General features: G+C 36.5%; 2 protein-coding genes and 1 long non-coding RNA gene across 3 annotated transcripts; all 3 read right to left on the reverse strand.

Moving 5' to 3' along the window:
* Window positions 1–5,726: 5,726 nt before the first annotated feature.
* Window positions 5,727–9,199, reverse strand: LOC306875577 (uncharacterized protein). Its single transcript, XM_079426250.1, has 5 exons — window positions 9,118–9,199; window positions 8,666–8,989; window positions 7,525–7,653; window positions 7,238–7,350; window positions 5,727–7,084 (listed from the first exon to the last, which is right to left on the reverse strand). Exons 1-5 carry the CDS (start codon window positions 9,140–9,142, stop codon window positions 6,992–6,994), a joined length of 684 nt encoding a protein of 227 aa, XP_079282376.1. The 5' UTR covers window positions 9,143–9,199; the 3' UTR covers window positions 5,727–6,991.
* Window positions 9,200–27,419: 18,220 nt separating this feature from the next.
* LOC306875579 lies at window positions 27,420–37,057 on the reverse strand. Its single transcript, XR_013784758.1, has 3 exons — window positions 36,758–37,057; window positions 35,160–35,645; window positions 27,420–28,388 (listed from the first exon to the last, which is right to left on the reverse strand). It is a non-coding gene; the product is annotated as an uncharacterized lncRNA (long non-coding RNA).
* Window positions 27,426–31,462, reverse strand: LOC306875578 (ICOS ligand-like). The gene is made up of 4 exons (XM_079426251.1): window positions 31,341–31,462; window positions 30,309–30,349; window positions 29,890–30,216; window positions 27,426–28,872 (listed from the first exon to the last, which is right to left on the reverse strand). The coding sequence occupies exons 1-4, from the start codon at window positions 31,349–31,351 to the stop codon at window positions 28,697–28,699; spliced, it is 555 nt and encodes a 184-aa protein (XP_079282377.1). The 5' UTR covers window positions 31,352–31,462; the 3' UTR covers window positions 27,426–28,696.
* Window positions 37,058–72,089: the final 35,032 nt, after the last annotated feature.

The following is a 72,089-nucleotide window of genomic DNA, read 5'->3' on the forward strand; positions in this document are numbered from 1 at the left end:
CCAAAAACCCCGGTCATGAAGGTGACAGTAGGGGTAAAGATATGTAAAGATGAGTAATTTTGATCTAGTCTATGAGGAAGAGGATGATGTAATTACTAAATTTTAATTCTGAACTATGACAAACGACCTGCAGAGGGAAGCAGAGAAGCTCTAAAACATACACAAAAGACTTAGGATAATCAGAGAGTCTTTCTTTACAGAGGCCACACGATCCACCAGTGCAATAAAAATAAGGGTTAACAGAGGAGATTTATTGGTCCATACTGGAATTACCAGATCCACCAGTGTTAATGTTATACTCTCTTACAGCAAATAACTTTCACAGAAATCACTTTGAGACAGTGGAGTACAGGACACCCCTGCATATTATTTTCACACTTGTCTAGTAGACACATGAATAACTTTTTTAGATTATCATTACGCTTAACATGGCTTAATGCATTAACACATTAAAAGACCAGATTGAGTATAGCTATAGCTTGATGATGCTATGTAGGCAGGCAGATGAGCCCAGAATAAACATACTATATTTGCATGTTAAGCACTGTGCATTCATATTCTGTGCTCGTCATCTTATTCTTCGTGCCTATCATCTGTATTAACAAACTGTAGCCAATACAGGTTTTAGTCCTTATTTATTTATTTATTTAAATACTGTCTTTCCACTTCTATTAAGGTGCCATTGTCTTATTACAAGAGAAATGCAAGGGAAATTGCTTTTCCCCGCTTGTTGTTTTAAAACATTAAGGCCTGGTTTCACAGACAGTGATTAGACTAAACCAGAATTAGGCCATAGTTAAATTAGGACTTTTTTTTTTATTTACCTCAGAAAAAAAAAAAAAAAAAACTTTGGTGAGCATATTGAGACGAAAGAAAGGCACTGATATATTTTAAGATGAGTCAGTGCAAGTTTCTTTCAGTTGAAAAAAAAAAAAGTCTGGGACTAGGTTTAAGCCTTGTCTGTGAAACCGGGGCTAAAGGTCATTGCACACTGAGTCCGAAAGTTTCGCGTGCGTTTTTCAATTTTTTCGTATTCCTCATCCTTTCCTATCAAAATGCATGCTACGGATGCGAAAACGCAAGAAATCGAACCTGATCCGAATTTTTATGACTGACGAAAGTTTCGGAGGCAGTGTGCAAACGTGAGGTCATATTTATTTTTTAAAGTGCAAAAATTTGGGACGGAAATTTTTCACGTTACGCGTTTTAGAATGAAAATTACTATACGCATATTTTAGCATATATGTTATGTGAATAATGACACTGACATATAGCTAAATATTTTTTTACAGCATTATTTCCTGTAATCCATAGCCTCATGCATACAGTCCAGAGTGATGTCTGGTATGCAAACTAATCATTCTTTTAAACTGTTTTTTTTTTTTTTATGAACTAGATGAGCCAGTTCACCAAATCGGACTGAAATGTCTGAAAGAGTTGGTGTTTCAAGCAGCATAGATCTGTAAATTATTTAATCAAAATGTCTTGGGTTATAGTTAACCATGTTCCCTGTGAAGGGAAACTCGCACTATATCCCCATGTGGACACAAACCATGCTGAGGGAATGACTGGCTTATTGATTATAGCTCTATAGATGGAGAGAAGGGGAACGATAAGAGAGGAAGGAGAATGTTAATTCCCTTCAGCTCCTGGCTGTAGACCAGTGCATTTGCTCTGAATCATTGCCCACAGAGTGTGCAATGCTCCACCAGCTTGGCCACGATGTGGTATACAGTAGCAGAGTGGAGTCTTCAGTGTCAATGTTTCTCCCACCAAAAGATACAGTAGATCTTTAATGGGAGGCATCAACACATACCCATGCTCCATGTTCGCATAATGGAAGAGATGAACGTAAGATTAACCTCCAGCAGTTCATGATACACGGGGAAGGAGGGCTGGGAGGATTGCATCACTTCCTCATTCTCCACAGTTCCCTCCCGCTCTTCCTGGCTGCATGGATCAGTGCATCCAGTACATAACTTTATCAAATTCCTTTGCCACGAGAAATGGGACAGACGTGAGCAAAGTTTTTTCAAAAAAAGAACATACATGATCTTCATGAATCACTTGAATGACAGGGTGAAATTAAAGTTTTAATGGTTTCTCATTGTTTATATAAAAAGGTGAGCTGATGAAGACACGTTTTATTCACTTTATATGCTTTAGACAAGTAAATCATCCACGTTTCACATCATATTGGGTGCTTTAATATTATAATTGTGAATACGCTGCCTCATTGTGTGATTTTGTTAACAAATTTGTTGTGGCAATTTTCTACCGTACACTGTAAAAAATAATCGTGATTTTAACGGTAAAAAACTGTGAAAATGCTACGGTAAAAACCTGTTACATGGTTAACGGAAAGTTCCTGTAAAATTTACAGGGAAAAAACGTAAACTGACATTCCCAGAATTCCCTGCGTTCCATTTCAAATTCTGTTTGAATTTGACGTTTTTTCTTTGAAATAACTATGTTTCTTCTTAGTTTTTTCTTATCAGTTATGTTTATTAGGGTTGTATGTTACATCTAATGTTGTTAAATTAATGTTTATAGCATATTTCAGTTTAATGAGTCTCACCATGATGGTGTTTAGTGCTTGTGTGAATGAAACTGTGCACCTTCTGTATATTCTATTATTTAAAAGTTGCTTGAGATGGGCTTTGGCTCATCATGTGACTTTCTCATCACCTCCTGCATTTAGTGGTTATCAGTGTATTTCAAAGGAACAAAGCAGATTTCAGTACTTTAATAGGTTGGTATATTAAGATCATATCAGTTAAAGAAATTACGGTATTTAACTGTAAATTTAAGTTAAAACCGTAAAACCTAAAACGTTGCTACCATATTTTTTACAGTAGAATTCTGGCAACCACAGCTGCCAGTTTTTTACCGTAAATTTTACTAATTTTTTTTTACAGTGTATTTCGATGAACGTATAAGACAAAAGTCTTTTGAAGATTTTGTTTCTTGCAAGAAAAGGTGACAGTGATGGACCCTCTTAATGCGATTATAATGAGATTTTGACAATATTGTGATTAATCTTTACCTCATGTAAACGCAATACTTCCATTTAAATAATGCGATTAAGCTCATAATTGCAGCAAACATAATCGTATTAACATAGCTGGCGTACGCCGATTTTAATCGAAATATACAGGCAGGTAAACACAGTATTGCCACTCTGACCTCATGCGCTTGTGACATACATGAATAACGTAACACACACCTGTAATAATATGGAGATTATGCTGCATTCATGTGCTCTCGGAATTATCGTAAATACGACTCTCCTAGTCGGAAATTGGCCATATAAGGCCTCTCTAAGGCCGTTCATGTCCAATTTCCGACTAGGAAGTTCATATTTACGATAATTCCGAGAGCACATGAATGCAGCATAAGAAACGATGGCGCGGAAGAAAGCATCGTGTTCTGGGGAAAACACAACTAGCTGCCACCAGTCTCTGTTCCTTACCCTCATCCAGAAACGGCGAATAGAACGCGACGGCAGTGTATAGGCAAGTTAATTCCATCACATTTCTATGGCACCGAAAAAGCGTGGACAGCCATACAAAATCATTATACATTAGACGTAAATAAATTAAAACAGCGGCCAGTAACACACATGCTCTTTCTGAGTCCATCATTTGTGCTGTCCAGTGGGGTATAAATAATAAATAATGGCAGTAAAAAAATTAACCACGATTCTTAGCGAGTAATAAGAATAATGGAAATTGCATGTAAACGGGAGTAAGAGCTTTGCTCTTGACATGTAAATATCAAAATGCAATTAAGTCCTTACTCTGATTATTAGAAATTGGGTTAACGGTTAATATGACTTAACAACCGTCGGTTAGGAGAAATAAAATAACCGGAATGAACATTCCTATTTCCTATAAATGTTAATCAGAAAAATGATAATAATACAACTGCAACTGTTTATGATCATTGCTTGATTATCAACAGTGGCCTATCTATCTAGTCTATAACAAAGTACAAAAAAAAAACATGACACTTAAAAATAATTTTATGTAGGCCTATACAATTTAATATAGGCTTTTTTTGTTGTTTCAAATGGATGAAGAACAGCTAGCCTAGCCTATAATTTACGCAATAGGATAAATTATGTATGGAAACAGCTCAAGGGCAACATTTTTTAACGCATATCTCTTTGTCGATAACAAAACAGCACAAAATCTGGATAGCTGCAGAGTGTGACGACCAGGAAATTTGTTGACTCAACATTTATACCCTAATCAAGTCAGGGTGCTTCATAATGCATATTCAACAAATGTGTCCATTTACAGTATCTAACTGTGTATCTAATTATGTCCCCTGGATGTGTTTCTATTTATTATATAGTATTTAATGCAAATCATTGTCTTAGGAGCTAGGTCTAAAATAATATTCACACTTGCACACTAAAATTAGATTTCCTGTTATCTCTCAGCTCATCGAAAACTCATGCATATTGAAGCGAACTGAAGCACTCAGAGACAGTCTAAAGAACACTCTTTAGTCAAGTGAAACAAATAATACATATAATAATAAAAATTCCCTCACACTGGTGTTTCAGTTATTTGAACCAGGAGTTAATTGGCCGAAAGAACCAGTTCTCTGAAAAGAATCAGATTTCCCCATTGTCTGCGGTTATGGATTACAAGCAATAATGTTGTACATAATGTACATTTTCTTTCACAAGACCGATCGTTTCACTTCATAAAACCTCAATATATAATTAGGAGCCATGAGTGTTCATTTTGTTTTCCTTGATATGCATTTTTTTTTTTAATTCTGAAAAACTAGTAGCCACTTGCATTTTATGAATCACCAAGCATGATGGTTTTAGTTAAAAATCTTCTTTATTGTTTTACTCAAGAAACTAAGAAATTAACAGCAAATTTTTAATTTAAAAACTTTTTTGCTTATATAAAAACTAGCACTTTATTGACGCTATAACCCCTACCCCAACACTGAGTTGAGACTGCTGCCTGGTGCTGCTGTCCTTAGACTGCTGTGACATATAGCTCTGTGGTTCTGCACTTGGTTATTATTGGATTCCACTAGATATTCTATAGTAACAAATTCAGGAATTTTTCTTTTCTGGTTGCTAGTGTAAAGAGAGAGGCGACAATGTTTCACTGTTCATATCGCCTTACTTGTTTTCAATAGGCCTTCAATAGTTAATATTAGGTTCATTGGCTTTTACCCAAAAGGATTTGCTTCAGCACTTCTAGTATGACATTTGTGTGAAATAATTTATTTTACTTCAAGATTAAGCCTAGACTCGTGTGAAATGACTTTGCCAGTTTCAGTTTAAAAACTTTAGTGTAAGTGATGTGAACATGGTTTACATGCATTAACACTTGGCAAGTGCTAATTGGGCATTGTGTGGGTCTAGTAAACAAACAAAGCAGACATACTTTCCATTTGAGGTTAAGACAACTGTGAGAACTTCATAAACACAAAGGTGTTGGAAACACACTGCACACGTTTCTCAGTTAAACCTCCACTCTAGACAAAGGTGAGAGTGGTTGGTTGTCAAGTGTCAAACCCAGTGGAACATGTTTCTGGTTTTGGTTTAGCACTTCAGTTTAGTTGAAAATAACACTATATAGTGTTATTTTTATTTATTTTTTACTTAACAAATTGCAAAGTATGTATAACCAGCTAAACAACTTCCTCATAGAATATTAAGAATGACAAACTCAATCACACACAAAAACATACACAAATAAATACATTTATTCATAATTCATAACTATTTAAACCATTAATTTCATAATAAAGCAACTTCATAATAAAGGTAGATTTTAACTATAAGGCTGAACCGTGTTTTCAAGGGTGTTTTTATAAATGTCAAGTCGGGTCAAGTTATTACTTGTTTTTTTAAATATTGTTATTTTTATAATTATATACTATTTATGTATTGTGAAACTAACTGTCATTTTTATGTAGATATAATATAAGGTTTTAAAAGCAGTCATATCAATGGCTATACAAGATATGTACATTTAAAGTAAAAGAATAACATTCTTCAATCTAGAAAATATTTATTACATTCATTTACAAACATTTTTTTTATTTCTGATTCCGATTTGAACACCAAAATATACACACAGATGTTTTTTTTTTCAAAATACAACACTTAAAAACCCAGCAGACAAACTCTTTACACTTGTTAAAACACAAAGGTAACAAAACAAAAAAGTCCTGAGGGCCGAGTTTGAGAAAAGTAGGTTGACAAGCCACAACATTTCACACTAGCAGACTTTAACACCTTATGAGCATTTAACTGATTATGTTTACTTAAAAATACAGATTCATTTGTACAGGTATTATTTCAACCATTGTTACAAAATAAACAATCTTCTAAAAATGTACCTCTTTTCAGTCCAACAGCATTGAAAACAACCAATCTGGCTTCACAAAAATAATGAATATTGTGCATGCTCTACATTCGTATATATTTGCATCTACAAACACTCACACAAGTTTCCACCAAATACAGCTCAAGACAGCTACTTCAAAGAGAAGCAGACAACGAGCAAATATAAAAGATCTTAAACACTCATTTCATCCAAAGCAGGGCTTTTCAAGGTTTTAGATGCCACCGACCGACCCCCAAATAATGATTTGTTTATGAGACCCACTAAAATACAAAAGCAGTACACTTTTACATGTAACATACAATGAAAAAATAAGTGTCTATTTAATAGAAAGTAAATATTTACCAGGTGATATTTTCTACACACTATTAGAGAACTACACTATTCGATACAGACATATAAAATCATAGCTGTCAATTCAATAAAATAATTGCGATTAATCTTATGACTTCCAACCAGTATTTAGAAAGCAGAATGAAATATTAATAGTCAAGTTTAACTTCTTTAGCATTTTTACAGCTTTTTTCTGAACTTTCCTCAGACTCAGGGTTGAACATCAAGAAAAAGTGAATAAAATACGTGTAAAATCAGTCATACTCATGTGTTCATGACTTCGGCAGGTTTAGAGCAGCATAGGTGCTGTTGATTTGACTGAACCGAATATTTCTACGCAGTTTGGAAAAGTCCACCTCAGCGTACTGAAAGAGCAAAATGAGCAATTTCATCAACAAAAATGAACCAAAATGAAGTGTTATATAACACTATTGTACAGGTCAGCTGCAAGAATAATGAATAATACTCAAGACAGAAATTAATTTGAGTAATATAATGACGGTTTTACATATTCTTACATGTAATTGGTCCAGATGCTGTTCTGTAACTTGCGTCTGCTGTAGATTGGCGTTTATTTGTTGTAATTGTTCTTCAGACCTTCTTTTTCCAACAACAAAAACCTTTACTAGTCCTAAAAATGGAAGAGTGTTTCAGATTCAATATTTATATTTACATCAAATAAATGTCACAATAATAATTAAATAGTCAAAAGCCTCAATTAAGAATATTTACACATTCAACTATCATCAGCTGGCTATGGAGAAAATAATATAAATATTTTTACAAATTGCTGAAAATCTCTCACCAACCACCACAACAACCAGAAGCCCATTCATCAGTCCCAATATGATGATAATAATCTGGCATTGTGTCTGATTCTGCTCGGTATAATCAGTCACTGTATGATTGTGACACTCAGTTAGTACAGTCGATTCTGCAATAAAAGTGTCCACAGTCTGTTACTGTGAAAAATGCTATTGCTAGTGCAATGGCTGAAAATGTTGTTAATTTACACTGCCTGAAAAAAGGCTAGTTTTACTGTGCATTCACCATTTCATAATAAGCAAATATTTAAGATTTTATGATTGGATCATTATTGCAGTGATTCATATGTTTGTTTTAACTCTAACTGTGCACTGTGTAGTGTGTAGCTTTTTATTTCTTAAACAGCCATGTTGGAAGATGTACCCATGTCCATATTCCAGAATGATAATGCAAAAATTCATCAGGCTCAAAATGTGAAATAGTGGTTCAGTGAGCATGGGGAACCATTGTAATGTTTGAACTGACCACCACAAATTCCTGAGCTTAAGCCTCATTAAAAATCTAATTAACCTAATTAAAACCTAATTAAAAATTAGGATGAGCTGGAGTCGACTTTACAGAGAGGTTCGACTCTCCCATTGTTAATACAAGATTTCGGCCGAAAATGTATGATGGAAATAAATGCAGTGATGTTGTGCATAACTTTATCAAAACAATGCCACAATGAATACACAATGCAATAAAAGCTAAAGGCGTTCCTATGAAATATTATAGCAACTTATTTTGAACAGGCAGTGTGAAGTCGAGTCCAGCACATCCTGGGGTTAAGCTCAGGAATCTACAGTGGCCAATCTCTCACAGTTTGAGCCTGATGAATAATGAAAGATTGACATGTGTGCTTCTTCAGACATGGCTGTTTGAAAAATTTAAAAGATATGTACTGCATCAATTAGGGTTAAAATAATTGTTGCCACACATATTACATGCCAGAAACGTATTAATCACTGCAATCATAATCCAAACCTACAATTTTATGTATTTGCATATTTAAATATTTTGTCAGTGTATGATGTTACTTATGAATATAAACGTTTTTAATAATTTAAGTAGTTAATAACTAGCATTAATGTAAGTAATGATCATCAATATATTTTGATCACTGAAGGAATAAACAAACTCACCATTGAAGTATATTCTGGTGCTGTTGCTGAGTTTTGGAGGTGCGTGTGTGTTCATACAGTAATAAACTCCTAATTCATCAGCAGTCACATTATTAATAACCAGACGATGTTTAAACTGCACTGAATATTTCTTTCTGAATATATCATTTGTGTAAAATGGTGGTATTGGTGTTTGAAATGAGCGTAGAATCACTGTTGGAGGAGCTGCTGTTTTCAGTAAAATCCAATAAACCTCATTTTCATCAAGATCACAGTTTATGATCACATTTGATCCCAAATCAGTCAGAAGATCTGACACTGTATACTGACAACAGATTAATACATCTGAAAGATTAAAAAATATATATATATATTATAAAAATAATAACATCAACACTGTAACGCACAACATAAAGCTACTTATAATTTTTTACAAAGCATGTAAATATATTCATATCATGTAATAAACTCACATAGCTGAAGCTGAATGATCTTCATGTTGCTGTCGTGTTTAAAACAGTTTACTATAAAACCTGGTTCCCTGCACACAACATTTGAGATGATCTACAGCAACTCTGAAGCAAAGAAAAAAAAAATCTTCCCACATCAAGCAGAGGAAGTCTCACAGACCACAAAACCCAATTCCTCATCACCATCATCACTTCATTAAGGCATGTTTGATATTTTATCATCTTATAGTTTTCAATATTTGGTATATTTCTCAGATCACAACTGAAATTCACTAAAACGATCGTTCAACCTCCACATTATTCAGGCTGCTCATGTAGTGGGTTGTGTATGTTTGAAGGCTGGTATCTGGATCCTGACGCTCTTGTCTAGTTTGGTTTTGGTCCTTGGTTGGAATCCAGATGCTCATGTTTTGTCTTTTGTTGTAAGCACATGGTGAGGGTTCTTTGACCCTGTTTCGTGTGCTTGTGTTTTATTTATTTTTATTTTTATGGTTTTGTTCATTGGCCATGTGCTCTTGTCAAGTCTTGTATGTTTTTGTTGAGCACATGGCTTATGACTGTGTTTCCTTTGGGAAATTATGTGTCATTAATCTGGCAACTCTATCCAATACTTTGAATTTGCATTTCAGTGTCCTATTCAACAGCTAGCTTTCAATATCACATGCTGCACCTTTATTTATTTGTATTTTTTTCTGTATCGCAATGGCAGTGTACTGTAATTTGCTCGCAGATCAGCAAAGAGTAAATATGAATGAATTATGTCCAGTCTCTTGAAATCAGTATAACACATACAGGTGCTGGTCATAAAATTTGAATATCATGAAAAAGTTGATTTATTTCATTAATACCATTCAAAAAGTGAAACTTGTATATTAGATTCATTCATTACACACAGACTGATATATATCAAATGTTTATTTCCTTTAATTTTGATGATTATAACTGACAACTAATGAAAGTCCCAAATTCAGTATCTCAGAAAATTAGAATATCAATTAAGACCAATGCAAAAAAAAATTATTTTTAGAAATGTTGGCCAACTGAAAAGTATGAACATGAAAAGTATGAGCATGTACAGCACTCAATATTTAGTTGGGGCTCCTTTGGCCTGGATTACTGCAGCAATGCGGCGTGGCATGGAGTCGATCAGTCTGTGGCACTGCTCAGGTGTTATGAGAGCCCATGTTGCTCTGATAGTGGCCTTCAGCTCTTCTGAATTGTTCGGTCTGGCATATTGCATCTTCCTCTTCACAATACCCCATAGGTTTTCTATGGGGTTAAGGTCAGGCGAGTTTGCTGACCAATCAAGAACAGGGATACCATGGTCCTTAAACCAGGTACTGGTAGCTTTGGCAGTGTGTGCAGGTGCCAAGTCCTGTTGGAAAATGAAATCTGTATCTCCATAAAGTTGGTCAGCAGCAGGAAGCATGAAGTGCTCTAAAACTTCCTGGTAGACGGCTGCGTTGACCTTGGACCTCAGAAAACACAATGGACCAACACCAGCAGATGACATGGCACCCCAAACCATAAATGACTGTGGAAACTTTACACTGGACCTCAAGCAACGTGGATTATGTGCCTCTCCTCTCTTCCTCCAGACTCTGGGACCTTGATTTCCAAAGGAAATGTAAAATTTACTTTCATCAGAGAACATAACTTTGGACCACTCAGCAGCAGTCCAGTCAAGACGCTTCTGACGCTGTCTCTTGTTCAAGAGTGGCTTGACACAAGGAATGCGACAGCTGAAAGCCATGGATTGCATACGTCTGTGCGTGGTGGTTCTTGAAGCACTGACTCCAGCTGCAGTCCACTCTTTGTGAATCTCCCCCACATTTTTGAATGGGTTTTGTTTCACAATCCTCTCCAGGGTGCGGTTATCCCTATTGCTTGTACACTTTTTTCTACCACATCTTGTCCTTCCCTTCGCCCCTCTATTAATGTGCTTGCACATTGAGCTCTGTGAACAGCCAGCCTCTTTAGCAATGACCTTTTGTGTCTTGCCCTCCTTGTGCAAGGTGTCAATGGTCGTCTTTTGGACAACTGTCAAGTCAGCAGTCTTCCCCATGATTGTGTAGCCTACAGAACTAGACTGAGAGACCATTTAAAGGCTTTTGCAGGTGTTTTGAGTTAATTAGCTGATTAGAGTATGGCACCAGGGGTCTTCGATATTGAACATTTTCACAATATTCTAATTTTCTGAGATACTGAATTTGGGAATTTCTCAAAACTATCTCTCAAATTTTTCTCTCTCAAAATAGTGTGATCCGTCAGAGACAGGGTTAGGAGCTGCTTTACTCCTGAAGGGGGTGCCAGCTGCTTGTGGAAGCAGGGTGTTGACTCAAACAGAAAGAGCTTATGCCCAAATATAGAAGGAATGTTTGGCCATCGTCTTCGGTATGGAAAAAAATCCATGAGTATACGTATGGGCACAAAGTAACTACATTCTGACCATAAGCCACTGGAAAATATAATAAGAAACCTCTTCTGAATACCCCAAAATGCATGCAAAGAATGTTATTTAAGGCTTACTTATACTTCTGCGTCAAACCTACGCCGTAGCTACGCTGTAGGCTGTGTGTAGTATGCGCAGGCTACGGTGTAGTCTGGTGGCATAGCCGGCACCTCTCCAAAAATGTTACAGCACGTCAATTCTACGCGGACTGCAAACGCTGTGATTGATCTGGTAGTACAGCTCTCTCCCTCCATATGTATTTGAGTTTTCTGTGTGTTTTGCACTTTAATATATTTTAATGTTACACCTTCTTATTTAAAATAAAACACAGCAAAGAACAAGTGTCTTATCATTTATTATAAAACGTAGCATTATACATCACTTTGTTGTCCGCAACAAACAATGTTGTTCGGTCATGCTACAAGTCCTTGTGGAGATTGAAAGAATGCCATCTTCTCCTGTTCCGTTGTCGTCTGTTTTTTGTAGTTTTTAATAAATCATCTGTTCTTTTTTTGTGAACAACTTATTTAATTTAAAGGCAAACTCAAACAAAAAGAAAAAAAATAATAAAATAAATAAATAATATACATGAACATACAAAAACTGCAATTTGGGGAAGCCGATACATGCAAACAGAAGCGCCCCAAAGGGGACAGGCAATGTCCATGCAGCAATTTCAAATGGATCATCCGATGATCTGGGCTCTTTGAGGAGGATGTGATTGTCTCCCAAATCCGAAGTTACCACTGATATCCTTAGACCAGATAGTTGTTATGGACAATGGTCTGCATGATTGTACAAGGAGAAAAGAGCAAACAAATATTTGGAAATATTTAAATTTCTTCAAACAGTTATCAAAGCACCTTTAATTTTATTGTCAGTCGCAGCAAAAGAGACCACCTCGTAATATTTATTATTGCATCTATGAACATCATCCTTCCACAAATGAGCTTTCGGGATCAAAGCAATGTCAACCTTTTTTCGTCACAGTAGTTGTAAAAAAAAAAAACTTGTACGTTTATGGGAGCCATTTAAACCATTGACATTACAACTTATATTAATTTCAGTCATTACTATCAAACAAACAAGTAAACTGAACAAATGAAAGTTATACGACTGCAAATTAATTAACTCAAGTCTGCCTTTAAAAACCCATAAAAAAAATAAAAATAAAAAAATAGAAAAAACATAAAACTTTACATGGGGTAAAAACCCCAGGCTGCCGCCCTCCCCTGTCTTAATCAGTGACAGTAACATGACAGCCAGTACCATTCTTTAGAACACCGCCATTAGCCCTATTATAAGAGAACACAATAACTTCGAATTCACACGAGCCATAAAGTGGGGTTAAAAAAAAAAAGTATGTTTATTTTCCATAACGAGGAAACAAACATAAATAATTGCATCATGTACATTGAAAACTGTACATTAGTGATAACAAGTTTCTTAGCTTACATGAAGAACTGCCAGTAGCCGATTGACACAAAGTTCTATATCAGTAAATCAGAAGTCGAGTCACTCGGTATTATAAAACCCTTATGCCACGTCCATCCCAGGAGAATGAGGAACGGGAATGGAGCTCATGATTTGACGCGCTTTATCCGGTGAATGCATTAGTTTGGTCTCGCCATGTTTCATGGCGATCTTCAGAGTAGCTGGATACTGAAGAAAGGTCTGCAGACCTGCCTCTTTCAATTCCTTCCGTATTGTACTGAAGGAACTCCGCTTCTTTACCATCGTGGGAGAGAAGTCGGGGAAAAAGCACAACATTGCACCGTCACCCGCTTTCACAGGACCGTGGCATCTTGCTTCATTAAGAATTACTGTATATTCCTGTCATTGTAGCATAACAGATTGAAGAGAAACACTTACGGTTTGGAGAGATCAGCTGAAGCTCTGGAGCGCACGTTCGATCTCGATATCTCTGCCTGCAAGTGATGGGACCCAGATTGGCAGAGACAGTTTCAGAAAGCCGATCTGGTCATTCTTCTCGGCCCCTTCAGGTAGTCCCAACAGCCGGAGATTACTGCGTCTGCTGTGGTCTTGTAAATCAGTCACTTGTTGCTCGAGGGCATCCAGACGGCCAGTGTGTTCGCCGATCACTTTTTTCTGCTCTCTCCCCGATTAAAAAGTCAACTTTAGAGCATATATTCTGGACTGTAGTCATGTGAGAGGCGAATTCGGTGCGCATTGAGTACAAATGCATTGCTGCTAATTCAGCCTTCAAAATGTCTTCAACTCGCATTGTAGTGATCGCCATAAAGTCTTCAATGTTGGCTGGGCCCGCCGCGGCTGTTGGTTTTGTTTTCTTAATTGGCGAGGATGATGGTGAAAGACAAGCGAGTTTCCGACTGTGTGACATCTCCAGACCAATGACAAACGAAAAAACTACCCCAAATGTAAAAAAAGAAGATGAACAGTAAAAGACAGTAATATACACGGAGCTCAGCTAACGTGCGACTTGGCTCATGAAAGCGTCACGTGATCCCCAATCATCATTTATTTGCCGCCTTCACGGCTGATGCTTCTCCGACAAGTTGCTTCTTCTTCGGCTTTTGCCGTGGTACTGCGGGTTATACCAGCAACATGCCCCTGGACACTGCCGACTAGTGATTTGCAGGTGTACTGCAAGTCGACGTGGACAACTGCGCAGAAGTATAAATGAAAACTGATGATGCACAGCCCACGAAGTAGAGGCTATGGCATATGTCCGACGCAGATGTATAAATCAGCCTTTAGACTGCAGAGATATGACAACGAAGTCAAGTACATCCAGGGGAAGGACATTTTGCTAAAGCTCACTTGCTGAGCTGCTTGTACTTAGCTAAGAATGTATCAGAAAGCTCAGTAAAAGTGGAGATTGAGAAAATAAACATGGTCCAGTTCATATATACAGGTCCTTTTCAAAAAATTAGCATATGGTGATAAAGTTCATTATTTTCTGTAATGTACTGATAAACATTAGACTTTCATATATTTTAGATTCATTACAACACAACTGAAGTAGTTCAAGCCTTTTATTGTTTTAATATTGATGATTTTGGCATACAGCTCATGAAAACCCAAAATTCCTATCTCAAAAAATTAGCATATCATGAAAAGGTTCTCTAAACGAGCTATTAACCTAATCATCTGAATCAACTAATTAACTCTAAACACCTGCAAAAGATTCCTGAGGCTTTTAAAAACTCCCAGCCTGGTTCATTACTCAAAACCGCAATCATGGGTAAGACTGCCGACCTGACTGCTGTCCAGAAGGCCATCATTGACACCCTCAAGCAAGAGGGTAAGACACAGAAAGAAATTTCTGAACGAATAGGCTGTTCCCAGAGTGCTGTATCAAGGCACCTCAGTGGGAAGTCTGTGGGAAGGAAAAAGTGTGGCAGAAAACGCAGCACAACGAGAAGAGGTGACCGGACCCTGAGGAAGATTGTGGAGAAGGACCGATTCCAGACCTTGGGGGACCTGCGGAAGCAGTGGACTGAGTCTGGAGTAGAAACATCCAGAGCCACCGTGTACAGGCGTGTGCAGGAAATGGGCTACAGGTGCCGCATTCCCCAGGTCAAGCCACTTTTGAACAGAGAAGCAGCACTGGACTGTTGCTCAGTGGTCCAAAGTACTTTTTTCGGATGAAAGCAAATTTTGCATGTCATTCGGAAATCAAGGTGCCAGAGTCTGGAGGAAGACTGGGGAGAGGGAAATGCCAAAATGCCTGAAGTCCAGTGTCAAGTACCCACAGTCAGTGATGCTGGTGTTGGTCCACTGTGTTTTATCAAGGGCAGGGTCAATGCAGCTAGCTATCAGGAGATTTTGGAGCACTTCATGCTTCCATCTGCTGAAAAGCTTTATGGAGATGAAGATTTCATTTTTCAGCACGACCTGGCACCTGCTCACAGTGCCAAAACCACTGGTAAATGGTTTACTGACCATGGTATTACTGTGCTCAATTGGCCTGCCAACTCTCCTGACCTGAACCCCATAGAGAATCTGTGGGATATTGTGAAGAGAAAGTTGAGAGACGCAAGACCCAACACTCTGGATGAGCTTAAGGCCGCTATCGAAGCATCCTGGGCCTCCATAACACCTCAGCAGTGCCACAGGCTGATTGCCTCCATGCCACGCCGCATTGAAGCAGTCATTTCTGCAAAAGGATTCCCGACCAAGTATTGAGTGCATAACTGAACATAATTATTTGAAGGTTGACTTTTTTTGTATTAAAAACACTTTTCTTTTATTGGTCGGATGAAATATGCTAATTTTTTGAGATAGGAATTTTGGGTTTTCATGAGCTGTATGCCAAAATCATCAATATTAAAACAATAAAAGGCTTGAACTACTTCAGTTGTGTTGTAATGAATCTAAAATATATGAAAGTCTAATGTTTATCAGTACATTACAGAAAATAATGAACTTTATCACAATATGCTAATTTTTTGAAAAGGACCCTGTATAGCAGAAGAAAGACTCAAGGCCACTAGAGACGAAACAAGTAAAGACAGGAAATTGCAGTCACTGATCAAAGTAATCTAAGAAGTTTGGCCAATGAACAAGAAAGATTTGCTGAGTGCATTGTGCATTACCACTCCTTCCAAGTGGAATTGAGTACAAAGAGTGGTGTTTTCTTCAGGGGGCAGAGAGTAGTAATCCCTGGCACACTCAGAGGTGACAATGTTCAGCGCATTCACTCCTCACATTTGGGCATAGAGGAATGCCTAAGAAGGGCAAGATAATGTGTTTATTGGCTGGGGATGAATGATCAGATAAAGACATTTGTAGAAAAGTGTGATCTGCAGGTCTATGGACATGAAACAGCAGATGTCCAGCTCAACTCAGGGAGTATTCTGAAGAGAAACCGCCAAGACCTCAGGAAGGACAGGGACACAGTAGTAGAAACCACAATGACCAGACTGCCTGCAGAGGGAAACAGGGACAGAGTGACAGGCTCAAACCCAACTGAAACAATCCAGTTGTTGCTATTACAAAGGAAGAAAAGTAATTAGATATCACTACCTTAAAGACTAGTAATCCACTAATACTTATGTCCATTCCCCTTTGGGAAACCAAGGAAAAAGGTTTAGTTGGTATGTGTGTTCACCTGCAGTCACAGTAGCTGGGTTTCCATCCAAAGTTGTGAATTTAACTGGAATTTCACATAAAACATTCGTGGGAAAAAAACACAGTTTCCATCCAATTAGTCAAAAAGAACAAAATCATCAATTCCTGATAAACTGACAATAAATACCACTATAGGAGAAGCCACTGAATATAATCGTTTTCATATTTAATAAATTACTTGCACCTCAGAGCGAGCATATGAAATCACCTCAAGCGAGCACAAGAACTTTGTGCAAATTAAGTAATTTTCTTTCAAAACTTGGCATTACAGTTCCATTGTAACGATGTAATCAATGTCATTCATGTCACCTCTCAGTGGTTTTAGCATATGGAGCCCTCTGCTCTCGCGGTACTTTGATGTCACACACAGATCAGCGCAGCTTCGCTTTAGGTCCGCCACACCTCTTATTTTCACTAAAGACATGTTTACTGGTGTGAGGATGGGATAATCCCTTGCCGCCACCTACTGGCATAAAAATATAACACAGATGACAGCCTAGTAACAAGCTATAGGCCTATTTCTAATATCGAATTAATTAGTTTCCAGCATATATCTCTGTTTTTAATGGTACATTGGGTCAGATTATCATCAAATAAACATATTGCATATGTTGTAGTATTTTTCAGGAAAGTTTTTCCTGTTCTATTGTTTTTCTGCTCTATCTGCTGGTGTAGTTAGTAAACAAAATTTGAAAGGCAAATGCATGGAAAAACCAAACTATATCCCTGTTGTTTTCAGTTCTCTATATCTCTATCCTTTCGGTTTCTCTGTGGCTCTTGAATGAAGATGTAACTGGAATGGCTGCATTCCTTTCCTGCTCGTATACAGTGACGATAAACTGAAGTTATGACAGTGTATTGAGTGACAGCAAGAATACATAAAATATCGCTCAGAGAAAAGTTTCACTTGAGGATCAGGATTCAGAATACAATGTTTTCCAGAGGAGCTACGAAAGGAAGCTTCATTCTTGTACTCATGTAAGTTTGAGTACATTATTCATTATTTGATTTGCTTTTTCAACATAATGAGATTATGTAACTTCTTTTATAATATATAATGTGTAGAGAGATCAGGAATGAGTCATTATCAGAAATAAACCTTTGTAAGAACTTTTTTGTAGGGCAGCACTTAAGTATAAATTACAATTATACCATTACATAACACATTAACTATCCAAAACAATATTATACTTACCTTAATTGCCATTATAAACTGAATTTACACAGCATATCTGTCATATTGCGTCAAAATTAAGGCTGCCTTTTTCATAAGTACAGATTTTGTAATGTAACGTGTCTTATTTTTCAATAGAACATAACATAAAACACTGGTCAATAGATCTGAAAGTCTGATGAACATTAACATAAGGGTCATTCCACGAAATTGGTGCCTTTTGTATCCCTAAGAAATAATCAGATTAAACTTATTTTTTATTAAACATTTTATTTTTTAATTTTTCCAAGTGGAAAAGGCACCGGTTTTGTGGTATGAGAGAAGTAGCAGAGTAAACCAGAGTCTCTCAGCTTTAGAGAGCAAATTTGTAGTTAGGTTTCTATGTAAGCAGATATTTAGTTCCTGTTCTTTTCATAACAGGAGTAAAGTTGTCAAAACATCTACTCCTCATATTCTTAGAAATTATAGCATCCAGATAAGTGACTTTATCTTTCACTGGGATTTTTATTTATTTTTAATAAATAAACAAACAGACAAGCAGTTGAACGTCCACAAAATAATTAAATTCTTTATAAATTTCTAAAAACTAAACAAAGGTCTCACCTGAAATCAAATCTGACAAAGTAACAATGTCTAACAGTATTAATATTTGAGATGTGCCCAGCAAAAAACAGACTGGGATCTATTATATCATATTTATGTACATTCTAAAGACACTAAAAACAAAGGTGTAAAGGTTATAATTATTATTAAGGCATATTGGGGCTGGAAGCAGCATAAGGCTTTGAGTAACTATAGGGGAGCGAGGCATGCATAATACTTCCTATTAAAACTCCAGTCCTGGAAATGTGTTGAGTTTAAGAAGATTCAGTAACCTTGTCCAAATAAAGAGGCTTCCTCTTTGCATCTGTAGTACAGCAGATAGACTAAATAATTATACTCTTCTGACAACAGTCAGCAGAGCCGTATATCAATCTCAACCATGATCTCCATGCTTTACCTTTGAGCACACTGTATGTAAAAAATAATAATAATTGATTTGGCTGATGTATAACTTGGAATTAATTAATCAGATTTATGCACAGGAATAAAATTAACAATCAAGAAACACATAAAGAATGCAAAATACATTTACTCTGAGAACACACTTGTGATACAGAATTGTTAAGGCAGAAACATATTGACAGGATTGACACTGTTCAAGTGTTTTACGATCTCAGTGCGCAGTGATTTCTGTCAGCAAGAGTATAACAAGAGAGAGAATCTGCAACAGAATATGTGATTGTGCATGACATGTCACTCACACTTCTGATGTGAACATGGGTGCCGGAAAATGCAGGCTGCTCAGATGCTGCTGACACGCGCTGTGTGCAACAGGACCTTCAGTTCGACACTTTTCCTTCTATATTGGAGCTTGACTGCTTTGTTTCCTGTAACATTTGATATAGAATGTAGGGACAATTATTGAAGTTAAAAGAATGCAACCACCACAGATTAATAATGGCTTTATCCAGTTTGACTGTGTTTCTGGTACATGGTCGTCTTCTTCAGTAGATTGGTTTCCAGTTTCTACAAGTTCATAAAAAAAAAAAAAAAATTAAAAAACAGCATTACTACAGTGATAAAGACAACTGATTCATCATTTATAATCTATACAGCAGCATTTAGACTACATAAAAAAAAAAAAAAAAAAACATTATTTTACACACCGTTAATGAAGAGCCATACAGTCTTATGATCAGAATAAGATGAGTGTGTGATGAAGCAGTTGAATTCTCCTGCATCAGCGTGAGTGAGATTGTTGAGTTTGACGGAGAAGTTTCCTCTCTTGTACTCCTCTGGGAAAGTTTGTGCTCTGTTCTTGTAACGTGGGTCCTGTGTCTCTAGCGAATCTTTACCTTTAATTAAATCATAAATAGCCTCACTGTCTTTGTCTCTCCAAAACACATTTATGTCTTGAAGTTTAAGATCACGTTTAGCTGAAGAACACGGCAGAACAACAGAATCGCCAGTAAAACCCACTACTTTGACATCCAGAGACACTGAAATGATAGAAAATGTCATTGTAAACACACAATCTGACATTTATGCATGTGGTATGAATTTATCCTTCAAATATAGTTTAGGTGCTCACCTTTGTTTATCAGCACTGCAAACACACAGATGAAGCACAATCTGCAGAAAGAGAGAAAAAAAAAAGTTCCTTCCTACCTTAATCTCAACCAGTAGAACAATCAGCTTAGAACAATAACACACTGTAACAAAAATCTGTTTCACTTAAGTTTTTAAATCTTTCTTCTGTAATTCTGTGTTGCTAATTATTATTGGACTATTTAATTATTTAGTAGCATCAATATGTTGGTAAATATTTAGGTCAGGTAGGCCTACATTTAAGAACATCTTTCATTAATTGTGAAACATTGGTCTAGTACAGATAAGTTTTTGTACAAATTCTGCATGGTTGTTAAAATATATTTTGTTTTTGCAAGGATGTGAAGATTCTATTAGTTTCTGTAACATTCTAGATATGATGTAATAATCTAGTGCTTTGTGTAACATTCCAGAACATTGTGGGACTATAGTCATAACAAAGACAAATCATCAACATACACTTCTGATGTTTTGGACGACCCACGTTTGGTAACTGTTTATGTTAAACTGTTGTTAGCGCAGTATGTTGCATGTGCCATGTAATTTTTATGCACGAGTAATAACAAATTAGCTTGTATAAATTGTCAACATATATATTTTTAAGTTTTTATGAGTACTGTTATTGAAACAAAAAAAACATGTTGACCAAATGTGATTTTCATATTCAGCATGTCAAATTTCACAAAGAAACAATTAAAAATAAAGGTAAAACAAAACGTGTAAATATGCAAATATATTTATACAAAAATGTATAATTTTAACGATTTCATTTGCCAGTTGTAAATTGTCCAAATGCACCAATTCGCAAACAATTTACAATTTCGCTTAATAACATACAAGATGTTGCATAATTATCCTGTAGATGTTGTAGAAATTGTAAATATGATTTAGCAGTAAATGTTGTTGTTCATAAAGAAGCATTTCACATCTTCCCATACTGGTACAATAAATTTAATCTTAAATGCACTATAAGACTCAGTCAATCAAACTACTATCAAATAAAAATAACTGCACATGCACCGCGACACAAAAAGACAATATGACATGCTAATGCTAATGGCTAAATCAGAATAATAGTTTCAGCTGTTTCTCTTGGTATTAACCTGTAACTCGGTAATTAATCAACTAATAATCTATGCATTATAATATGATGTTGACAGGGGTTATCTATTATTGCTAGTTTAAGTAAGGAACAAAACAAATCAGGCCAAATACAAAAGCGAGCGCAAAATTCATCACTTTTTTTCCATGTATCGCGGCAGGTCAGAACTGAAAGTACGACCGTGTTTGGAAGTAATGTTACGGCTCATTTTGTGAAAAGAGAATCTCGTTAATAAATCACGAACATACCCGATGATCATGGTGCCCCGATATAATTAATATATATTGTACATAATAATACAAAATAAAACTATGCCAGAAAGCAGCATAAACTCTAAACCTGTTCCGGGTTCTCTGTATGACGACTTCCGTGGTCGTCATAGCCATGCTGCGTAAAAATAAATAAATAAATAAAATCGATAGCATGAACGGGATGTACAGCAAATATTATTTATTGTATCCATTTGCTTCAACAACAATAAATAAATAAATAGCTAAAAATAACAATTGTATTTTTATGAGTTTACAAAATAGGAAACAACAACAGGATAGGCAGTCAGAAAAAAAAGTTGGTCTCTGCTGGTAGATGCTGGAACTACATCACCGATCGCAAAAGCCTGTTGACAAGTAAACGTGTTTTCTGATTTAAGTCTTGCAATTTCATGACAAGCTAATGAATTTGAATTTCTTTTAATTACAACCCGAATTCCGGAAATGTTGGGACGTATTTTAAATTTTAACAAAATGAAAAATTTAAAATCACATAAGCCAATATTTTATTCACAATATAACATAGATAACACAACAAATGTTTAAACTGAGAAATTGTATAATTTTCTGCACAAAATGAGCTCATTTCAAATTTGATGCCTGCTACAGATCTCAAAATAGTTGGGGCAGGGGCATGTTTACCATGGTGTAGCATCTCCTCTTCTTTTCAAAACAGTTGGGCATCAAGTTTACGAGTTTCTGGAGTTTTGGTGTTGGAATTTGGTCCCATTCTTGCCTGAAATAGGTTTCCAGCTGCTGAAGAGTTTGTGGTCGTCTTTGAAGTATTTTTCGTATAATGATGCACCAAGTGTTCTCTATAGGTGAAAGATCTGGACTGCAGGCTGGCCAATTCAGCACCCAAACTCCTCTACTACGAAGCCATGCTGTTTTAATAGCTGCAGTATGTGGTTTTGCATTGTCCTGCTGAAATAAACAAGGCCTTCCCGGAAATAGATGTCATAGGGAGGGGAGCATATGTTGCTCTACAAACTTTAAATACCTTTCAGCATTCATAGTGCCCTCCAAAACATGCAAGCTGCCCATACCGTATGCACTTATGCACCCCCATACCATCAGAGATGCTGGCTTTTGAAATAAACGCTGATAACACACTGGAAGGTCTCCCTCCTCTTTAGCCCGGAGGACACGGCGTCCGCGATTTCCAACAACAATGTCAAATTTGGACAAAATTTGACCATAGAACACTTTTCCACTTTGAAACAGTCCATTTTAAATTAGCCTAGGCCAACAGAACATGACGGCGCTTCTGGACCATGTTCACATATGACTGCCTTTTTGCATGGTAGAGCTTTAGTTGGCATCTGCAGATGGCACGGCGGATTGTGTTTACCGACAGTAGTTTCTGGAAGTATTCCTGGGCCCATTTAGTAATGTCAATGACAGAATCATGCCGATGAGTGATGCAGTGTTGTCTGAGGGCCCAAAGACCACGGGCATCCAACAAAGGTCTTCTGCCTTGTCCCTTACGCCCAGAGATTTCTCCAATTTCTCTAAATTTTTTGATGATGTTATGCACTGTAGATGATGAGATTTGCAAAGCCTTTGAGGAACGTTGTTTTTAAAGTATTCCATAATCTTTCACAGATTTGTGAGCCTCTGCCCATCTTTACTTCTGAGAGAATCTGCCTCTCTAAGACATCCCTTTTATAGCTAAGCATGTTACAGACCTGATGTCAATTAACTTAATTAGTTGCTAGATGTTCTCCCAGCTGAATCTTTTCAAAATGTCTTCCTTTTTCAGCCCTTTGTTGCCCCGTGCCAACTTTTTTGAGACCTATAGCAGGCATCAAATTTTAATTGAACTCATTTAGTGGATAAAAGTTTAAAATTTATCCTTTTAAATAATTGTTATGTTCTCTATGTTCTATTGTGAATAAAATATTGGCTCATGAGATTTGAAAGTCTTTTAATTTTCATTTTATTCAAATTTAAAAAATGTCCCAACATTTCCGGAATTCGGGTTGTAGTTATTTTATTTTCTTGTTTTTATTATTTATAAAGACCCATATTTTCAAATACCCCCCCCCCCCCCACCCCACAAGATTTGCACTAAATAAAACCAAATAATCCACATAAGATGAAATAAACAGATGCAATAAATATTCAAAGAAGCCTGTGTGCATTAATGCTTACTCTAACTATATAGAGATTTTTATGGAGGAAATTAACAAATATAAATTTTTCAGACTTTGAAGCATAGCCTACTGCCACATAAAACTCCATGTGATCACCTAATAGTTTTATCCAGGATGGTTCCAGAATTAAATACTACAGGTGCTTCAGAAAGTGTGCTCTAGCCTCAATCAATATAGCTACATTTACACGTATATTTTTGTCCCATCGATTGCTGTTTTGAGTGTGAATCCCGCATAAATATGTGTATGTCATTCCCGAAACTTTGCAGTGTGTAGATGACCAAAAAATAAAAGTTCTATAGCCAACACATTCTGAATGGATTATAGCCTAGAAAGTACACAAAGAGCACTGCCTTTATAATCACTAAAAAGCTGTCCCTCGTCTTCATCACAATCTCATTAAGTTTTGTTATAATAAGAGGATTTTCAAGCTTGCACTTGACTCAGCACTGGACAAAATTAAACCTTGATTCTCTCCAGAGCGCAAACACAAGTATGCATTAGATAGTTTGCCAGATCAGTTTCGCCAATATGATAGGGAATAGATAATTTCTCAAGTTTTTACGTGGGTGCTCAGCCATTCCCGAGCACCCACGGGATCAGCACCTATGTTCACAGCATGCAAAAATCTAATTAGAACTGGCTGAAATGTTTTGAAATCACTTAATTGTACCCTACCTTATTTATTAAAAGCTTCTTTCTTTTTAGATTCTTATTTACAGCATTATCATAATATGTTGTATTTGAACTTATTGGGAGTAATCCTCATACTGTCTACCCTTTTAGAAAACTCAAATTATTCAGAGTATTGAACTCCCTGTCAGATGCTGCAAGAGCCTTCTGAATATGTTTTTCTTTTCAACTACCAGTGATACTTACCCACACGTTGCGTGAGTCTTGAACTCCCATCGGATGCTGCGAGTGCCTCCTAGTCAGGAAAACCTTGGCTTGTCCATTCGTTTACTAGCGAGGCTTACCTGTCCGATCACCGTGAGTATTGAGCTCCGTCGGATGCTGCAAAAACCTCCCGGTTGAACAACCTTGGCTTGTCCGTCCGTCTACTGGCGAGGCTTACTTGTCCGATGCCGTGAGTATTGATCTCCCGTTGGATGCTGTGAGAGCCTCCCAGTCAGGAAAACCTTGGCTTTTCCATCCATCTACTAGTGAGGCTTTCCCGTCCGACAACCGTAAAAGCCTCTCAGTCAAACAACCTTGGCTTTTCTGTCCGACTACTGGCGAGGCTTACCCGTCCGATGCCGTGAGTATTGAACTCCCGTCGGATGCTGCGAGAGCTTCCCAGTCAGGAAAACCTTGGCTTTTCCGTCCGTCTACTAGCGAAGCTTACCCGTCCGACACCGTGAATATCAAACTTCCATCGAATGCTGCGAGTGCTTCCCGGCCACACAACATTGGCTTGTCTGTCCAACTACCGGGCATTGAACTCCCGTCAAATGCTACAAAGCTCTAGCGGATGGCACTTCAAATTTAGTTCATCCCATTCATCGGCTAGTAAAAGTCCACCTGTTTGATGGCCACCATTCTGACAGCCCAAACACACTGCTCCTCCTTTTATTGGTCAGTCAGGATCACCGATCTGACGCCGTGAGCTGCTCCCATCAAGAAACGAGCGCCCCGATCGAGCGCCCCAAATCATGTCCATCGCCCAGTAGGGCCCGTTCACCCGGCACCGTGAGCTGCTCCCGTCAGAGTTTGTGTGGGCTCTCCCGGTCAAAAGACTAAGTTTCTTCCTGAAACGCCTGCCCACCAAATTTTTGGCGCTCATTTTGGGGGGTTATTCGCAGAGGTGTAAAAAGTACTCAAAAATTTTACTCAAGTGAAAGTACAGATACTAAGTGAAAATTTTACTCAGTTAAAAATACAAGTATCTGTCCAAAAACATACTTGAGTAAAAGTAAAAAAAAAGTGAAACTTTAAATTGTACTCAAGTATTAAAAAATTAGAAGTACTTTCTTCTCTGAGAAATGTTCAGAAGTTTGGTTAAAGGGAGAAAATTAAACAAATTGCAATGGCACAGTTCAAACACGTATATATAGTTCAACAACAACAATTAAAGTGCAGCACAGCAGAACACAGGAAAAGAAAATGCAGGGAAAGGGATTAAAAGGAAACTCCATCCTTTCCACCCTCATGCCATCCCATATGACTTTAACTTATCAGATGAACACAAATTAAGAGTTTTAGAAAAAAAATCAGGTGTATGGGACATCCAAAAATGACACTTCAAAAACTACACAAAGTGAATATGACAGTAACACATGCAACCCCTGTTAATGAATCAGTGTCTTCTTAAGTGAAATGATAAGCATATGTAAGAAGGATACAAATACTAATATTTTAAATTTGATCATCGTGTTCACTTTGTGTGGGTTCTGAAGTGGTTATGTCCCATTACATTATATAGACTAACAATCTTTGCTTGTGTTCATCTTAAGAAAGAAAGTCATAAAGTCTGGGATGACATGAGGGTCAGTAAATGATGAGAGAATTTTCCTTTTTGGGTGAACTATCCCTTTGAAGAGCAAGATGTGATGCAGAGGCTAGAAACATATTCCATACAGAATACAAGAAGGTGTTGAATTAATGAGGAAAGTCATATAATTAAAACATACAACATTAAAGTTTTTGAAAGGCCACTTTTTTGCGTGTTGTTTTTTTTACGTCACTGTCTGACATCTTTTTTTCTCAGCAAATACTGACAAATAATTATTTGTGACTAATTAGATTAATTAATGAGCAAAATGTAATGGTAATTATTAAGATAAATAAAAAAAATAAAATCATTGACAAGTCCTGATTCCTACTCAGTGTGTCACATAATGACATTATAAATACAACGTATCCACTACCTGGTGAGAACATCACTAAACATGAATTACAATTAATTTAACATATGTTTATTTAAACACTTTTGGAGATTTTTAATTAATTAAATATGAATTGTATTTAAATTCTCATCACTGATTTTAATTGCACTCAATCTTGTATATTCAGCTGATATATTACACAGCTAATGGCTCTATCAAAACAGAACAAATAATGAATACACTTTTTTTGGGAAAATGCAACTTTGCTACCTCAATATGCTTCCTCGGATTTGATGGTGAACTTTTGAAGCCAGACATTTACCTGATGAAAGTCATAACTTAAGTAGAATTATGTGTGTTTGATGCATGAAAACAATGATCATTGGTTCTCACATCAGGCACGCATGTTTGAGCTTCCGTTTACCATATTTAATGTGAAAAAATAAAAATCTAATGTACTTTTCAAGATGAAATAAAATTGTAAGGAGTAAAAAGTACTGTTTTTTCTTCAGAAATGTAATCAAGTAAAAGTACAAGTAGTCAGTTTAAATTGTACTTGAATGAATTACAAACCCCCAACATAATACTAAGTAAAGTAATCAAGTAAAATTACTCAAGTATTTTATTCGTCAGGCGGCTGTCCTTTGCTCTGTTGCTTTTTTGGGGTACTCTGGGTTCAGGCCAAAAATTCCAAGCTCAGAGCCCTCCCCTCAGGCAGCACGCCAAATACGCATAAACTTTATTCTATTTATTATATGTAAGTGTGAACTTGTGAAATTATGTTTTATTAACAAAGTTCGAGAGGAGCATGTTCAGATAATTAACCTAATTAACATGAGAGGAGCTCAATCAGTAAAATAAATCAACCCAGTTAACAAGATAAAAGGCATTTATGTATACACAGCAGGCTTACCTCTGTTCATTGACAGTTTTCCAGCATCCCTCCACCACCCCTTCTCAGCACTTACAACTATTCCTCTCCTAACCTGTAGGGTGGGGTACTCTGGGTTCGGGCCAAAAAATCTGAGCTTGGAGCCCTTCCCTCAGACAGCACACCAAATACGCATAAACTTTATTCTATTTATTATATGCAAGTGTGAACTTGTGAATACAGTGACGACAAACTTAAGTTATGACAGTGTATTGAGTGACAGCAACAATACATTAAAATATCGCTAAAAGAAAAGTTGCATTTGAGGATCAGGATCCAGAATACATTTTCCCAGAGGATCTATGAAAGGAAGCTTCGCTCTTGTACTCATAAGTTCGACTACATTATTAATTATTGATTCAATGCTGCTCTTTTCAACAAAATTAGATTATTCCATTTCTTTTATAAAATATCAGGAAGCATATTACAAATGTCCAAACAGTTTTTCCAGAGACTCTTAGTTCATTCACAAAACTAAACCAATTGAAACGAATGTTCAGTTTGGAGATCACAGGAGTCACCATCAGAAGTGAACCTATGTTAGAACTTTATTGTAGGGCAAATCTGACCAATGCAATGTCTAACAGTAATGATATTTCTGTTCCCAGCAAAGAACAGAATGGGAACTATTATAGCATATTGTAGATTCTTAAGACACTAAAAACAAAGGTGCAATGTTATTTTATTAAGAAGACATATTGGGGTTGGAGGCGGCATAATAAGGCTTTGAATAACTGTAGGGGAGAGAGGCATGCATAATATTTCCTATTAAAACCTTCAAAAGAAAAGATTAATTTATCCTTAAAATTCGGAGTATAAACGGTCCACTCCTACAAATGTGTTGGGTTTAAGATGATTCAGTAACCTTGTCCAAATAAAGAGGCTTCCTCTCTGCATCTGTAGTACAGCAGATCAAGAAGTTAATTAAGATACACTCTTCTTCTAACAGTCTGCAGAGCCGTGTAACAATCTCAACCCTGAGCACCATGTTTTATCTTTGAGCACTGTAACTAGGAATTAATGATTCAGATTTGAAAATGATATGCAGTAATAGTATTAACAATCAAGAAATACATAAATAATACAACATGCATTTACTCTGGCATACACGCTTGTGGTACAGAAATATTAAGGCAGAAACATATTGACAGGATTGATGTTGTTCAACTGTTTCAAGAACTCATTCTGTTATACAATAAGAACAATAAGCAGTGCACATTGTTTTATGTCAGCACGTGTATAACAACAGAGAGAATCAGCAGAAGATAATGTGATGTGCATGATGTCACTCACACGTCTAATTTGTTAACACTCATTTGTTAACTTAGGTGGCAGAAAATAAAGACTGTTCAGATACTGCTGAAGCTTGCAGTGCGTAACAGGAACTTCAGTTTGATACTTTTTCTTCTATAAGGCAGCTTGAGTTTTTTTTCTCCAGTAAAATATGAACATTATTATAGGCGTGAGAATTATTAAAGATAAAAGAGTGCAAACACAGATTAATAATGTTGGTCTGGTCTGACTGTGGTCTGGTACATGGTTTTCTTCTTCAGTAGATTGGCTTCCAGTTTCTACCGTTGATTCTGCAACAAAACAAGTTCATTAAAAACAAGCAAGCAAAAAAATGACAACAACATTACTACACCGTGAAAAAAGACAACAGATCCATCATTTATAGTCTATACCAGGGCCGTAACCACCATAGACAAGTCCCCCCCCAATAATTAGAAATTATCAAATGGCCCCCCCCAATATTTGAAATTCTTGCATTGATCTGCTGTCCTCATTACGCAGCGCTCTTGTTAGGATGACAAAGAAGCTTTAAAATAAAAAATTTCAGTCTGCTCTGCCTCAGCGGGCTAACAGCGTGCGTCAATGTCAAAATAATTGAACGGGCCAATTAAATCAAAGTAAGCGGGGTTTAGCGTTCACAGATGCTGAGCGCACCGCGAAGATTGAAAACATTGAAAGTTAGAAAGTTAGCGAGGTAAGATGGAAGCTGCAATTCATTTAATGTTAGTCAACAGTTTTACGAAAGAAATGTTAAATGAACGAGTTATATTCAGTAAAGCAAACTACTCAACTTTTTTTTCTCAAATATGCCCATTTTGAGAGAGAGAGAGAGAAAGAGAGAGAGAGAGAGAGAGATGAAATGTGCATGTGTTAATTATCTGCATCTATATATATATATTTGATCCCCCCCAATGTTCAAGACATGGTTACGGCCTTGCTCTATACAGCAGCATTCAGTCTATCCCAGGTGTAAAACAAGTACACTTAAAGTTTACTTAAAGTGCTCTATTTTCACACACTAATTTGTACTTAATATACTAAAAAATATTCTTTAATACTTCTAAAGATAATCTTAATAACATCTAAGTGTAATCAAAAATATATATTTTTTTAACATACTGTCTCTGTATTAAAAAATGTATATAGTTACCACTTGTAGTACACTCGAACCCATCTTTCATACATTAGTGGGTTCAAGTGTACTACAAGTGGTAACTAAATTAGTGGGTGAAAATAGAGCACTATAAGTATGTTATGAAAGTGCACTTTTTTTCACCTGGGACTTTTTTAAACCGTTTTTTACACACCGTTAATGAACAGCTGTACAGTCTCTTGTTTAGAATAAGATGAGTGTGTGATGAAGCAGATGAACGTTCCTGCATCAGCGTGAGTGAGATTGATGAGTTTGATGGAGAAGTTTCCTCTCTTGTACTCCTCTGGGAAAGTTTGCGCTCTGTTCTTATACCGTGGGTCCTGTGTCTCTAGTGAATCTTCATCTTCAATTAAATCATAAATAGTCCTACTGTCTTTGTCTCTCCAAAGCACATTAATGTCTTGAGCTTTAAGATCACGTTGAGTTGAAGAACACGGCAATACAACAGAGCCACCAGTAAAACCTGTGACCTGGAGACACACTGAAATGACAAAAAATGTCATTGTAAACACACAGTCTGATATTTATACATGTGGCATGAAATTATCATTCAAATGTACTTAATATGCTCACCTTTGTTTATCAGCACTGCAAATCCACCGATGAAGCACCATCTGCAGAAACAGAAAAAGTTCCTTTTAACTTCTGATCTCAACCAGTAGATCATGACATTGAGATGAGCAGAACTGATCACAAGTGATCGTGCCAGAGCTCTCTGAGATGCATAATATCAATACTCTTGCAACACTAAAACCATGATGGGAAGTGACAGACAATAATAATGCACATCACTGCTGAAAAAATAATAGAAAACATCACATAATTTTGTAATGGTTTTACTGGTTATAATGGGAATTATATTTGTTTTAATGGGCAGTGTTGGTCTCTACTGGTAATTGTTCACCTTCTATTCTATTCTAAAACCACTAAATCCTGTCCTTGTTGATGTCTAGTAATGTTTGCATGATTTCTATGTTGTTGTTTTTTTTTTTTAAGCAGGGATCAGCTTAGTACAATGAGTTTTAATATAACATCTTTGTTATTAATCATAACCAAAACCAACTGAGTGGAATCATTCAATCTAAATGAATAGGCATTTGCTATTATGACAATCTTCCTTTCAGTTGTAAATATTTATAACATTATACTGTATATTATACATTACATGGGATTCGGGTTAACTGGACTTTATTTGCCAGTTGTAAACTGTCACTAAATTGTCAAAAAGCAACAATTCACAACTAAATGATTCAGCAGTAAATTCACAACTAAATGATTCAGCAGTAAATTGACAGCATAAAAATAACAGCACATGCACCACAACACAAAGACAACATGCTAATGGCTAAATCAAAATAATAGAGCTAATTATCTGAATATTAACTCGGTAATTAAACAACCCATAATCGACGCATTAATGATGTTAACAGGGGTTGTCTATTAATGCTGGTTTAAGTAAGGAACAAAACAAATCAAGCCAAATACAAATGCCAGCGCAAACTTGATCATTTTTTACATATCGCGGCAGATCAGAAGTGAAAGTACGAGTTGGAAGTACTGCTCGTTTTGTGAAAACAGAAATTCGTTAAGAAATCACGAACGTACCCGATTATCATGATGCCCCGATAAAATTAATATTTACGTAATATTACGAATTAATTATTTGTCAAAAAAGAGCATACGTTACTCTAAACCTGAACACGTTTCCGGTAATCCGGGTTCTGTGTAGCGGAAATCGTCATATCCATCTATAGCATGAACAGAATCTACAGCAAATATATCTATATTTTTTTGTATCCATTTGCTTAAACAACAAAAATAATAAAAAAAAATAAAAAAAATAAATTACGATTGCATTTTTTCCGTGTTTACAAAAGAGGGGGAAAAAAACAAAAACAAAAGGATAAGTCAGAAGAAAGAAAGTTTTTCCCTGCTGGTAGATGCTGGAATTACACCACACATCCCCAAAAGCCTGTTTCTGGTTTCTTCGTAGAGAAACCTACACCCTTTCAAAAAAGTCTCACAATTTTATACCAAGGTAACGTAACACTAGCATTAATGTTAGGCTTTAACATAAAAAAAAAGTTTTAAGCTAAAAATGTAATTATTTCAAGACATTTTTAAATTAGATAATTTAATATTTTTTTTATTATTATTTATAAAGACACCCCACGCCCCCAGGGGTCCCGGCCTGGCCACCTCGGTCACTGTGCCCCCTAACCTCTGATGCCGTCTCCGTAGTGAGCGCCATGATGATTTTAGTCTGTGAGGCAGGCTACTGACCTGGGAAGATCTCCTACTCATTACGAGATGGGGTGGGTGGTGTAGGCTGTTAAATACATAGATTAAAAGTGAAACATTTTCATTTTAGTTCATTCCTAGCAATAATATGTTTTGTTCCCAGAGCGAAATAAGAATCGAAGAAAGAAATTCTAATAAACTTTGCAAATATTATTGAATCTTCAAACCACTAACACTTTGCAGTTTCAAATTATGCCGAAAAAATTACGCGACAGAGTATTTTAAAATTCAGCCAGTGTTAAAACAAAAATCAGGTTTGTGTATTTATGACATCAGTTAGGTTTTCTTTGTTCAAAAACGGAAGTAACATAAAATATTATTTGTGTGTTAGGCTACTTTTCATATTTTTAGTAGCTATAGGCTATACAGAAAAACTACAGCGCTTCCAGTAGGCTATTTTACGGCGATGTCAACACTGGAAACTCTGCATGCAATTAGCTGATGAACACCCTAATCATATATAAAACTTTTGTAACTATTAAATATTACATGTATATAATTATTTTATTTACAAGTTTCATGTTTGTGTTTTTCCCGTTTGATTCGCTGCATCCGCTGCATCTGAAAATTACTTTTTCTACACTAGTAGTCTACATAATTTAGATCAGACAATATTCAGAAACAGGTGCAGTTAATATTTTCAAAGTATTACCCCCATGAGAAATTGTTCATGCCCCCCTCTGGTGCCGACCCTGTTCCCACACCATAAAAGGTTGCTCCACCAAGCAAAGCTCTAGATCCACCTTTGACTCTTGCAGAAAAACTGAGCAGCTGTGAGACCCAAGACTTTGTGGTTAAAGCACAACCCTTTCTGAAGCAGCAAGGCCCTCGTCCAAGTGGCAAGCCGACACACTGCAGTTCATTCGCAGTCCGCCCCACTGACTACATTCATATACAGATCAGTTTCATCACAGGCACTTTCTGAGATTCACTTTCAAAGTCAAAGCATACCAGTTCATTGTCCTGCCTTGCGGCTTGTCATTGGCTTCACACACATGCATGTGTGGATGTGGCTCTCTCCTCTAAAATTGCGTGTACTGAATTATTTGGACTATCTGATCTTTGCCAGATTATCCTTATTCGGAGTTGTACGGCACAAAATTAAACATGATTGGTTGCTTTACCTGTCAGTCATATGGCCTCTTCAGCGGTCCTTGGCCATTCAAAGCGACCAAGTTTCCCAGACCTTCTGCTGTCAGTTTGAAGGTCTGACTATGCGAGACTAATCTGATCTTCGCCAAATTATCCTTATTCGGAGGAAATTCAAAAATTCAAACAGCCAAAAACTCAAACTGATTGACCACATTCTGGCATCCCAACCCAGAACTGGTGAACCTGCAAGTCTGGCTGCTCAGCCGAACTCCACCACCAGATATTGGGCCACAGTGAGAGTTAGACAAAAGTACTGAAGCACCCTCTACAAGGCACCTATATTCATAATTCAAAATTGTCTGTGCATTGGTGTAGAACACAAGCTGGTGAATTGGTGAACCTGGTGAACTGTCCCATGTCAATCATACTGTTGTTCTTACAGTTTGTTACGGCACTTGTGCGCCCTCTACACTTACAGTGTATGTGGCCGCTATTACGATTTTTCATTCCCAAATCAATGACCTGTTGATAAGCTTTCTAAGGGTAGCAAGGCTCTTGCCTCTCCACATTGCTCACTTGGGACTTTGCTTTGGACCTAAAGGCTCTGTCAGTGCCTCTGTTCGAGTCACTGCTGACAGCTGAATTACGAGCACTCTCGCTGAAGATAGTGTACTACTACTGTAAAGCGAGTGTTGGACTTTCAAGTGCTGTCTACTTTTGGCACTTGCATGGAACTCATGCTAAATGATTGTAAGGTTATTCTGAAACCCAAGAAGGGTTATGTACTAAAGGTGCTCTTAAGCTCAGGTCATAACCTGATGTGCCTCTGTGATGCAGAGGCTAGAAACATATTCCATACAGAATACAAGAAGGTGTTGAATTAATGAGGAAAGTCATATAATTAAAACATGCAACATTAACGTTTTTGAAAGGCAACTTTTTTGCGTGTTGTTTTTTTTACGTCACTGTCTGACATATTTTTTCTCAGCAAATATTGACAAATAATTATTTGTGACTAATTAGATTAAGTAATGAGCAAAATGTAATGGTAATTATTAAGATAAATATAAAAAAAAAAATCATTGACAAGTCCTGATTCCTACTCAGTGTGTCACATAATGACATTATAAATACAACGTATCCACTACCTGGTGAGAACATCACTAAACATGAATTACAATTAATTTAACATATGTTTATTTAAACACTTTTGGAGATTTTTAATTAATTAAATATGAATTGTATTTAAATTCTCATCACTGATTTTAATTGCACTCAATCTTGTATATTCAGCTGATATATTACACAGCTAATGGCTCTATCAAAACAGAACAAATAATGAATACACTTTTTTTGGGAAAATGCAACTTTGCTACCTCAATATGCTTCCTCAGATTTGATGGTGAACTTTTGAAGCCAGACATTTACCTGATGAAAGTCATAACTTAAGTAGAATTATGTGTGTTTGATGCATGAAAACAATGATCATTGGTTCTCACATCAGGCACGCATGTTTGAGCTTCCGTTTACCATATTTAATGTGAAAAAATAAAAATCTAATGTACTTTTCAAGATGAAATAAAATTGTAAGGAGTAAAAAGTACTGTTTTTTCTTCAGAAATGTAATCAAGTAAAAGTACAAGTAGTCAGTTTAAATTGTACTTGAATGAAGTACAAACCCCCAACATAATACTAAGTAAAGTAATCAAGTAAAATTACTCAAGTATTTTATTCGTCAGGCGGCTGTCCTTTGCTCTGTTGCTTTTTTGGGGTACTCTGGGTTCAGGCCAAAAATTCCAAGCTCAGAGCCCTCCCCTCAGGCAGCACGCCAAATACGCATAAACTTTATTCTATCTATTATATGTAAGTGTGAACTTGTGAAATTATGTTTTATTAACAAAGTTCGGGAGGAGCATGTTCAGATGATTAACCTAATTAACATGAGAGGAGCTCAATCAGTAAAATAAATCAACCCAGTTAACAAGATAAGAGGCTTGAAAGAAATACATAAATAATACAACATGCATTTACTCTGGCATACACACTTGTGGTACAGAAATGTTAAGGCAGAAACATATTGACAGGATTGATGTTGTTCAACTGTTTCAAGAACTAATTCTGTTATACAATAACAACAATAAGCAGTGCACACTGTTTTATGTCAGCACGTGTATAACAACAGAGAGAATCTGCAGAAGATAATGTGGTTGTGCATGATGTCACTCACACGTCTAATTTGTTAACACTCATTTGTTAACTTAGGTGGCAGAAAATAAAGACTGTTCAGATACTGCTGAAGCTTGCAGTGCGTAACAGGAACTTCAGTTTGATACTTTTTCTTCTATAAGGCAGCTTGAGTTTTTTTTCTCCAGTAAAATATGAACATTATTATAGGCGTGAGAATTATTAAAGATAAAAGAGTGCAAACACAGATTAATAATGTTGGTCTGGTCTGACTGTGGTCTGGTACATGGTTTTCTTCTTCAGTAGATTGGCTTCCAGTTTCTACCGTTGATTCTGCAACAAAACAAGTTCATTAAAAACAAGCAAGCAAAAAAACGACAACAACATTACTACACCGTGAAAAAAGACAACAGATCCATCATTTATAGTCTATACCAGGGCCGTAACCACCATAGACAAGTCCCCCCCCAATAATTAGAAATTATCAAATGGCCCCCCCAATATTTGAAATTCTTGCATTGATCTGCTGTCCTCATTACGCAGCGCTCTTGTTAGGATGACAAAGAAGCTTTAAAATAAAAAATTTCAGTCTGCTCTGCCTCAGCGGGCTAACAGCGTGCGTCAATGTCAAAATAATTGAACGGGCCAATTAAATCAAAGTAAGCGGGGTTTAGCGTTCACAGATGCTGAGCGCACCGCGAAGATTGAAAACATTGAAAGTTAGAAAGTTAGCGAGGTAAGATGGAAGCTGCAATTCATTTAATGTTAGTCAACAGTTTTACGAAAGAAATGTTAAATGAACAAGTTATATTCAGTAAAGCAAACTACTCAACTTTTTTTTCTCAAATATGCCCATTTTGAGAGAGAGAGAGAGAGAGAGAGAGAGAGAGAGATGAAATGTGCATGTGTTAATTATCTGCATCTATCTATCTATCTATCTATCTATCTATCTATCTATCTATCTATCTATCTATCTATCTATCTATCTATCTATCTATCTATCTATCTATCTATCTATCTATCTATCTATCTATCTATCTGGTCCCCCCAATGTTCAAGACATGGTTACGGCCTTGCTCTATACAGCAGCATTCAGTCTATCCCAGGTGTAAAACAAGTACACTTCCAAAGTTTACTTAAAGTGCTCTATTTTCACTCATTTGTACTTAATATACTAAAAAATATTATTTAATACTTCTAAAGATAATCTTAATAACATCTAAGTGTAATCAAAAATATATATTTTTTTAACATACTGTCTCTGTATTAAAAAAATGTATATAGTTACCACTTGTAGTACACTCGAACCCATCTTTCATACATTAGTGGGTTCAAGTGTACTACAAGTGGTAACTAAATTAGTGGGTGAAAATAGAGCACTATAAGTATGTTATGAAAGTGCACTTTTTTTCACCTGGGACTTTTTTAAACCGTTTTTTACACACCGTTAATGAACAGCTGTACAGTCTCTTGTTTAGAATAAGATGAGTGTGTGATGAAGCAGATGAACGTTCCTGCATCAGCGTGAGTGAGATTGATGAGTTTGATGGAGAAGTTTCCTCTCTTGTACTCCTCTGGGAAAGTTTGCGCTCTGTTCTTATACCGTGGGTCCTGTGTCTCTAGTGAATCTTTACCTTTAATTAAATCATAAATAGTCCTACTGTCTTTGTCTCTCCAATGCACATTAATGTCTTGATCACGTTGAGTTGAAGAACACGGCAATACAACAGAGCCACCAGTAAAACCTGTGACCTGCAGACACACTGAAATGACAAAAAATGTCATTGTAAACACACAGTCTGATATTTATACATGTGGCATGAAATTATCATTCAAATGTACTTAATATGCTCACCTTTGTTTATCAGCACTGCAAATCCACCGATGAAGCACCATCTGCAGAAACAGAAAAAGTTCCTTTTAACTTCTGATCTCAACCAGTAGATCATGACATTGAGATGAGCAGAACTGATCACAAGTGATCGTGCCAGAGCTCTCTGAGATGCATAATATCAATACTCTTGCAACACTAAAACCATGATGGGAAGTGACAGACAATAATAATGCACATCACTGCTGAAAAAATAATAGAAAACATCACATAATTTTGTAATGGCTTTACTGGTTATAATGGGAATTATATTTGTTTTAATGGGCAGTGTTGGTCTCTACTGGTAATTGTTCACCTTCTATTCTATTCTAAAACCACTAAATCCTGTCCTTGTTGATGTCTAGTAATGTTTGCATGATTTCTATGTTGTTGTTTTTTTTTTTTTTTAAGCAGGGATCAGCTTAGTACAATAATGAGTTTTAATATAACATCTTTGTTATTAATCATAACCAAAACCAACTGAGTGGAATCATTCAATCTAAATGAATAGTCCTTTGCTATTATGACAATCTTCCTTTCAGTTGTAAATATTTATAACATTATACTGTATATTATACATTACATGGGATTCGGGTTAACTGGACTTTATTTGCCAGTTGTAAACTGTCACTAAATTGTCAAAAAGCAACAATTCACAACTAAATGATTCAGCAGTAAATTCACAACTAAATGATTCAGCAGTAAATTGACAGCATAAAAATAACAGCACATGCACCACAACACAAAGACAACATGCTAATGGCTAAATCAAAATAATAGAGCTAATTATCTGAGTATTAACTCGGTAATTAAACAACCCATAATCGACGCATTAATGATGTTAACAGGGGTTGTCTATTAATGCTGGTTTAAGTAAGGAACAAAACAAATCAGGCCAAATACAAATGCCAGCGCAAACTTCATCATTGTTGTATATCACGGCAGATCAGAAGTGAAAGTACGGCTGAGTTGGATGTACTGCTCGTTTTGTGAAAACAGAAATTCTTTAAGAAATCACGAACGTACCCGATTATCATGATGCCCTGATAAAATTAATATTTACGTAATATTACGAATTAATTATTTGTCAAAAAAGAGCATACGTTACTCTAAACCTGAACACGTTTCCGGTAATCCGGGTTCTGTGTAGCGGAAATCGTCATATCCATCTATAGCATGAACAGAATCTACAGCAAATATATATATATATATATTTGTATCCATTTGCTTCAACAACAATAATAATAATAAAAAAAAATAAAAAAAAAATTACGATTGCATTTTTTTTGCAAAAAAACAAAAACAAAAGGATAAGTCAGAAGAAAGAAAGTTTTTCCCTGCTGGTAGATGCTGGAACTACACCACCCATCCGCAAAAGCCTGTTTCTGGTTTCTTCGTAGAGAAACCTACACCCTTTCAAAAAAGTCTCGCAATTTTATACCAAGGTAACGTAACACTAGCATTAATGTTAGGCTTTAACATAAAAAAACAGTTTTAAGCTAAAAATGTAATTATTTCAAGATAATTTAGATAATTTAATATTTTTTTTATTATTATTTATAAAGACACCCCACGCCCTCAGGGGGCCCGGCCTGGCCACCTCGGTCACTGTGCCCCCTAACCTCTGATGCCGTCTCCGTAGTGAGCGCCATGATGATTTTAGTCTGTGAGGCAGGCTACTGACCTGGGAAGATCTCCTACTCATTACGAGATGGGGTGGGTGGTGTAGGCTGTTAAATACATAGATTAAAAGTGAAACATTTTCATTTTAGTTCATTCTTAGCAATAATATGTTTTGTTCCCAGAGCGAAATAAGAATCGAAGAAAGAAATTCTAATAAACTTTGCAAATATTATTGAATCTTCAAACCGCTAACACTTTGCAGTTTCAAATTATGCCGAAAAAATTACGCGACAGAGTATTTAAAAATTCAGCCAGTGTTAAAACAAAAATCAGGTTTGTGTATTTATGACATCAGTTAGGTTTTCTTTCTTCAAAAACGGACATAAAATATTATTTGTGTGTTAGGCTACTTTTCATATGTTTAGTAGCTATAGGCTATACAGAAAAACTACAGCGCTTCCAGTAGGCTATTTTACGGAGATGTCAACACTGGAAACTCTGCATGCAATTAGCTGATGAACACCCTAATCATATATAAAACGTTATAATTATTAAATATTATATGTATATAATTATTTTATTTACAAGTTTCATGTTTGTGTTTTTCCCGTTTGATTCGCTGCATCCGTTACATCTGAAAATTACTTTTTCTACACTAGTAGTCTACATAATTTAGATCAGACAATATTCAGAAACAGGTGCAGTTAATATTTTCAAAGTACCCCCTCAACCCCCATGAGAAATTGTTCATGCCCCCCTCTGGTGCCGACCCTGTTCCCACACCATAAAAGGTTGCTCCACCAAGCAAAGCTCTAGATCCACCTTTGCCTCTTGCAGAAAAACTGAGCAGCTGTGAGACCCAAGACTTTGTGGTTAAAGCACAACCCTTTCTGAAGCAGCAAGGCCCTCGTCCAAGTGGCAAGCCGACACACTGCAGTTCATTCGCAGTCCGCCCCACTGACTACATTCATATACAGATCAGTTTCATCACAGGCACTTTCTGAGATTCACTTTCAAAGTCAAAGCATACCAGTTCATTGTCCTGCCTTGCGGCTTGTCATTGGCTTCACACACATGCATGTGTGGATGTGGCTCTCTCCTCTAAAATTGCTTGTACTGAATTATTTGGACTATCTGATCTTGGCCAGATTATCCTTATTCGGAGTTGTGCGGCACAAAATGAAACATGATTGGTTGCTTTACCTGTCAGTCATATGGCCTCTTCAGCGGTCCTTGGCCATTCAAAGCGACCAAGTTTCCCAGACCTTCTGCTGTCAGTTTGAAGGTCTGACTATGCGAGACTAATCTGATCTTCGCCAAATTATCCTTATTCGGAGGAAATTCAAAAATTCAAACAGCCAAAAACTCAAACTGATTGACCACATTCTGGCATCCCAACCCAGAACTGGTGAACCTGCATGTCTGGCTGCTCAGCCGAACTCCACCACCAGATATTGGGCCACAGTGAGAGTTAGACACAAGTACTGAAGCACCCTCTACAAGGCACCTATATTCATAATTCAAAATTGTCTGTGGATTGGTATAGAACGCATGCTGGTGAATTGGTGAACCTGGTGAATTGTCCCATGTCAATCATACTGTTGTTCTTACAGTTTGTTACGGCACTTGTGCGCCCTCTACACTTACAGTGTATGTGGCTGCTATTACGATTTTTCATTCCCAAATCAATGACCTGTTGATAAGCTTTCTAAGGGTAGCAAGGCTCTTGCCTCTCCACATTGCTCACTTGGGACTTTGCTTTGGACCTAAAGGCTCTGTCAGTGCCTCTGTTCGAGTCACTGCTGACAGCTGAATTACGAGCACTCTCGCTGAAGATAGTGTACTACTACTGTAAAGCGAGTGTTGGACTTTCAAGTGCTGTCTACTTTTGGCACTTGCATGGAACTCATGCTAAATTATTGTAAGGTTATTCTGAAACCCAAGAAGGGTTATGTACTAAAGGTGCTCTTAAGCTCAGGTCATAACCTTGTTGGCGTCTATGCAAAATTGCCAGCACTGTTGTCATTTGTTTTGTCAGCTTGTTCATTCACAAAAGTACCATCAGTACTGATTTTCCTGCTGGTTCTTCTGGCTGTCCTCTCTTTCCCATGACTGGATTCTTTCTCTAGAAGGAAACACATTTTGGACAAATATCTCCATGCTTCTATTTGAATCATCCATTCTTAATACCGATTATCCTCTGTAATAAAAAGTAAAAGGTTTTCTTCTCACATAGACAGTTCAAAGAGAAAAACCCTCATTAATAGTTTAAAAAAGCCAATCCTTATCCTACTATGGCATATGTTTCTTCATATTGTGTTTAAATGTATTTCGTTTTATTTATATATTATTTTATTTTTGTTAGTATTAAAACTGTACATCCTTTAACAAATCTGATTCATTAATTCCCTATAACATCAGTCGATCAGCAGCAGAATATAGTAGAGAAATGGGTGTGGGATCTTTTGACTTGTGACAGTGTTTATATAACCAGCATCCTGGTGCCAAGTCTCACCACAGTAACTCCACGCCTAGTGAATGTAAGACATCAAACATCAGCTGACACGCAAACTAATTGACACGTGTATTGAGAACTAGTCTGATCACTATCAGAACAAACTTCAATGTCATTTTAACCATAGAATACAAAATGTTCTGCTTTTGCATGCTAGCTATTTGTTAGATGAATAGTATGTCAAACTGAAGACAAATATTCACATGGTAACAATGAAAAGGAATAGATATAAAACAAAAGTGAGTTCATTTTGATTAAGGCAGCGGCTATTTGCACTAAGTGTAAATAGCCGCTATTTACTAATAGATGCTATTTACACCAAGTGCAAATAGCATATTTTTTTAGTGACAGATGCTATTTAAGTGAAGTGACATTCAGCCAAGTATGGTGACCCATACTCGGAATTCGTGCTCTGCATTTAACCCATCCAACGTGCACACACACACAGCAGTGAACACACACACACCGTGAACACATACCCGGAGCAGTGGGCAGCCATTTTATGCTGTATATTTTGGGGGTTCGGTGCCTTGCTCAAGGGCACCTCAGTCGTGGTATTGAGGGTGGAGAGAGCGCTGGACATTCACTCCCCCCCCCCTACAATTCCTGCCGGCCGGAGACTCCAACCCGCAACCTTCGGATTACAAATCCGACTCTCTAACCATTAGGCCACGACTTCCCCTTATTACAAGTCCGAGTCTCCGACTTCCCCTTATTACAAGTCCGACTCTCTAACCATTAGGCCACGACTTCCCCTTATTACAAGTCCGACTCTCCGACTTCCCCTTATTACAAGTCCGACTCTCTAATCATTAGGCCACGACTTCCCCTTATTACAAGTCCGACTCTCCGACTTCCCCTTATTACAAGTCCGACTCTCCGACTTCCCCTTATTACAAGTCCGACTCTCTAACCATTAGGCCACGACTTCCCCTTATTACAAGTCCGACTCTCCGACTTCCCCTTATTACAAGTCCGACTCTCCGACTTCCCCTTATTACAAGTCCGACTCTCCGACTTCCCCTTATTACAAGTCCGACTCTCTAACCATTAGGCCACGACTTCCCCTTATTACAAGTCCGACTCTCCGACTTCCCCTTATTACAAGTCTGACTCTCCGACTTCCCCTTATTACAAGTCCGACTCTCTAACCATTAGGCCACGACTTCCCCTTATTACAAGTCCGACTCTCTAACCATTAGGCCACGACTTCCCCTTATTACAAGTCCGACTCTCCGACTTCCCCTTATTACAAGTCCGACTCTCTAACCATTAGGCCACGACTTCCCCTTATTACAAGTCCGACTCTCCGACTTCCCCTTATTACAAGTCCGACTCTCTAACCATTAGGCCACGACTTCCCCTTATTACAAGTCTGACTCTCCGACTTCCCTTTATTACAAGTCCGACTCTCTAACCATTAGGCCACGACTTCCCCTATTACACTAAGTGCAAATAGCATATTTTTTTTTAGTGACAGATGCTATTTACACTAAGTGCAAATAGCAATGGATTTTATCTACACTAAGTGAAAATAGCAGTATTTTTTTACGATATGCTATTTACACTAAGTGCAAATAGCTATAGATTATATTTACACTGTTAAAATAGCAAGATTTTCTGCTATTTATTCTACTTATTGCAAATAGTGGCAATTATCTGCACCTCAGTATTGTAGTACATTATAAAACAGTACGCAATAATAACGTGCTGAGTGTAAATTATAATTTTAATTCAAATTTATTAAATGGATGCCACCTTATTGGGACAATAAAGCCCTCCCTACACCTACCCTAACCCTACCCAATACTTTATTTTCAACTTTTTGATTATTTCCTTCATTTTTATTGAAAAGAAATGCCTTTCTGATGCGATATGAGATTTGAAAAGGGAGAAAAAAATGTTTGGTAAAAGGTGGGCTCGAACTCGGGTCGACCGCGTCAAAATGTATGCACTTTACCATCTATGCCACTGAAACTGATGTTGAGCTAACTTCTTTTTTTATTATTGACTAACCCAATCACACGTTAGTGGGCGGAGTTAGTGTAAATAGCCTTGCCAACAAGATGGGCTATTTGCACTTAGTGTAAATAGACACTCCGTTTGATTAATGTAACCATATAGCAAACACACAAACCAAATCTGTATGCCTATATGTCAGCAAACCAATATGCAAATTTATGAAAAGGCTGGATGTTTGACTTTTGTTTCTCTCTTTCAGGTCAGAATGACGTCACTGGAAGATCTGCATTCTTGACATACTTGACAGTGATGATAAAATGTATTGAGAGTCAATGACAGCAGGAATGTGTGAGGGTTCAGAAAATGTTAAATATGTGACTATAAGAACTGTGGCAAGATGCATGCAGATATTATGAAAAGTTTTAGAGACTTGTGAAAAAAATGCTGAGAAATAAAAAACAATGCCATAACAGATTTGTATATTTACATAAACTGAATGTAAAGACAGAAAACTGAATAAATATGAACTTAACAATTACATTTGTGTTCATTGTTCACTGGTATAACTGAAGTGTTACATGTAGATGTCATGATGAAGTGTTTAGTGCCATAAATGTCCCATCAGTTTGATTATTCTAGCCTGTATTTTTATTTTTTCCATTCATAAGATGTATTTAATGAAACAAACAAACAAACAAAACGACAAAAGAACTATAAAGGTGTACAGAGAAGCAAGATATGTTCCACTGTTTTCTGTGTGTTTGTGACATGAAGGATCTTATCTGAGTTTTAAACCTGTGTGAGTTTAGTTTTGAGAACTTAATTAAATTATTAATTTACTATTCATCATTTTTTATATATTACTAATTTAATCTTATGATTGTGTAGTCTTCAAATTTTAGAGATCAGAGGGAATGCCTTCATTTTCAGGTTCCACAAGAAGATAAAAGCACACAGAAAAGATTTTACCAGAAAGTGTCTAAAATATCACATCACAGAAGCATCTGCATGTGTAATGAAAATGAGCAGCATAATTGTTCCAATTGAATATATGTTAATCTAATACAATAATTAATATATTAAAGTGCTGTGTGAGTTCAGCTCTATTATTACCCGCTAAACACTTTAATGGTGTCCTTATCTTTAACCTTTGACTCATGTGCAGCATCTACACAACTTCATTTACATTTTATGTGATCAGTGGAAACAAATGCAAATTCTCTTCTAGGTTTTATGAAAACAACCTGAACAGCTCTATTGCCAGTAAAGTCACAATATGTGCTCTTCTATGCAGTATCCTGAACCCTTCCTTAACCTCTGCAAAAAAGTATTTTTATGTTCTAGTAGTCAGTATCTCCCGCAGTCAGAGTTGTTGCTAACAATGCACTCAACCCCGACTGCTGCTACATCCTTGTGTGCTGAAAACTGCTGAATTTTGATTTATAACTTGTAACACAGTGACTGCCACTTCATTAAAAGTGGAAAATAATAGAATAGAACTTTAAAAATGAAAAATGGTCCTACAGACATAGTAATGGGCTCTTTACATGCACGGGGCTCTTTGAGGACCCAAATGAGCCTCTTGATGACTCATGGGGAACCAACTGTATCTCATCAGCAGAAATCTGTAGAGAAATGGGACTGGGCTATTATTACTTGTGGCAGTGTTTATCTCCAGCATCCTGGTGCCACAGCAACACTATTCTGCTGGTAAATATAAAACATCAAACAATGGCATCATCTGATACACCTCTGCAAACTAAAAGAGACAAAACTGAATCTACATATTCATGAACCAGTCTGACTAGGCTTCAATAGCATTGTGTCCAAAAATACAAAAACATAATATAACAATGATATAATACATGCAATACAAATTTAGGGTGTGTATTTAGACTAATTTCAGTGTCTCTGCAGTTCACAGTAGCGATGACCTGTAAACATTACATAAGTGATGTGCACATTTGGAATAGAGTTATTAAAAAGAATCAATGTTTGAACTCCAAATAAATGTCCCCTCATCATAACCAACCTCTTAAATGGCCTTTGTGACACCTGATTATCATGAAAACATGAGGCTGGGCTTTTCTGACATCCTGCTGTTGAAAGTTTTCCTATAAATCACCATCACCAACTGTAAAGAAAAGAGAGAGAGAGAAAAAAAAGTTGAGCCAACTTAAAATTTTAAGGCAACCAGCTTCAGCAGATTTTTGAGTTCTCTCAACTTATTTTTGTAGGAGATTCTCAACTTTTTGTTGTATAAACTTAAAACTACAAGTTGAGAAAACTCAAACAGATCTACTGAAGCTGGTTGGCTTAAAATTTTAAGTTGGCTCAACTAGGTAAAATATTTTTGTTGTTGTTTTTTTTTTTTTTTTTAACAGTGCACTCAATACTAGTAAATGAAACACATCAGATAATGGCATCTGTATTATTTTGGATTTGACTGCCCCCTAGAGCCTATACTCAGTAACTGCATAACATATGACACAGCTTGAATATTACAGCACCAAGTCACAAAACAATAAAAAAGAAGCTTAAATATAGATTTCAGAAACAGTATTATGAGAATAAGAATTTAAAGTAATTTACATTTTATGTGATCAGTGGAAACAAATGCAAATTCTCTTCTAGGTTTTATGAAAACAACCTGAACAGCTCTATTGCCAGTAAAGTCACAATATGTGCTCTTCTATGCAGCGTCCTGAACTCTTCCTTAACCTCTGCAAAAAAAAAAAAAAAGTGTTCTAGTAGTAAGTATCTCCCGCAGTAAGAGCTGTTGCTGACAATGCACTCAACCCAGACTGCTGCTACATCCTTGTGTGCTGAAAACTGCTGAATTTTGATTTGTAACTTGTAACACTGTGACTGCCACTTAATTAAAAGTGGAAAATAATAGAATAGAACTTTAAAAAATGATCAGAATGTCCTACAGACATAGTAATGGGCTCTTAACGTGCACTGGGCTCCTTGAGGACCCAAATGAGGCTCCTAATGACTCACAGGGAACCAACTGTATCTCATCAGCAGAAATCTGTAGAGAAATGGGACTGGGCTCTTATTACTTGTGGCAGTGTTTATCTCCAGCATCCTGGTGCCACAGCAACATTATTCTGCTGGTAAATATAAAACATCAAACAATGGTATCAGGTGATACACCTCTCCATGCTAAAAGAGACAAAACTGAATCTATATATTCATGAACCAGTCTGACTAGGCTTCAATAGCATTGTGTCCAAAAATACAAAAACATAATATAACAATGATATAATACATGCAATACAAATTTAGGGTGTGTATTTAGACTAATTTCAGTGTCTCTGCAGTTCACAGTAGCGATGACCTGTAAACATTACATAAGTGATGTGCACATTTGGAACAGAGTTATTAAAAAGAATCAATGTTTGAACTCCAAATAAATGTCCCCTCATCATAACCAACCTCTTAAATGGCCTTTTTGGCACCTGATTATCATGAAAACATGAGACTGGGCTTTTCTCACATCCTGCTGTTGAAAGTTTTCCTATAAATCACCATCACCAACTGTAAAGAAAAGAGAGAGAGAGAAAAAAAAGTTGAGCCAACTTAAAATTTTAAGGCAACCAGCTTCAGCAGATTTTTGAGTTCTCTCAACTTATTTTTGTAGGAGATTCTCAACTTTTTGTTGTATAAACTTAAAACTACAAGTTGAGAAAACTCAAACAGATCTACTGAAGCTGGTTGGCTTAAAATTTTAAGTTGGCTCAACTAGGTAATTTTTTTTTGTTGTTGTTTGTTTGTTTTTGGTTGTTGTTTTTTTAACAGTGCACTCAATACTAGTAAATGAAACACATCAGATAATGGCATCTGTATTATTTTGGATTTGACTGCCCCCTAGAGCCTATACTCAGTAACTGCATAACATATGACACTCAGCTTGAATATTTCAGCACCAAGTCACAAAACAATAAAAAAGAAGCTTAAATATAGATTTCAGAAACAGTATTATGAGAATAAGTCAAGTCAAGTCAAGTCACCTTTACTTATATAGCGCTTTTTACAATGCAAATTGTGTCAAAGCACTGCACAATATAAAAAAAAAAAAGGAAAATAAAGTGTCAATAAGTTTGAATAGTGTCTTTGCAATAAGGTCGGCGATATCGCTGGAAATGAAGCGTCCCCAACTAAGCAAGCCAGAGGCGACAGCGGCAAGGAACCAAAACTCCATCGGTGACAGAATGGGGAAAAAAACCTTCAGAGAAACCAGGCTCAGTCGGGGGGCAGTTCTCCTCTGGCCAAACAAACCAGCAGTTCAGTTCCAAACTGCAGCAAGTCAGATTGAATGGGCTCAGCTGGTTCCAGTGGTCTTTTTTCCGATGGCTGTCTAAGTGGCGGGGTCCTCAATGGGGATCTGTCTCTGGCGTTCATCCAGGTGTTTGGCCTCTGCCTACGATCAGGGACACATACGTCATCTCCCGGCGCTGATCCTCCATCTCAGGTGTTCGGTCATCTCAGATCATGTAATGGTTAGATCCAGACTGAAGTTCTGTAATTCCTGGCAGGAACGTAGAGACAAGCAGAGACATGATTAGCGTAGCTGCTGTTCCATCTAAGCAAAAATAAATTGTTCAACCCAAGCTAAAGAATAATAATGTACATTTGATCAGATATAACTGCAGTACAAGATTATAAAATGCATTATGTGTATGCTTGGCTAAAGAGATGTGTCTTTAATCTAGATTTAAACAGAGAGAGTGTGTCTGAACCCTGAACGTTATCAGGAAGGCTATTCCAGAGTTTGGGAGCCAAATGTGAAAAAACTCTACCTCCTTTAGTGGACTTTGCTATCCTAGGTACTACCAAAAGTCCAGAGTTTTGTGACCTTAGGGAGCGGGTTGGATTGTAGCGTGGTAGAAGACAAGTTAGATACGCAGGTGCTAAACCATTTAGGGCCTTATAGGCAAGTAATAATAATTTGTAAATGATACGGAACTTAATAGGTAGCCAGTGCAGAGACTGTAAAATTGGAGTAATATGATCATATTTTCTTGATCTGGTAAGAACTCTAGCCGCTGCATTTTGGACTATCTGTATCTTGTTTATTGAAGATGCAGGACAACCAGCTAGCAGTGCATTACAATAGTCCAGTCTAGAGGTCATGAATGCATGAACTAGCTTTTCTGCATCAGAAACAGGTAGCATGCTTCGAAGCTTGGCAATGTTTCTAAGATGGAAGAATGCTGTTTTTGTAACATAGGAAATATTATTTTCAAAGGACAAGTTGATGTCTAAAATAACACCCAGATTTTTGACTTTAGAGGACGTAACAGTACATCCGTCTAGTTGCAAATTGTAATCCACGAGATTCTGTGTACTGTTTTTTGGTCCAATAAGTAATATCTCTGTCTTATCTGAATTTAGTAGGAGGAAATTATTGGTCATCCAATCTTTTACACTTTTTACACAATCTATTAGCTTAGATAGTTGAGAAGTTTCATCTGGTCTTGTTGAGATATATAATTGAGTATCATCAGCATAGCAATGAAAACTTATCCCGTGTTTTCTAATAATATTTCCAAGGGGCAACATGTAAATTGAAAATAGCAGAGGACCTAGGACAGATCCTTGTGGTACTCCATACTTTACTGGTGATAATTGAGATGACTCCCCATTTAAATGAACAAAGTGGTAGCGATCGGACAGGTAGGATCTAAACCATCTTAAAGCCTGTCCTTGAATACCAATATATTTTTGTAATCGATCTATGAGTATATTTGTAAGAGAACTGTTGTGTGTGTGTCATGTGTTCCTGCCTCTTGTGCCCATATTTGGTTTGTTTCCTGTCCTTGTCATGTCATTAGTAGTTTATTCGTGTCTAGCCGTGTTCGTTAAGTTACCTGTGTATTTATAGTCCTGTCTGTGTTGTGCCATTTTGTCTGGTCTACTCGTTACTTCCCGGTGTTTGATGTCTGTGTCTGTGTCTGCCTTGCCTTGTCCTGCCCTGACCTTGATGTCTTTAAGTAAAGTATTATTTGAGTTTACATCCTCGTATGCGTGTTCCTTGTTCCTCCCTGCTGTGTGCACCGTGACAATATTATGGTCTATAGTGTCAAACGCAGCACTAAGATCAAGTAATACTAGCAATGAGGTGCAGCCTTGATCTGAAGCAAGTAGTAAGTCATTCGTAATTTAAACAAGTGCAGTTTCTGTGCTATGATTGGGCCTGAAACCTGATTGAAATTCTTCATAGAGATAATTTTTTTGCAAAAAGGAGCATAATTGAGTAGACACAACTTTTTCTAAAATTTTTGACATAAACGGAAGATTTGAAATGGGTCTGTAATTTGCCAGTTCATTTGAATCTAGTTGTGGTTTCTTAATAAGAGGCTTAATAACCGCCAGCTTGAATGGTTTTGGGACGTGACCTAAATATAACGATGAGTTAATAATATTGAGAAGCGGTTTTTCTGCTACGGGTAACAACTCTTTCAGTAATTTAGTAGGTACAGGATCTAATAAACACGTTGTTTGGTTTAGATGCACTGATAAGTTTATTTAGCTCTTCCTGTCTTATAGTTGTAAAGCACGGCAGTTTTTCTTTGGGTGCGATGAATGAAGCTGAAATATTAGACGCAGTAGAATCTACATTTGTTATTGTATTTCTGATGTTATCTATTTTATCAGTAAAGAAATTCATAAAGTCATTACTATTAAACTGTGAGGGAATAAGTGAGGGAATAAGAATTGAAAGTAATTTTTCCATATGCTACAAGAACACAGCACAACATGCTATAATAGCCTACAATACATAAAATCAAATAAAATAAATAAAAAAACATGAAAAATCAATGTAGTTAAGCTGAGCAATGGGCGTGCTGAAATTAGGCGTTCCATAAGGTGAATCAGTACAACAAAATCTACCCCTAACCCTACCCCCACACCCTGACAGACAGCTTTGTCGACCAATCATTAAGACCTTTCTCCACGCCCCTACCTTTTGGCACGCCCTAACCTTTCGCCACGCCCATTGCTCAAGCCTGCAGTTATCCCTACTTGGATTATTTCCCAGTTAGTTTCTTGGCTTTAATGACCTGCAGAGGGCAGCAGAGGAGCTCTCATACAAACAGAACTACCAGCAGGTGTAAATATCAGGTTAACTGTCTTTACAGAAGCCTGATCTGTTAGTGTAATGAAAATGAACAGCATCCATATAAAATGAAAGGGAAATTGTAGCTCTGACATAATTGTATTGATTATACTGTATTTTTACGTACACATCTAATGTTTAGCTCACACAAAAAGGTAGATGTTTAATTTAAAGACATGGAGTTGGACAGTGCAATGCCTCAGCTTTACAAACTGTTGTCATTAGTGGCAACAATTGGAGCTACATCTGCAGGTGTAGAAAGGAGCTTCTCCTGTTTAAAGCGGCTCAAGTCCTACACCCGTAACACAATAGGCCAAGGCCGTTTAAGCAGCCTAGCTCTGCTGGCCTTTGAGAGGACACTGGTCAAGTCACTGGAAAAGACGCCTAGTTGGTACGACAGCGTCACAGAGCATTTTCATGAAAAGGAATGTAGGGCAGAATTTACGTATAAATAAATGGACAATTTGTATGATGAAGGCCGAAAATGAGCTTCCCTCCTTTGAAAGACCAGCAGCCGCCCCTGTTCAACACCTAGTTTGTTCCTGAATAAAGCAGCCTTTTTGGGTGAAATGGTTGAATGAATCATAAATCATAAAGACAGTCCCTTGCTGCCACCTACTGGTGTAAAAATGTAACACACAGTCTGACAGCCTGACCTCACATCTATCCAATGTCTTTCTTATATTAAATCACACTGACTGAAATATGAGTGTGTATTCTTGATCAATATAAATGTAAATATAAATATTAATATATTGTATATTTACATTATATATTGCATAACTAAGCCACTGACCTCTCGTTAAAATATATATTTTGCACGATTATTTACAAATATTACTGTTGCACTTCCTCACTGTTAGATCAGTTCTCGCTCATTAATGGTAAATAAAGAATATTAGGGTAAAAAAAAAATACTAGGATTCAAATAAGTTAATATATTATTATACAACATACCATGCATTTCAACTGACCTGCTCCCACAGTTTTATTGACTTGAAAAGCATAAGAATACAAAATCAGTAAAACTGCAGCATAAAATGTGATCTTGCAAGACATGCCACTCACGTCTGATGTAAATAGTAATTTGTTAACATTGGTGCCAAAAAACATGCACTGCTCACAGGCCGCTGACACTTGAGGTGCAACAGGCCTTAACAGTATTTTGCACCAGAAAGAGACGATGAAAGCTGTACAAATTCGACTAAAAGTAACATTTAGGTGGCAATAAAGTTATAAAATGAGAATGAGAATGTGAGTCTAAAACTTTCAGTTTACCACTGTTCCTTCTATTTGGGACCTTGATTTATTTTTCTCTGCTTAAATTTAAAACAGGCTATAGCCAAAATTAGAGTTATAGGTAACAGAGTAAAAACACAGATCAGCGATATCTGCCACCCGTATAATTGTGTTTCTTGTCCATGGTTTTCTTCTTCTTCTGTTGGTTCTGTTGAATCTACATTTCAAACGACAAATTGTATTACATTACTGGGTCATTCCTGGGATTCAGTAATATTTCAGTCCCCCACAGTTTCTAAAGTGATGGTTCAACAAAATTAATTGTTAGAAGCTTTTCACAAAACTTTGGGATGGCCGTTATAATGAATAAAAATAATAAAAATATAAAATAATTATTGCATTTTAATATTTTTTTAGCTTAAAATAATGTATTATATCTAGTTTAAACCAAGCATTCTGTAATGTCCCTGAGGCACATCTCTGAGTTTGTACTTAGAAAATTATAAAAAATAAAATAAAAATGTGCATAGTGTCTGTGATTTTTGGCAACAATGTAAGCATTTATTTGTGTTCCTTTATTGTAAAACATATTTGATAAAAAAAAAACTCAATACTCAATAAAGACTTTAAAGTTATGTCTCTCAGTCTGAACTCAACCCCATCACACTAACCATTCTACGCACATAATACTTTAGACTCCACTCATATGTGACATAATTTACCAGAAATTACATCATTTCGTCAGGTTGGACAATTCGTGCTTACCGTAGTGTTTTTTAACTCCACCCATCATCCTCAATTCCACTCATCCTGTGTACTAAAAAGTTTTCTTCTTGCATAGACTTCTCACATAATAAAAACCCCTTATTAATAGTTTAGAAAGGCAATCCTTATCCTGCTATGACATGTTTCTTCATGTTGTGTTTAAATGTATTTAGTTTAAAGTATATATGATTGTATTTTTGTTAGCATAGACCAATTTGGAGTAAACACCACAGTTACATAATTTCAGCTGCGTGCACATAATTGTGGTGGCAGAAAAACACTGGTAACAAGAGAAGGGAAATGGGTAAAATCCATGGAATAAGAAAAAACAATGTGCCTTTAGATGTCAGAATTGCAATGCAAATCATTTTTATAGAATACTGCTGTCAAAGACGCCATTTGGAGCTAAAAGCAGACTTTAAACGGACAGACTATAAATGAAAAGTGCTATGATTACTCTACTTTTAAAGCATAAATTTGATTTAAACAATAGGTCTAATATTGTCTAATATTGTTTATATCACCAACATCCTGGAGCCGTGTGTCACCACAGTAACTCCACACCTTAGTGAATGTAAAACATCAAACATCAGCTGACACGTATCTATGTATTTGAGAACCAGTCTGATCAGAACAAACCTTAGTGTCATCATAACCATATAATGCAGAAACACAATACAACAATGATATACTACATACAATTCAAAATGCCCTGCTTTTGCATGCTAGGTATTTGTTGGATGAATATGTCAAACTGAAGACAAATATTAATGATAATAGATGTACAACACATGTTGGCCAAAACATTCAGTTTGATTAATGTAACCATAAAGGAAAGACACAAAACCAAATATGTGTGCTGATATGCCTATAAACCAATTTGAATGAAATTTGAATGGCAAATTTATGAAAAGGCTGCATGTTTGACCTTTGATTCTCTCTTTCAGGTCAGAATGAAGACGTCAGATCTGCATTCTTGATGTACTTGACAGTGATGAAAAAGACAATGTATTGAGATGCAATGACAGCAGGAATGTTTGAGATTTCATCAAAATACACTTTAAATATATGACTCTGAACTGTGGCAAGATGCATGGAGAAATTTACATTAAACTATGTAAAGTTTTAGACATAATGCTGTAAAGTGAAAAACAAAACCAAAACAGGTTTATGTTTTAACAGTAAATATCTATTAACTAAATTAAATCAATATTGCTCACCCTTTTAAAACAGCTTTTGTCAGTTTTTCATATTTTTGGAGAATACTCACACAGTACTGTATGTTTACATGAACTGAATAAGACAGAAGCCAAGAACCTTACTGAATAAATATGGCTGTAGTATTTAATGTTCACTGGTATAACTAAGGGTTAAATGCTTATAAAAGGAGCTTTATTGATTATGAGACCCCAAATGACCCCTGACTTCAATGAGCTTTATTTTTTATTTTTTCAACACCACCTTTAAACCACGAGTACATCTGTAATAAAATTAAATAGAAATACAAAATAATATTTAGCATTACCTTGAGTTTTTATTTTGTCTTTCTTTTGTGCTTCTTCAGAAACAAAAACAAACATCCAGAAACATTCATTGAAAAAAAAAGAAAGTATGTTGGCATGTGTACAGTAATTTTAAACACATGATGTTTAGGTTTTATATGTACTGTATACTGCAAACCAAAACCAGATTTTCCACTTTTGTTTGTATAATATACTTTTATTAATGTTCATTTAATACAATAATGAATGGACAAATCTCAGGAGATCTCTAAGAGTTTTCTTCTCAAGCACCACTCATTAAATGAAACATCAGATACTTATCAGACCTCTGCATTCACAATTTCATATACCAGCTTGCTTTTTCACCCACTGCCCCCTAGAGCCTCTATGCAAGAACTGCATAACATATATAACACTAAAAATAAATCTATATTAAAACAGCTTGAATATTACAGCATCAAGTCACAAAACAGTAAAAAATATATTCAATACATTTCAGAAACAATATTATGAGAATAAGTATTAAAAGTGTTTGTCCATATGTAAACAGTACAAAATGCTATAATAGTCTTCAATACACAAAAATATGCCCCACAATAAAGAAGGTCATTTTTATTGCAGAAAAATTTCTCCTTGAAACAAACAAATTTGTGAAAAAATCAGGTTGTATTTACTTGTTATGTTCACACAGGGCAGTGTGGTGCTATTTAGTGGGGCAGTAGAGAGTCAGACTTTTAACCTGAAGGTTGCAGGTTTGATTCTCAGTACCAGCAGGAAATGTACTGTAGGTGGGGGGAGTGGATGAACAGCGCTCTCTTCCACCTTCAGCATCCTGAAGATGAGTTTCACCACAGCAACACTCCTTATAGTTAATAAAAAACAACATATAATGTCATCAGGTTACACCTCTGCAAACTGAATCTGTGTGGTTAAGAACCAGCCTGAAGACACGTAGCCTATTAGAAGCTATAATACATACAATACTAAAGGTTCAGCTTGTGCACAAAAGGCATTTCTTGGGTGAATAATATGTGAAGCATCAACATTATCATAATGTAAAAGAAATGTCTACAGTTATAGACCTACACCCATAAAAAACATCTGACAAGTCTAGCTAGACCAACAAGTTGTCCCAGCTTTTTAAGTGCTTTTGCTGGCATGATGTTGGTTTAGCTGGTGGACTTGATTGAATAGTATGGTCTTTCACTGTCTTTCACTTTCATGAAATCATCTGGGAAATGTTGATTAAATCTTAGTTACCTACCATGAATGTCCTGCAGAGGGGCTACGAACAGAAAAGCTTTCCAACTATCTGTACCGGAGCTGTTCGATCTGTCAGTATAATGAAAATGAGAGGCATTCATATTAATCAATATCCAGTGTTGGGAAGGTTACTTTAGAGATGTACTTGGATACAGATTACAAGTTACCATTCTTAAAATGTAATAAGTAGGGTAACTTTTCAATTACTTTATTAAAGTAATGTAACCGACTTGATTACTTTTTGATTACGTTTCTAAATTTCTAATGTTTTCAACAGTTAATCATTTTCAAACAGGCAAGGTTAACCTTACAGTAGTACAGTACTCAACACTGATTACTGTCAGACTTTCGAAATCCTTCACCACTTGAATTAAGATTATGATATTTTTATTTTAAAGGAGACATTGAATACAAAATTCACTTTTACATGGTGTTTGGATATAAAAGTATCTTAGCAGTGTGTGGACACAACCACCCTACAATGATATAAAATCCATTCACTCCTTTTTTTTAATCCCCCAAAAAACTATGCAGTCTCAATTATCAAGCCATTTTTTAGCAGTATGATGTCATATTGCTCAGGCCCCACCCACGACTGCTGACATTCTGTCCCGTATTAGCATATGTCCACACCGCCAGTAGTATGAAGTCCATCATTTTCTCCGTGCTCGAGCAGCTGTAGCGGCGGCGTCTTGTAAACAATGCAGGTGTTTTGTAGTTGGATGTAGAACATAAAAGTCTTAATTTTCTCCCGGCATCAGAGCCACTGAGAACACAGTGGATTAATTTTGGATTTTGATGGTAATGCACCGAATACACCTAAATTAGTTTGTCTGCGCAAATTATTTTACTCCAAACTTGTGGAAAATGGGCATCCGATGTCCCCTTTGAAGCACGGCCACTATAAAATCAGACTTACTTTGAGATCATTCTGAGTTTAAATTCAGATATAAAATCATAACAAGAAATAGTTTAATAGCTATGATACTGTTTTTGAAATCAAATCTTTGCATAGCTGTGACAGGAAACACTGGAATCTAACAGTGCCTTGGAAAAAAACTGTTAAAGCAAAAAATAAATCATATACATAAACCCATATAGGAAATAAGAGTTATCGAAAGCATGTTCTGTACTCCTGAAATATTGTTGTTTCATATTTTAGAGCAGTCACTGCAATTTATGAAAGAAATCAATTAAATCTGTATGTGTGTGTGTGTTTGTGTGTGTGTAAAAAAAATCAGATGTAAGTCCTTTTGTAGGCTAATCCTTAACATTTTCATAAGTAACTGTAATTTAATTACACTTTTTTCTCAGTAACTGTAACTGATTACAATTACTTTTATTTTGTAATTAAATTACGCAATTCTGTTACATGTAACAAGTTACTTCCCAACACTGTCAATGTCACACTATAAAACAGAAGCTGCTGTGTTAATTTATATATTCAGCTATTATATACATTTTATACAAAGAATTTATTAACAACATTGATATTAACAAAAGCAGGGGGTGGGGTTGCTCTGACATAATTGTATTGATTATACTCTATTTTTCTATACACATCTGAAGTTTATCTCGCACAAAAAAGTTGATGCATCTTTTTAACCTCTGTGTTTCCGCTCAAGAGATGTTGCTTGCGTGGTCGTGGTCGAGTATTTTTCCGAGGTGTAGCCTATATTTGGCTAATTCCTGGGATTTGGTAATATTTCAGTCTCAAACATTTATTTGTGTTCTTGTGAAAAATGTCTTTTCTAAAAAAAAAAAAAAAGGCAAGATTTATATCAGAAAATCACTTTTCGATTTTTCACTGAACAAGAACATACAGAGACAAGAGACCCGACTCAAGACTGACAGATACAGGGATTTATTCAAAAACTCAACTCAACAAAGATCATCTTTAAATATGAAACAGAAAATCACTGCAACAGAAAACAGCACATAGACGGGAATATTCAGATGCTGAATTGTTTAAATGAATGTTTTGCATTGAACGTTCTTTGGATCTTTCCTTGTTTTGTACCTTTAGACTAAAAATAAGTAAAAAAAAATTACCAGAATTATAAATGAAAGAAAAATAAATACAGAACATGTAAAAGTTATTTAAACAGACCATTAACTGTTGCATATTCACAGAAATATTGAAATATTTCAGTATTTTACATATTGTCTAATGGCTGGATATTAAATATGTATCTAGATACAAAAATCAAAAGCATCATGCCACAAGACAGTGTTTATACTGCAATGCTTCTGTTTCCATTTGAGCTATGAGAACTGAGTAACATAAACGCATAAAGGTTTTAGAAAACCTCAACTCTAGACAAAGGTGACACACGCATGTGAGCAAAATGAGCAAACCAGTGGAACATATTTATGGTTTTGGTTTAAAACTTCAGTTCAGTTTATCTGTATCATTTTAATTTTTTTGCTGAATATAACTGAATAACTGTTATTTTTATTACGCAATCAAAGAAAATAGTTTATATGATATTATACAGATATATGATAAAAGATTTGATAATATCTGATATATGTAGATATTCATATGATTATTCCATTTCTGCACCTGAACATCTGCAAACCTGAAAAATTAAAACACTTTTTAATTTGTATCTTTGTTTTATTTATTTAATTTCTGCTATTGCTTGTAATTTGTATATTTGTTCTCTGGCTGTGTGTTCACAAAATTATATAAAACAAATATGCGTTCGTTTATGAAATAGCTAACAAAGTAATAAGTGCATTGATAAATTGCTATTTATTATTATGAGGTCTAGCAGCCTTTGACGTCTTTTCAGTTAATTTATTGTTACATGCAAAACATTTTAATGGCTAAATGTGAATGAACCAGATCAAACATTTACATCATATTTCATAAAAGAATACCAATGAATCTGACAATGATGCTTAATACATAACTAACTCCTAAACTGTGTCTTTTTCACTGACCAGTAATAGTGGAAATATTCAATTTCATTCAAATATTCAATATTCAGTTGAATAGTCCTCCACCTCGGCGTACTGAAAGAGCAATGAAGAAAACAATTAGCTTTTCAACTGCACTTATCCTAAAATGAATCTGAACAAAGGTCTACTATAGTTTGTTGTACTTATAGAAGTAAAAACCTTCAGTGTAAATAATTATATAAAAAGTAATAGTAATGAATTTAAGTAACAATTTTAGGAGTTTAAATGGTTTCACATATTTACCTTATTGTACTTGTAATAGTTTTGAGTATGATATGTAACTTTTGTCTGCAGATCAGCATTATAAACATGTTTTTCCAACCGTTCTGCTTTTCTAGCGGCAAAAACTAAGAAAGAAACAGAGAATTCAGACTCAATAATTTAAACTGTAACAATATATGGAGACACAAACATGCCAAACTATAGTTGAAAGCCTATGAAAAACCCCTTCACCTGCTTACTGCAGAAGAGCATCATATTAATATTTTCACAGACAGCACCGCTGGTGTTTATTTAATTTGCTCATTTAAATTTAAGAAGAATAACTCACCAATCAGCAGAAGGAGCAGAAGACCGTTCATCAGAGCAGATATGATGATAATAATCTGCCATTGTGTTTGACACTCAGGTAGTTGAACTGATTCTGTAAAGAAAATGTCCACTGTCTGTTACTGGAGCACAATGACAATGATACAGTTTTGCAGAACTGAATTAAAAATCAATAAAATATTCATCTCTATGTGGAGCAACCAATGAGAGGCCTTACTTTTTTTTTCTAATAAAACTGTAGAAAACAACAAATGTAAATAATTACCCTGATAATCAGACTGTTTTAATTCCCACAGCAGTAAATGAACTCACCATTGAAGTATATTCTGGTGCTGTTGCTGAGTTTTGGAGGTGTTTCTGTGTTCATACAGTAATAAACTCCTAATTCATCAGCAGTCACATTATTAATAACCAGACGATGTTTAAACTGCACTAAATATTTCTTTCTGAATGTTTTATTATGGTAAAAAGGTGATTTTGTTTGTGTTGGGAATGATCGTAGAATCACTGTTGGAGGAGCTGCTGTTTTCAGTAAAATCCAATAAACTTCATTTTCATCAAGATCACAGTTTATGGTCACATTTGATCCCAAATCAGTCAGTAGATCTGACACTGCATACCGACAACAGATAAATACCACTGTATGAAGAATTAAAAAATAATTATAAAAGTTTTAAGTATGCAAAGTTTGTGAATGTATGTTAAAAATTTTCATAATATGTAAACTTACAGAGCTGAAGCTGAATGATCTTCATGTTGTTGTCTTGATCACTTCAAATTCTGGTTCCCTCCACACTACATGTGTGAAGAAGAGCAGAAAGAAAAGAAGAGAAAGTAAAGTTTTCGACCACATTGTACACACTGTTTTTTTTTTACGCGAAATGATCCACAACCTCAATAACGAAGGACCTCATCACTTTATTAAACGAGTATGACAGAAAATTTCTGGTGAAAAATTAACAAAAACAGTTATTGAGTACATAAAAATTAAAAACGGTCTCATTGACCCCAATTCACAATAGTAAGCTTATAATAACAGGTCAGATGCCACAGGAATTATCAGCCTCAGTGAAACTGTGCACTTTTACTTTTGTAACCCTTATATTGTTCTCTTTTACTGTCTCATAACTTGTAGTTTATTTACCCCTCACAAACTGTCTATGGGATAGTGTAAATTCAGTAAACTGAATTGAACTAAAATTGAATTGAAAGCCTTTGTCTATTTCTGTATATTAACATATAACCATAGACAATAAACAACACTATAGAGTGTACATTACAATAAATATATAAATATAAATACATTGTTGTAAATATATACAAGTAGTGAGTCATAATATTGCACACTGAGCAATCTGTGACCATTGACAGTATGTTATGGTAGGCTCCACGAAGGAATGCAGGAATCGAGAGGGCAAGTACAAAACAGGGTTTTAATAACAAGAGTTTCTGAATACAAGGAATTAAACTTCTAACAACGTAACATAACTTTAAAACGAGACAAGGACAAAGACTAAACTGAATGCTTATAAAGGAACTAGAACAAAGGAGCAAACTAGATAATTAATTGGAACACAGGTGAAAAGACTAAATGATGATTAACTAATAACAGGAAACAAGAACAGGAAGAACCAAATAAGGGCAAAAGAGGACTAAAGAGAAACTAAACCGCGACTGATATCGCCCCCCTCCCGGAAGGTGCGTCCCGCACCGTAACATACACATAACGGGCGGGGGGGCGGGCGCTCTGGTGGCTGGAGCCGGGCCAGGACAGGGAGGAGACCAGGGAAGCCTCCAGGGCGGATCAGGGGCCTTTGGAGGCCATGGCGGATCAGGAGACACGGGAGGCCCTGGAGGGACTATTTTTTGGGTTGGCCGAGATAGCACAGGGAGCTCCGTGGCCTTTGCCTTCGGCCCGGCCACGCAGGCCAGGGGTATATAGCCCCCCCAAACAAAATGTATTGGGGAAGTTCCCTCCAGGGAACAATTGAGGAGAAGCGGGCTCTGTGGAGCGCTCAGGAGGAGCGGACACTGGAGGGTGCTCTGGAGGAGCGGGTTCTAGGGGGCGCTCTGGAGGAGCGGACATTTGGGGGCGCTCTTGCAGCACGGATACTTGAGGGCGCTCTTGCAGCGCGGATACTTGAGGGCGCTCGGGAGGCGTGGAGCTGGACGGGACCAGCGGAGACGCAGGAGAGCTGGACGGGACCAGCGGAGACGCAGGAGAGCTGGACGGGACCAGCGGAGACGCAGGAGGGCTGGGCAGGACCAGCGGAGACGCAGGAGGCCGCTCTTGCAGCGCGGACTCTCGGCGGTGCTCTGACAGCGCGAATTCTTGAGGAGCAGGCACTGGAGGGTACTGGCGAGGAGCAGGCACTGGAGGGCACTGGCGAGGAGCAGGCACTGGAGGGTACTGGCGAGGAGCAGGCACTGGAGAGAGTACGGGAGCCGAGAACTCCGGGGGCAGAGCCTCATCCAATAGTCCCGCGTCTTGTATTGGCAGAACTGTCTTTGCCGTGGGCGGAACCATCATCGCCTCGGACGGCGGTACAATCATCCCCGTGGACGGCGGAACCATCTTCACCCCGGGCGGAATCATCATCGCCTCGTACGGCGGCACAATCATCGCCGTGGAAGGCGGAACCATCTTCGTCGCGGGCGGAATCATCATCACCTCGTACGGCGGCACCATCTTCGCCGCGGGCGGAATCATCATAGTCGCGGCATCATCATCGCCGCAAGCGGAGGAAGCTCCCCGAATCTCCCTTGCGGGGAACTAACATCAGCCGCCTCCTCATCTTCTGTTCGGTCTCGTCTTCTGTTATGGTAGGCTCCACGAAGGAATGCAGGAATCGAGAGGGCAAGCACAAAACAGGGTTTTAATAGTTTCTGAATACAAGGAATTAAACTTCTAACAACGTAACATAACTTTAAGACGAGACAAGGACAAAGACTAAACTGAATGCTTATAAAGGAACTAGAAAAAAGGAGCAAACTAGATAATTAATTGGAACACAGGTGAAAAGACTAAACGATGATTAACTAATAACAGGAAACAAGAACAGGAAGAACCAAATAAGGGCAAAAGAGGACTAAAGAGAAACTAAACCGTGACACAGTACTGCACATTGACCTCTACATTGATATTAAACAGTAAGTATACAAAAAGTACAAATTAAAACTATGATGTTTTTGGCTTTTGAGAGATAGTGGGAGCGAGCAAACTGTAATTGTTTTGGGCTGTGTTGATTATTCTTTGGAGGGCTCTCTTGTCTGCTGCAGTGCAACCGGAGTGCCACACACGAGATGCAGTACACTAGCATGCTTTTGAGGTGGAGCGGTAAAAGGACACCAGCAGCTTACACTCCAAGTTGTTTTTCCTGAGCACCCTGAGGAAGTTCTGTCATTGCTGTGCCTTTTTGATTGTTGCTGAGATGTTAGCAGAGCAAAAGAGGTCATTGAATATGTGGACTCCCATACACAATTTAATGTACATCCTATTCAATAATGTAAAACTAAACATTATACTCTTGTGAATGGCGGCGGTGATGGAGAGGAGAATAATTGTTATATAAAGTCGTTATTTGTGTTTTCTTTACACACAAAAAGTATTCTCATAGCTTCGTAAAATTAAGGTTGAACCACTGATGAGTCAGAAAGCTCTCAGGATTTCATAAAAATATCTTAATTTGTGTTCCGAAGATGAACAAAGGTCTTACAGGTTTGGAAGAGTTAGTAATTAATGACAGAATTTTCATTTTTGGGTGAACTATCCCTTTAAGTCTCCTGATAGGCTACGTAGCTTCTAGTTTGATTCTATGGAAGAGTGACTTTTAAGGATTGTATCACAGAGCAAGTTGAACAAAGTTTACAAACCAAACAAATCCAACCAAGTTTAGATTGGGATCAATGGTTCACTTGTTGCAGATGTTCTCTGTCATCTCATGGTTTGATTCTGAGTATACCGTGAACTCTGTGTCTACTGTGAGCAAGTGCATATGAAAGTGGTGATCAGAGAAGAACCAATCATATGAAACACAGAGATAATTAGTAAAAGTAACCTCTGCCCTCCAGTGGTGAGACCAGACATCTCTCTGCTGGATCATGATGACATTGGGGTTTCATTTGAAATACTCCAAATTCGAGACACCCCTCGCTGCAGACTGTAGCGCGGTGACGTCAGGTACCTACGTCACGTATGTGTTTACCGCGCATGCGCAAAGTGACGTATGGTATGTCTATAACACGCATGCGCGCCATACTTACTGGCGTTACTGCGCAATGTGCGCATGTACATGTTCATTAACTTCCGGATGTATGGTGGATTCGAGATTCGGTGGCAGTAAGTCAAAGAACATTAATTTACTTATGTTTAAAAAAAAAAAAAATGTGTTAACGGCTTTTAGTTGTAAGGATGCTTTGGTCATAATCATAGAGAGTGTCATTGCAAATGTGTGCGATTTCAAACATTTATGACATGTTTTATGATGTGTTAGTATTTGACGTGACAGGGATTCTGCTGGTCTTTAAAGGGTCTTTTAAAGTCTTATTTCGCCTAAAATTAGCCTATAAGGATGTCTTAAAATAGAGCAGAAAGACTTATATTAATGAAGTAATGTCATTGATTGATGCCATTGAATGCCAACATGCGTTGCAAAAAAATGTTGTCATCTTTTTCACTAACATTATCAAAGATTAATAGATACTGTAACAAATGTATTGTTCATTGTTAGTTCGTGTTAATTAATACATTAACTAATATTAACCATTGGCACCTTATTGTAAAGTGTTACCTCTTAAATTTACCTTCATGTGACTGGCAGAAATCCTGTAAATGTGAGATATAGAAACCTTTACTTGACTGTGAATGTGCTTTTGTTTAGATGCATGCTACTGTCCTTAGAAAAGAAGAAAACATAAAAATAGTACAATGCATCTCATGCTGTGATAAATAAAAAGGCCCACTTCATGTGGCTGGACAGTAAGTTCTTTAGCTCTAACATGTAGTGAGTACTGTAAAAAGTATTTGAGTGTCTGTCTGTCTTTTCTCGTCTGTCTGTTTGTCTCCTCTCATCTATGTCTTTTTTATGATAGACTGTATTGCCCTCAACTGTAAAACTTTCAAATTGAAAAAAAATCTTCAAACTTTTATGCTATGCTTTCTCAAGCCAAGCTAACATAAATTTTGACTTGACAAACTTTTTTTAATTTAGTTTGTTAATGTTGTTTATGAATTAAATCTCTTTGGTAATTTACAGACAAAGCAAATAACACTCTTTTCCTAACACCATCCTATAATACATTTTAAAATACATTTGAAAATCTTTTCCTTGTATGACTCTTTTGACTTAATTCAAAATGATTTAATATTGTTTAAATATTGTTTGTTCTTTTATGTAAATTAGGTGTCGTGAACTGGAGTGCATTTTCTGCACAATACAGAGAGAAGTTCCGGGTGCCGTATTCACTGACCCAATGCCTACGGTGCCGTGAAATATTTAAAGACTGCCCACCTGGGTATGTTGGCAATGGCAGAAGGGGAGTCCTGCGTGGGTTTTATTCCTTCAAAGATTTTGAGGGCTACTGCTCAGTTGATTGTTTTATCAGTGATGGAGGTGAATTTCAGAACGAGTAGATGTAATATTTTTGTTGTTGTTGTTGTTTTCTCTCGTTCTCATGTGTCATGTTTATAGTTTTAATTATTATATATAAAAATATATATGTATATACAATTATATTTTGTTTTGTTCTTTGCAATAAAAAAAAGATCACTGTTATCAGTTTGGTTTTTTGGAGGCACCATGCATAAAATGGGATGTAGACACTGAAAATATACTGTATGTAGTCAATTTAACTTAATACTACTTTATTGGCTTAAATATTCCACAGGCAGAATTGCCAAAGCAACAGAAAAATGTCCATAATTATACTAAATAAACAAGAATCATGACAGAGGAAAGGTTAAAATAAGAAACATATAAGGTGCAGAGTAATGTTACAATATACACAGTGAAATAAAGTGCAACAATGTTAATACCTTGTATATAATACTACACAAATTACAGAATAAACTCTGTAATTCCATATAATTTTACCTCAGACATGGTTAAAATCATGGGTTTGTGCTATACTACATATTACTGTTTTTCCCCTTCTTTTTTTTCACCTTAGCTTTTTTTAATACTTTTACATTTTATAAGAGTATTATGTTAAGTATGCGCATGCGTTTTAATGACGCGTTACGTCACACACGACGCGAAAACGCCTAACGTCACCACGCAATGCAAATACAACAGGCATACCATACGTCACACTGCGCATGCGCGGTAAACACATACGTGACGTAGGTACCTGACGTCACCGCGCTACAGTCTGCAGCGAGGAGTACTTGCCAAATTCACTAACAATAGGCTTGTAAGTGGAGAACTACTACTTCCAGACTCCCGAGGGCAGCAGAGGCCCCATCTTAACATCTGTGTTTATAATTACAATTATATGAAAAAAATTATATGATCATCTTTTATTAACTGAAAATATCATCTATGCCATAAAAGTTCAACAGCTTGAACACATATTAGCCTACATTTTCCAGGGTAAGTTTCAGAATAGCACTAAATGAACTAATTCCTCCAACAGTTTCTTTCATTTAGAACTCCTTCTGTTTACATATAGGCCTAATAGGCTACATATAAGATTACACTGGTGACATTTGTATAGAAATGTGTTCAGAGGTGAGATATGCTGCAGCTCTGCAGACTGTTGTCAGAAGAGCACAATTACAGTAGTTGCTGGACTAAAACACACTAACCACAAAATTATAAATTGCTCTTTTTAGGACCACTTTGGTTTTGTTAAAGAACCTTGCAGTTTACAACTCATTCATTGCAGTTAAAGTAGATGTTTTTAACAAGTTCTCTGATTCATCAAGCACCCAAAGTCATATTCATCTTGTGACACTTTTAGACCTTATGTATACACAAACTTCACGTGCCTGTATGTAATCTGCTGAATAAAAAACATATGAAAGTCTCTTCAAGTAGCCTAATGTTAACTGCAGATCTTATTTTAGTCATAAATTGTGAATTGTCATTCTAAAATCTGAATTTCCTGAGGAAACCATTGGCTTGAAGATGCAAACACTCTTATATTGAGCTCAATATTCATTTAATATGTACATATTTGCTTATTATATCTACATATGCCTTACAAAAAGTCACTAAAGTGTTTATGTAGGAACCATCTTGCCACCCTGTATGTCAGATATACAATATAAATTTGTTATTCTGAACAGCCATGCCAGGAATGACAGGGCCTCAATTCCAATAATTTTTACAGCAAAACTCCTTTTATTTAATGTTTTATAACTTATAACTTTTATAACTTTCAATATTGTTTAGAGGATACACAAATTGACTTAAAGCTGAAATTGAAATAAAATAAATTGTGTTGTAAATTAGCTGTATTTTACATTTGACAGGGAGCAGCCGGATATTGAAGACACATGGGGCTGGGCTCATCTGTGATATATTCAGCTCCAATATCCTGGAGCCAAGTGACTCTTTCCATCACTGCTCTGAGTCTCTGATGCTGTCAGACTGATTACACTCCTGTTTCTCTTAGGAGCACCTGTTCAGTCTGTCACGAATCGGAAACAACATGAAGCAGATCTTTATGAATTGGGGACTTCTGTGAAACAAACAAACAAAAAAAGAAATACAGGTAATTTCTTATGCCACATGTTTGGTAATTATTCATTATTAAAACCATTTGAAAGGCAAATTCACGAAAGGTTCAGACTTTATTTTCCTGTTTTTTTAATTTTCTCTCTTTTAATTTCTCTCCAGGTCACAAATGAAGATGCAATCAGAAGCTTTGCATTCTTGTCCTGCTCTTTCATCAGAAATTGAATTCAAGACATGACAGTGTACTGAGACACAATGGAAGCTGTGACACAATGGAATATATAAAACAACTTTCAGAATTTATTTTTATTTTTTCATCTGAGGAGCAGGATCCAGAATACAGCCTTTTGTCAGAGTCTAAAGGAAGCTTCACTCCCATATTCAATGTAAGTAGCTGATTAAATTTACTCTGTTTATTGAATAGCAATTGGGACCACATCACATTACATGTAAGGATTCATAGGATTCATTCATAACCAATTTAATTAGTTTTCTATGAAATCTGGCACAATAATAATAATAATAATAATAATTCATTACATTTATATAGCGCTTTTCTGCTTTTTCTAAGCACTCAAAGCGCTCTACATTGTGAGGGGTGGTGTCTCCTCGTCCACCACCAGTGTGCAGCATCCACCTGGATGATGCGACGGCAGCCATAGTGCGCCAGAACGCCCACCACACACCAGCTTACTGGTGGAGAGGAGACAGAGTGATGAAGCCAATCAGTGTAAGGGGATGATTAGGAGGCCATGATGGTCAGAGACCAATGGGGAAATTTGGCCAGGATGCCGAGGTCACACCTCTACTCTTTTCGAAAGACATCCTGGGATTTTTAATGACCACAGAGAGTCAGGACCTCGGTTTAACGTCTCATCTGAAAGACGGTGCTTTTTGACAGTATAGTGTCCCCGTCACTATACTGGGGCGTTGGGACCCACACAGACCGCAGGGTGAGCACCCCCTGCTGGCCTCACTAACACCTCTTCAATATTTTGTAGTCTAAGAAATGAAAATAAGAAATAAAAGTAAGAACTTTTGCCATGTCTTTTATTGATGAACCAAAGTCCACACATGACAGACAGACATGACTTATGGTGGAGATTGAGAATAATATCACGAGTACATGTGAAAAGCTTGTGTCAAGTATAGTATTCAAAAAAAATATTACAGTACATTTACAAACACAGTTAACAAATATATTGGATGCATGACGTCATTTGATGGTCATCCGAATAATGCGGAAGAGTTACAATATTTTCTGTCGTTTGAGTATTTAAGTATTAGTAGTTAATCTTAATTTCAGACATTTAGATCAAATATATTTACGTGAAACATATATAAATAATATTGGGACACCACGATGAACAGGTATGTTTGATGAATTGTGAATGAAGCTCTTTTGAACAAACATGTTGTCCTTCACCGGCCTGCTGCTGTTCTTCACCGGTGTTCGCGTGCTCGTATCAGTTTATCTGCTTGCTTTATTTTGGTTGTCGGTTTCTCTGTTTCTCTGTTTAAACTAGAGTTAAGATGGAAAGATTTTAAGCATCATTAATACTATTAATTCATAATTCATACCACGTTTACAGCTGTAAATATTATTTTGATTTCGTTATTAGTAATTAGCATTAGTATTTTGCATGCATCTTTTGTGTCTCAGAACATGTGCAATTCACATTAAGGGAAGTAAACTGTAACTATATGAAAAGTTTGAGTTTAGGATGTTTGGGTTTCACTGTAACTCCATTGAACCCAAGGTACTATGTAGTTTGTCACTGCTATGCGGTAATAAATGTCTTCACTATATTTAGTGCACTTATCACGCTTTCTTACAACATCTTACTCCATCTGAGTTACATGGGAATCAAACTCATGACGTTGGCATTACTAGTGTCATGATCTACTGTTTCAGTGGCAGAAACAAACTTGAGTGGACAGCCTTTGAATATCTGAAGTGTTTGGCCAAGCACATCCTATTTTTATAGCATCAAATAACTACCATTTACATGGAGAGCGTGGGGTTTATGACCTTCAGCCAACCACCAATCAAAATATTCTGACTTCACTTTGCCTTCACCACTATGTACAGAATCGTCAGGGAAAGTTGCAAATGGGCTTTTTGCCAACTTGTATGTCAAATAAGTTATTTTTGCCATGTTTTTAAGAAACGGTGTTTAAACATCCCTGAAACTGAGCACAACTGTTAAAGATATTAGCCTTGTTTTGAATTAAAGATATCAAATTGCAAACTAGCACAAACAACAAAATATAATGAGGTTTATGCTGAAAACTAGAAAAATTTGTAATTTAGTGTCAATTACAAATCACCATCACTTACAAAAGTACCACTCTACTAAAGGATCCTCTTTCTGAGTTTATATAGTGTGTTTTATATAGTGTGTTTTTTTTATTCTATTGAATAAAACACGTAGGCTAGGCCTATAAATATGTTATAAATGTGTCAAATTTGATCATGCCTATCATGAAAACACATTAGAGGAAGGGTGCCAAACTCAGTTCCTGGAGGGCCGCAGCCCTGCAGAGTTTAATTCCAACCCTGCTTCAACACACACAGCATGTAGCTTTCAAATAAGCCTGAAGGACGTGATTAGCTGGATCAGGTGTGTTTTATTAGGGTTGCATCTAAATTCTGCAGGGCTCCGGCCCTCCAGTAACTGAGTTTGACACCCCTGCATTAGAGATATGATTTCTGACTAGTTTTTAGTTATTGTTTCACTTTTCATGACCATACGGACAAAGATATATCAATAAATAAATGTGAAAATAAATTAAATATATTTTCTTTCTTTCATTTTTTCTTTTTTCCTTCAACTGCGTTTCAGTTTCATAGTGTAGTAGCTATATGCTAATGCTAACAGTCCAGACTGTTTGCAAATGCATCGTTCTTTTGATCAGGTCCTTTTTAGTGAACTGGAGTCTGAAACGTTTCGTGGCTTGAGCAGCACATTTAAGTTACTCAATCAAAACTCACTCTCAGACGTGCCTAACAGTCACACCGCCAAAATACCGGCGTACATGATTATGTACTGCTGATTTTTGCCAACTCATTCAGTGCTCCAGTTACAGTCACTGAACTGAAACACTTCGGACTCGGGCAGAAGAAGATTGCGGGAAAGAATCAGACTTCCCCGTTTGACTTAGACTAGATTACAGGTCATAATGTTTTAAATAATATTAAGTTTCTTGCATACACCGATCATTTTCCTTCATAATATATCGTCAGGAGCCACAGCTATTAATTTTGTTCCCTGATATGTTTTTTTGACTCTTATTTGCTGACACCCGCTGACTAGCATTTTATGGACCACGTTTTGACCTAAAAATCGTATTTACTATTCTGCTGAAGAAGAAAAAAAACATGTTGGATGGCATGAGAGTGAGTAAATTAACAGCAAATACATTTTTGGGTGAACTAACACGTTTGGTAAGTGCTAAATGTGCACTAAATGTGTAGAGCTAGTGAACAATGAAAGCAGACACATTGCAATGCTGCTCTTTAATTTGAGGTTAAGACAACTGTGAGAACTTCATAAACACAAAGGTGTTGGAAAAACACTGCTCTCGTTTCACAGTTAAACATCCACTCTAGACAAAGGTGAGAGTGGTTGGTTGTCAAGTGTCAAACCCAGTGGAACATGTTTCTGGTTTTGGTTTAGCACTTCAGTTTAGTTGAGTTGAAAATAATACTGAGTAGTTTGTTTGTTTATTAAAACATATTAATTTGCAAATTATGTTATCAGTATAGTACCAAATAGAAATGTGAGGTGCGACTCATACCAGATCATTAAAAACACTTTTTTTCTCTCTCTCTCTCTCTTTTTTATTTTAGTTTAATTAGATATGTGATGAATCTGGAAATGGTGCTTATGGTTTGTGTGTGTTCAGTCATAAATACATAATTAATCAATAGTGACACTATTTAATGTGATTTTGAAATTATATATAGAAGAAAAATGCTGTATAGGAAAATAATAAATAAGAAAAGTACATGAGGAAGTTTAATCTCATTCATGGACTGAAGTAAAACAACTATTCTGTCATTGGTTTGTTAGCACATTTATTTATTTATTTTTTTCTGATTCCTATTTGAAAGCCAGAATATACTCACAGAGGTGTTCTCAAAATAAAACACATTTTAAAATGCACAGCAGACAGACTCTTCACGTCATTTTGTTAAAATACATCACGACAAAAGTACTGAATTAGAGGAAAAAAGGTTGACAAGCCATGACATTTGACACTATCAGACTTTATTATCTTATTATCTTATCTTATCATCTTCTTGGTCCAACAGCATGGAAAACTCAAACAGGCTTCACAAAAATAATAATGTGCACACTCTACATTCAAGGTTAAAGTGGTAGAAAAAGAAATATCCACATCGACAACCACTCACAAAAAAATTCAGCAGATACAGATTAAGACAGCAATTACAAAACATAAGTCTTCCAAATGACAAAGAGACAAAATAGTAAATTCCTAAACACACATTTCATCTGAAGCCGGAGTTATCAATGTTTTGATGCCACCAGCACTAAAATATGATGATTCACTTGTGGGACCCACTAAAATACAAAGGCAGGTCCATAAAGAAAAATGTAAAATTATAACTGTCTGTTCAATAAAATAACTGTGATTAATCTCATGACTTCCAACTAGTCTTTAGAATGCAGAACGAAACATAGGTAATATCAAATGCAGTCGATTTTAACTTATTTGTATATTTATTTTTGCTTTTATTAGTAAAACATTTTTCTGTACTTTCCCGCGGACCCCAGTTTGAAAATCCCAATCTATAATTTTTTAAAGAAGTTTTAGAGTAGCGGGTTTAGAGCAACATAGGTGCTGCTGACTTTGCTCGACCAAATATTTTTTACGCAGTTTGAAAAAGTCCACCGTGGCATACTGAAAGATCAATATTAGCAATTTCAGCTGCAGATGAACCAAAAAGGAACCAAAATTAAGTGTTAGAAAGCTACAGGTCAGCAAGAATCCTCAATAATTATCAAGACAGAAATGAATTTTAGTAATAAGGATGGATTCACAGTTTAAGTGTAAATGGTCCTGATGTTGTTCTGTAACTTGCGTCTGCTGTAGATCAGTGTTGAGTTCTGATTGTTCTGCTGACCTTCTGTTTCCAACAAAAACATTTAATAGTCCTAGAAATGGAACAGTATATTTAATTAACTTCAGCTGCCTGTGGATAAAAGCTTTATATACAGATTTTTACGTATGGTTGAAAATAACTCACCAATGAGCAGAAGTCCGTTGATCAGAGCAGATATGATAATAACAATCTGCCATTGTGTTTGATTCTGATCAATAAACTCCACCACTGTATGATTGTGACACTGTATGATTAGTTGAGCTGATTCTGTGAAGAAAGTGCCCAACAGTCTGACATTAACAGCTGTTACAATGGTTGCAGATTGTTCCACCGAAAGTAATTTAGAAATGGAATTTTGTTTTCATAAGTATCTAAAAATTTAAGCAGTAAATGGCATGTATGCATGTAAGCAGTGATCATCTATATGTCTTGATCATTGAAGGAGTAAATGAACTCACCATTGAAGTATAGTCTGGTGCTGTTGCTGAGTTTTGGAGGTGTGCGTGTGTTCATACAGTAATAAACTCCTAATTCATCAGCAGTCACATTATTAATAACCAGACGATGTTTAAACTGCACTGAATAT

The sequence above is a fragment of the Barbus barbus genome (genome assembly GCF_936440315.1).
Source record: "Barbus barbus genome assembly, chromosome: 9".
In the NCBI taxonomy this organism is placed as follows: Eukaryota; Metazoa; Chordata; class Actinopteri; order Cypriniformes; family Cyprinidae; genus Barbus; species Barbus barbus.

What these genes read in the sequence shown, in the direction of transcription:
- LOC306875577 (XM_079426250.1), bottom strand. Translation starts at nt 9,142, where the DNA reads ATGAAGATCATTCAGCTTCAGCTAT. An exon ending in CACCAGAATATACTTCAATG is followed by an intron (nt 7,654 to 8,665) that starts GTGAGTTTGTTT and finishes CTTTTATTGCAG; the next exon opens with AATCGACTGTACTAACTGAG. An exon ending in TCTGGTTGTTGTGGTGGTTG is followed by an intron (nt 7,351 to 7,524) that starts GTGAGAGATTTT and finishes TTCCATTTTTAG; the next exon opens with GACTAGTAAAGGTTTTTGTT.
- LOC306875578 (XM_079426251.1), bottom strand. An exon ending in TGCAGTGCTGATAAACAAAG is followed by an intron (nt 30,217 to 30,308) that starts GTGAGCATATTA and finishes TTGTCATTTCAG; the next exon opens with TGTGTCTCCAGGTCACAGGT. An exon ending in TGTACAGCTGTTCATTAACG is followed by an intron (nt 28,873 to 29,889) that starts GTGTGTAAAAAA and finishes GTTTTGTTGCAG; the next exon opens with AATCAACGGTAGAAACTGGA.